Below are 72,089 nucleotides of genomic sequence, written 5' to 3'. Positions count from 1 at the left end.
AGCTTTTAACTTGACGGACTTTTCTGTTCAGATGGCTCAGGTGGCTTTCATCTCCCACAGTATATAATCAGACGTGACAAAGTCTTTGAACACCTGCCAGGCACTTGACTAACGGGGTTGCCAGGTTTCCTTATGCAGTGATAGGGAGATCCCCCGCGGCATACGTGGCTGTAGCCACACAGTCCAGCCTCCAATTTGCCAAAATGTTTTCACCAGTTGCCAGTCTTCTGAAAACTGCTTCTGTGGTGGAAGGCAGACATATTTTCCCCAGACACAGGAATAGCACCGATTTGGGTCCATGCTGAGACATCTTCCTGGGTAGACACTGGTGCTTAGCAATTCTAAATATATAAATTTTGGGATTTTTTTTATAGTGCTGTCAGGTTGGTAAAAGTTCGAAGAAAAAGACAAGCATTATGTTTAGACCACACTGTCCTTTTGTTTGTTCCATAAATCCTTAGTCACATGCATACCTTATTTTTCCTTCCAATTACACAGCTTGTTTTCATTGCTCGAGTCATGAATAGCTGGATGGAAATAGATTTAAAAAAAAAATCCCTGCTCCTCTTTTTGAGTCTCTTCTTAAAAATATATGGTCCACAGCAAAACATTTCTCTATGTATATATGAGAAGTTATAAGCAAATTCATGACTTTAATCTTGTCTTTTATTAATATTCAGGGTTCTGTCTTTTTTTTTTTTTTTTTTTTTTTTTGGTTTTTCGAGACAGGGTTTCTCTGTATAGTTTTGGCTGTCCTGGAACTTACTTTGTAGACCAGGCTGGCCTTGAACTCAGAAATCCGCCTGCCTCTGCCTCCCGAGTGCTGGGATTAAAGGTGTGTGCCACCACACCCAGCATCAGGGTTCTGTCTTGTCTCTCTCTTCCTTCCTCCTTTTTTTCTTTTACTTCATTTCTCTATCTCTTATAAAAAGTGAGTTTTAGCATTTATTTATTGATTCTATGGTGTGGTGCATGTGTGTGTGTAGTGTGGTGTATGTGTGTGTGGGGGGGTGTTATATGTGTGTGTGTATATATGTGTGTCTGGTGTATGGTGTGAGTGTGTGTGCATGTGAATGTGTGTGTCATGTGTGGTATGTGGTGCATGTATCTATATGTATGGGTGTGTGGTATATCTATGTGTACGTGACTGTGTGTGTGCGTGTGTGGTATGTGGTGTGAACGTGTGTGTGCTTGTGTCTGTGTATATGTATGTGATGAGTGGTATGTGCGTATGTGTGTGATATGTGTGTGACTGTGTTCATGTGTGTGTGTGTGTGCGCGCACATGCATGACTGGCTGTATGTTCACTCACACAGATACCCCAGAATGTGCCACGTAGAAGTCAGAGGACCACGTTCAGGTATCAGTTGCCCCCTTCCACCACATGGGTTCTGGGGCTCAAATGTAGGTAGCCAGGTTTGGTGGCAAACACCCTCACCCATAGGTATCTCATCCGATGTGTTATCAAAGTATTTTATCTTTTTATGCAGTTAACTTTTTTCAAATCATGAGAAAAAATTTAATTTAAATACATTCAAATGAACATTTCCAAGGTAAATGTTCTGAAATACTCTTTTCTTGAGCAGTCACTTTAATGTCTGAGCATCTTCTCTGATCCTAGCCATAAAAGAAGTTGCTTTATTATGCATCAATTTTCCTCCTTGGTGATCACATCTATTCCTATATAAAGCTGGAAGATCAAAGCAAATTTGGTATTTGTCGGCTGTGTCTTCAATCTGGGTGCTTAAATTACACTCTGCACAAAGTTGTGGCTCAGAATACTCATTTTCTTGTGCCAGATAAAGAACGGGCATCACCCCTGTGGCCTCTGTTTAGTCCTCTGCTAGAAAAGTTGGTTCTGGACCGTCTCTCATTTGGACAAAATAGTGATTGGCACAGTTTGTGCTTATAGAGCTCAGTGGTGACAAAGGACTGTACAAGAAGAATTCCCATCCTCAGAATTAATGGAGAAATGATGTGTTTCTGAGAAGCACACGCCTGTGCTCTTGGTGTGTTTTACTTACTCTGACTGCCTCTCTTTCTCTCTAGTCTCATGCTAAAGCTTATATTAAAATCTACATACTAAAGCTAAAGTCTGTGTTTGTGTCTCTGTGTATGTGTTTGTGTGTGTGTCTGTGTGTTTGTATCTGTGTGTGTTTGTGTGTATCTATCTTTGTGTTGTGTTTGTGTCTGTGTGTGTGTTGGTGTACATGTCTGTGTATGTGTCTGTGTGTGCTTGTGTGTGTCTGTGTTTGAGTCTTTGTGTGTGTGTTGGTGTGTATGTCTGTGTATGTGTCTGTGTGTGCTTGTGTGTGTCTGTGTTTGAGTCTGTGTGTGTGTTGGCGTGTATGTCTGTGTATGTGTCTGTGTGTGTGTTTGTGTGTGTATCTGTGTGTGTGTCTGTGTGTGTATGTGTGTTTATGTGTGTATGTCTGTATTTGTGTGTCTGTGTCTGTGTGTTTCTGTGTATGTGTCTGTGTGTGTCTGTATGTTTGTTTATGTGTATATGTCTGTGTGTTTGTGTATGTCTGTGTTTGTCTGAGCGTGTGTATGTGTGTGTGTGTTGTGTGTTACCCACAGATCAACTTGAGGTGTCATCCTCTATTTCCCCATCTCATATTTTGAGGCAAGATCTCTCATGAAAACTGGATTGCTGTTTCAGCCAAGCTGCCTGGTCAGGAAAACTTTGAGATCTACCTATTTAGACCCCTTCATCTCTGCGGTCCCTGGGATCTAAACTCTTGCCTTCTTCCTTGCACTCAGTACCTACTCAGCCTACTGAGTCTGCATCATCTCCCCAGACCCACAGAATGGTCTTTCACCTCAGAAAGACTTTCTAATCTCCAGGATAGTAGTTGAGCTCTAGGGATGTGTGAAGCCTTCTGAGGTACTGGGCAGTCTCTTCCATGCTGTGATTATGTCGGCAATTTTCGAGAGGAAACAATCTTTAGATTTAATTGGATCCCAGTGTCTCCATTGAATATAAAAGATTAAAAGCTTTCCTAGTAGCTTACTACATATCTTTGGTGTGGCAGTCATGTGCTGTTGCCTCTGCCTAACACTCATTTCTCCACTTAGTGCCTATCCCAGTATTTCTATGAAGGCTTCCCTCTCGTCATTCAAGAATAGTGCAGCTCACGTAGGGAAGGTATCCTACTTGTGTTCCGGGACAGGCGCGGAGCTCAGATGTGGCTAATAAGCACACTCTTCACTCCTGACCTCAGGGACTGGTTCCAGAGCATGCATTTAACTCAGTGTGGGTCTGGAATTTGCTGGAACATTGAGAGAGAAGCTCTGTTTGCTCAGAGCTTTAGTTGGACAGACCTAATAGATCCAAAAGGATTCTAGAGATATCATTTATTACTTTGGATATTTAAGTCTCTCTTATAGGATACTTGTTGCTTTTGTTTTGTTTGTTTGGTGTTGTGGTTTTTGTGTGTCTTGTTTTTTTTTTTTTTTTTTTTTTGTTGGTTAGTTTGTTTTTGAGACAAATTCTCAGATTCCTAGACGTGATCCTTGAGCTTCAGTCTCCCAGAAGCAGGGATTACCAGTGTGAGCCACCACGCCCTCCTATGAGACATTCTTTAAGAGCCTTATAAGAATAGAAAGATGTTCTTTATTTGGCTCATTGTCATTCTGTTTTATTCTTGACCTCCTGTTTCTGCTCTTGGGTTGGGGAAAAACTTTCCGGACAAACATAACTTACATATCCATTTAGTTTCCCTGATGGCGTCAGTAGGCTGGACAGGAGGTTCTGTGGAATCCTCTGACCCAAGGAAGACAGTAGAAGAAAAAGTACAGACTGCAGGGCACCCAGCCACAGTCCTGGGATTGTTCATCTTCCTTTCATTTGCAGTAAGTAAGAAAGAGTACTTGTTCTATACAAGCCAATGAGGCCGAAAGAGAACAAAGAATCATTTTGAAAAACCTGCTCACCATTTTAACGAAGTGGATTCTTGTATGTAACTCTCAATCACAGCAAAGACAGAAAAATTTCCATAGGTGCTCAAGTACTTTTTCAACTTTTGAAACAAAAATCAATACCGGATTCACACCACTGTTTGCTTGGATAAAATATCGGCAGTGGACATATTCCTTTGGGTCCTTGTGGAAGAGCCCATCTTCATCATCAGAGTCCTTCTAATTGCCTCCTGTGGCCTCTCTTATGGAAAGAGTAATGAAAGGACAGCTAAAAGCAGAACTATATAGTTATTTTATAACTGGCACTAACAAATTTTGCCAATTACAGAGTCCATTCTGTAAGCAATGAATGTGTGGCTCCATTAATCTAGTGCACCTCCAGGCAAGGTCTAAATCAGCTGGATACAGCGAAAGCAATTTGCACACAGCTAAAAGCAAATTGGAAAATAAGTGTTCCACTCCGCTGCCTATCTTGCCAAGCCAAAGACACCATCAGTGTTCTGGCAGCACCCTTCTGTCATGTTATTTGCAGCTATCAATTTTAATTATAACAATTATTGATTAGTTAAGAAAGTGAATAATCTGAAGCTCAGAAAGACTCCTGTGTTCCAGGTCTCCTCCATGACTCCATGACTCTGAAGTGATGGCGGTGGCAGTCGGACTTAGAGAGTCCATCTGGGTGTCTAGACTGCCTAATTCCTATTCTGTCTCTGTCTCTGTCTCTGTCTCTGTCTCTGTCTCTGTCTCTGTCTCTGCACACACACACACCCACCACCACATACACCAAGTGTGTAGTTTTAAGTCTGTAGTTTGGCTTAAAGATTGCTCTAACCTGAATGTAAGTTTAGGGAGAACTTTAATTCCAGTCACAAACTTTTGGGACACCTTGTGCCAAGCAAGCCTGACTCTCTGAACCTGGAATTCATGAATCTACCTTTGTTTAGGTGGGTGAAGAAGGCAGTACTAAAACTCAACAGGCAGAAAGGAGAACAGGACTGCACATAGACCAGAGAGAAGGATGGCCAGTACATCACTAGGTGGAACAAGCCTGGCTACATGGTTTCGTGGGTAAAAGAAATACAGGAGTTGGAGGTAGGGGACATGAACAAATTCTCTCTTAGCATTCCTAGTGTATTTCCTAACTCTGAGATCACAGGGAAAGCAAATAACGCTTTGTCTTGGTATTCATAATGTACAGGTGAGAACAGCATATGAGAAAACTATTCCCTTCTTTAGTTCACTCTACATTTTACATATGTAGTGGGGAGAAGATGACACGTGACACTGTATAGGACACAGCATTGTGCTTTCCCATTGACAGGCTGGTGTGTTTGCTAAATTAACTGTGTTCTCCTGTCAGTCAATTTTCTCCTGTCAGATGCTGCAGGAAGAAAGCCCCCAGAGAGGTAGGCACACGTGGAGACGATAGAGATCAACATACATAAATGCATTTCTCCCTTTATGAAATGCACACTAGTAAATTTGGCTATAAAGCCAATTTCCACAAAAACAAATCCCATTTCCCTATTGATATCTATTATAAAATCAGATATGTAACCATGGAAAATAATTTCCCAAGATACTAACTCAAAAATGATTATAGGACAAGAACAGTTCCTTTGAAGTGTGTTTAGAATTCCAAAGTACCTGGCGTGATTCCCTCTCCTCTGGAATGCACCTGGAAATCATCTTTGTAAAAAAAGGACGGTTAATGTGCAAGAAGTGTCAACATCTGGTAGACAAAGTTTACTTTCTTTTTGGATCAGGCATTTATCAAGTCTGTGGGAAGTGGCTGGATTTTGAACTCTGTTACTTTATGTCACTCTGTCACTAAAATGAGGGCATATAAGCCTATTCACCGGTGGCTAGAGAGAATCAGAAGGAGCCATGGCTGTCATTAAAGACTCCTCCAGCATTCTGTTACTGGAGTAAGGATTGATCTATGAACTAATTTGTGGCTGTAATTCATGATTAGTCTTCCTTGTTTTTTCATAATAGGAAGAGTCGCACATGGAGTCCCCTGACTTTATACAGTCTATGACTGCCCCCCCCCCCCGACCCTACTCAGGGTTAAATGTGTTTCCATCTTCTTTTCTCTAGTGGTTAAAAATTATATAGTGATCTCCCACCCCACCCCCACCCCCTAAAGGATTCCAAAACAAACTTGCAAACCTTGTGCATCTTACTACCATCAGAGGTCCCTTGTCCTAGACCCTTGTGGTCTGGTGTGTCACAGCCTGACCCATAGCTTCCCTTGCCACTGACCAGGGTCTGTTTTCCTCTAGCTCAGAAACATGGGCATCTCAAACAACCAAATAGCTGCTGGCTCCCAGATCATACCTATATGCAGCTGAGGTCTTAGTCCATATTTGCAATACTTCCCTCATTTTTTTAAAATGAAGGGGTGTCTCTCATAAACTGGATATAAACAAACAAAACAAAAATGAAGAAATAAAACAGTCAACTTGGTTCTTGAATATCTATATTTTTTAACGACACTTAAAACCATTTTCAAATCATATGGAACACAGTCTACTTTTTTTTTTCTTCCATTCTTACTTAAGGAAATGCATGACCTACTTTACTAGTTTCTTCTGTACCACAGAATAGACTAAAAAATAATGATCATATAATTGCTAGCAAGTCTGATACCATATTTCAATGGAATGTATTTATCAGCTTAGTTAGTAAAATTTAAGTTAAACACCAGAGTACTAAAGGTTAGCACTGGTGATAGGAACAGGAATAGTTTCCTGTTCCAGATCATTATCATTTCAAGTCCCCTAGCTGAGTGTGTATTGCTACCCATATTAGAATGTTCATACTCTAGTGAAACATATTAGAGTATGGCATCCAGCTTAAAGAACCTCGTCCCCTTGTTGCCCTTGAGTCTTTTTTTTAAACTTACAAAACAAACAAAACTTTATGGTAAGCTAGCACTTAACATTCTAGAATGGTTTAGCACATTCCAATCTATTCAACTTTATTCTGTGAGCAGAACTCTTCACCAAACTTCCTTATTTGATAAGAAGTACTTAGTAAGAGCCCTACGCGGATCAGGGATATTCTTGAATTATATAGTTACATTTAGAACTTACGTTTAACTCTCAGCCTCAAACACAGGGTGAATTGTAGAAAGTATCTATCGTGTAGCTCAGAGTATAAGACAGAATACATTATATATATATACACACACATACATACATATACATATATATATATATATATATTTACTTGTGGAGCAGTCAGGGAAGCTCTAAGTCACGTGATCTTATTAACTGTTTCTTCAGAGGCAGGGCCCCATCTATAAGCCACTGAGTCCCTTGGTGGTTAAGGCCCATATGAGCGCTCCCATTCCTTGTGATGACTCAGGGATCCTCCGCCCTAGGGAGCCTGCCACCCAGGAAGGCTCTTTCTTGCTTCATCTAGAGTGGAGGCTATTTGCCTCTCTTGTTTTCTGTCCTTAATTGTTCTCAGTCTAAATCTCTGTAGCCGACAGGCTAATTTCATACACTAATTTATAACGTTTTAATGGTAATTTCTTCTCTGGGGCTTTCCTCATCTTAAAAGGTGAGTCATAATGGGAGGTGACTCACCATAGTGTCCTCATCGGCAAGAGGGAAATGAGCCTATGTGGGACTTGAGCCACCTCATGGGAGAGATGTCTTGAGAAACCAAGGCCTTGGGAGAGCCCTCCCCCCAGGCTGCTTCACACTCAAAGCATGTCTCCCTGTAATATCAGTGAGGGCTTTGTTCGTGAGCACCGGGAATGGTGTCTAGCTCTTTCCGTGCTCCCGACAAACTCACTGTGAGTTTCAGCATAAGACAGAAATAGACCAGCAGGTCCCTAGTCCTTTCATGTTTATCTCCAAACGCCGTTGCTCTGCAGGCCTTCCGTAGAACACAAGTGAGTCAACCTGGTACCCTTTTAACCAGCCGGGACTGGGCCAGAGCCGCTGCTGTAAAGACGTCACGGTAGATTCTTACTGTTGAAACAGGACTTGACTTTTCTAATTACAAACGCCCATATAGCTTGGCAAACCTTCATTAAGAAACACCAACTACAACTATAGAAAACTTGTGTGTTGAACTCAGGCTCATGTAAAAAACTAGAGGAACAAATTATTTGGCAAAATAAGACCCACCAGACAATGTACTCTGCTTCGCCTGCTACTCCACAATACTTTTGTCCCATGAAAAGTAGGACTCACATGACCTTGCTACCTAAACAAACTTCAAGAGAAAACCCCCAAAATTTGAATCTATTTTTTTCCCCTGTGCCTAGCAGGAACGATGTTCTTTAATGCTTACTCAGACTAGAAAATAACAAAAGATTCTTTTTTTCTTGTGTTTGAGTAGCATGGGGTATTTATATCATCATCACAGGACCTAATCATGGCTTACCCATTTGATAAATACATCTCTTACATATATATATTGGTGGAATCCCCACCCTGTACTCGAACTAATCATACTACACTCACAATGTTTATTGAATAAACACCAACTTGACCTTTTTTAAAATAAGATGTTAGTGTGAAGATGAAAGCTAGCAGACACGGAAACTTTAGTCACCTTTGTTCCCTTCCCTGCCCCTTCTCTTATTTTTGTTTTAAGGAACAGAGAGTCTGTAGTTAATATCTGGGATGCCTCACAAAGACTCATGTGTTACAGAGGGTCAATGATGATGGACTGAAACACCAGAAACTCTGGAACAGAAGAAGCCTTTCGGTTTTGAAGCCAATTGATTTCATACATTTGTGATAGTAATAGAAAACTCAAGAGTTTATTTTGTTTTGGTTTGTTTTGTTTTTCTTTATTTGTTTTGTGGTTTCGTTCTTTTGAAACAGTCTTAGGTATCCCAGGCTATCCTTGAACTTGTTATATAGCAGCCCCAACCACCAAACTCTAAGTTTGGATAAGGATGCCCATTCTACATAGCAATTCAATCCCTGTGTCTACCTGATTTCACTACACCCAAGGCTTATTTAACCTCTAGGCCCAATCAGACCCATTGTGGAGGTCTGAATAGGAAAGGATCCCAAAACCTCATGAGCTTGAATGCTTAGCCCATTGGGATTGGCAGTATTAGGAGGTGTGGTCTTGTTAGAGGAAATGTGTCATTGTAGGCGTGGGCTTTGAGGTTTCATATTCTCAAGCTACACCCAGTGTGGCTCACATTCTCCTCCTGCTGCCTGTGGATCAAGATGTAGAACTCTCAGCTCCTTCTCTAGCACTACCTTTGCCTGCATGCTGCCATGTTTCCCGCTACAACAATAATGGACTAAACTTCTGAAACTGTAAGCCAGCCCCAGTTTTTCTTTATGAGAGGTTTCAAGGTTATGGTGTCTCTTCACAGCTATCCAAACCCTCACTAAGATAACCATGCATACTCTCTTCTACACGAGCCTGCTCTGTCCATATCAGACACAGAACTAATAAAAAGGAGTCTACATGCCCAGATGTTGTTACAAAAATACAAGCAACATGAAAGAGCAAAGTTGAATCTCACCCCTGCCCCCAAGCCCTTCTAGTCCTTTAGAAATGTCTACCAATGAGAATTTCGTAGCTGAACCCCAGGACACAGAATTTAAATAAAGTCACAAACTTAAAAGAACAGCTCAGTGAACTTAAAGAACATAATGACGTCTACCGGAGTGATGTCAACAACCACAAGCATAAGGATTGATGGACATGTTTAAGACAAACGGGATTTGGAAGTGGAATATAGAAAAGAGCCCGGAACACTGGAGAAGACTGAAGTGGAAAGGAAAGTTCAGTTGGAAATCCAACAGCCCAATTAGAAAACTCAAAGGAAAGCCTTGCAAGTAGAATGAACCAAGCAGCAGATCCACTCCCAGGATGCAAATAGAGTAGAGCATCTAAAAGAAACAACAGAATATGAAAAAAAATGAAAATACAGGAAAGGAACATACAGGGAATGTGGGATAGCATGGAAAGAGCAAACCTTTGAAGCTGAAGAGACGGCTTAACAGTGAAGAGCACTGGTTGCTCTTCCAGAGGACCAGAGTTCAATTCCCAGCACCCACATGACAGCACACAACTGTCTGTAACTCCAGTCCCAGAAGTTCCATAACTCTCGCACAGACATATATGCAAACAAAACACCAATGAACGTGAAATAAAAAATAAAACTTTCAGAAGGGCTAGCCTTCATATTGTAAGAACAGATGAGGGAGATGAATCCCAGATCACCGGCATATACCAGATCTTCAATAAGAAAATTTCTTCAAACTAAGGAAAAACATACTCACACAGATACAAGAAGCATAGATACAAGAAGAGACTAGAAAAGAAAATCCCCGCAGCATGCAAATCATAGTTAAAGCACTAAGTATAGAGAACAAAGGAAGAATATTAAAAGCTGCGAGAGAAAAATCAAGTTTCATACAAAGGAAGCCCATCACAAACGGAATAACAGCTGACTTCTCAATGTAAACTTTGAAAGCCAAAGGAGCCTGGGGCAATGCATTTAACCTTCTAAAATACCATGAAGGCCAACCTAGTTTAATATATACAGCAAAATTACCCGTCATATGGATGTCTCTGTACCACTTGCACATTTGATGCCCACAGAGGCCATGACAACGCATCCGCTGCTCTGGAACTATAGTTACAGGCAGTTGTGCACCACTGTGTGTGCTCAGAACTGAGCCCAGTTCCTCTACAAGAGCAGCGAGTGCTTTTTACTACCAAGCCATCTTTCCAGCCACTCTTTGTGCTCTCTACTAACTACTCCATCTTGAATGTTTCTCCCCCATTTATTATTCGCAACAGTCTTAGTTGTTTAATCCTTTAGCTCCAATGCTGTCTCCCTTCTGTTTATCACAGTTAACAAACTTTCTATTGTCCTTGCCTTTGTTCCTTACTCACTACTAATCCTTTAGCCTTTGAATCTCTGCAGTATTCTCTCATCTTCCCTCTGAGAGCTTGGTGACTGACAGATGAAATGGCATTTACCTGAAGACCATGTCCCTGCCCATCTGTCACTTCCCCAGGTCACTATCCCCTTGGTTTTAAGAATAGGTTGAATTTTAATTCTCCTCTTTGCTTTTTGAATTCTCTTTATCTCCTCAGTGGCTTTTCCTGAACTGCCCCTCCCTCACAGCTTTCTCCCTTAAGTCATTTCTGTCTTGGTTTTCTTTAGGTGTATTCAAGCATTTGGACTTTGACTGTTATTGTACAGTATATGGTATTCCAACCCCCCTCTCTTTCTCTCTCTCCCTCCTTCCCTCCTTCCCTCCCTCCCTTCCTTCCTTCTTTTATTTATTTATTTATTTATTTATTTATTTATTTATTTCTATTTTATGTTCATTAGTCTTTTGTGTCCAAATAAGTCTGTGGGAAACTGTTGGATCCCCTAGAACTTCAGTTACACAGAGTTGTGAGCTGCCCTGTGGGTGCCAGGAATTGAACACATGCCCTCTGGAAGATCAGTCAGTGCTCTTATTTACTGAGCCATGTCTCAAGCTCCTCCAACCTACGGTTCTATCATTGAAATCTCGCCTACATTCCAGACTTCTATTTCTGTTTGTTTGTTTGTTTGTTTTGTTGTTGATTTTAACAACATCAGAGCCTTCCTATCCAAACGTCTTTTTTTTTTTTTTTTTTTTTGAGATGCACTGCTGTATGTCAAGGTGGGTCTTGAACTCATGGTGATCTCTCTGCCTCCTTCTGCCATGCTCCGAATTACAGATAGGAGCCATCACCTTTTGTCTCCTGGGTTTTCTGTGTTGTGTCAAATTGCTACCTTCCACACCCGCTCCTTATCCTTGGAAGTGTTCTCAACTCCTTTTTCTTACACATTCAGGAATTCGTCATTTTCTACTCTTCAGTGCTAGGATTAGATGCATGCAGTATTGCACCTAGCTAATGGTGCTGCTGGAGATTGAACTAGCAGCCTCATGCAGAGTCAGTAAACACTCTCCCAGCTGACTCTACTCCAACCGCACTTCCCTGTCCGTCTTAATCACGGTTCAGTCGCCCATTTTTTATTATTTTAACTGAATGGTTTTCTGCATTATGTGTGACAATTCTAAGACACTCTATATATTGTAGGAGAAATATTCTAACATGAAGATAGGAGCCATGTATAAAGCCAAAGTGACTCCCATGACTTTTCACAAAGATATCAAAAACCTACATTGGAGGAAAGATTGCCTTTTTAATAAATGGTGCTGGAAAAACTGGATTCAACATGGAGAAATACAAGAATGGATTTCTAGCTCTCCTCCTATAAAAATGCAACTCCAAACAGGTCAAAGCCCTTAATGAGAGACATGAACACTTGAATCTGTTAGAGGGAACATAACACAAGATATAAATATACACATGCACTTTCTGAGTGGGACTTTAGTTGCTCAGGAAATGATATCAACAAAAGATACATGCCATCTTATGAAATGAAACAGCCTTGCATGGCATAGGCAATTAATTATGTGAAGAGATAGTCTAGAAAGTGTAAGAAAATCATTTCTGGTTCTATATCGGCTAGAGGATTAAAAACTAGACTATATAAAGAACTTAGAACACTAAATAAGAAGTCCAATAAGTGGGCTAATGAAATGAACAGTCCTCCACAAATGAAATACAAGTGGTCAGTGAGTATCTGAAAAAATAGTCAGCCTCTCTAGCTACCAGAGAAATGCAAATTAAAACGGTATGGAAAATATGTATAGCCTAAGTCAGGGCAAGAACAGAAATGACAGCAAATGCTGGTGAGAGTAGACAAAAGGAGAGGCTTCCCCCTGAATGTGGCAATGAGAACTAATGAAGACACCACAGAAATTCCTCAAACAAAACAATACAAGGCAAATCAACCCTTCCAAAAAAACAAAAGACAAAAATAAAATCAACAGCAACAGCAACAACAACAAAAACCACACACACACACACACACACACACACACACACACACAAATCCATCAAAAACCAACCAAACAAACACACAGCCAAATAACAACAACCAAAACCTAATAATACATCTAGCAGATGACCGAGCTAAACCACCCCTGGGTATTTACCCAAAGGCCCTCCTCGACTGAACAGGTCATAGAGACACTTATATGCCAATATTTATGGCAGCACTAATCACAGTAGCTAAGCTATAGGACCAAACTACAGAGGAATAAGGAAAGCGAGTGTGGGTGCTACAGTGCAATGTGCTTTAGCCATAAAGAAGAAGACGGCGATTCACTTGCAAGAGAACTGGAGAGACTCATACCAAGCCCAATAAGCAGTCTCAGAAATATAACCGTCACATTTCTCCTTATTTGTCGTTCCGAGATCTTATGTAGATAGGCTAAATAAAAATGTGTACATGACACGAAATAGAAAGGAAACCAGAGAATTAAGAGCAGCGGGAGGAGCTTGAGACGTGTGTAAAGGGTGTTATATTCAGTACCAAGTGCAGTGATGAGAGCCGTGGGAAAAATTAAAAAGGATGAGAAAAACCCACTAGGATGGGCAGCTCGTAAGCAAATGAGAGGAACAGCATGGGACCACGAGCAGGGCATATACATCCTAAATATTTTCTTTTAACAAAAATGCACAGTAATTTCACACCTTTGGCCCATTGATTTGGTTTTGTTTGGTTTTGCAGGGTCCCATTTGCTTGAGTGTCTCAAGTGTATGTTTTTTTTATTTTTTGTTTTTTGTTTTTTTGTTTTTTGTTTTTTCAGGCTTGGATTTTTTTTATAGGATTGCAGGGTGGTTTGCGGGGGTGGGGTGGGGATGGGGTGCAGGAGGTGTGGAGGGCAAGATGCCTCAGCAGGTAATGAAGGAGGCTCGGCAGGTCCAGGTTTTGCACTGCCTGCTCTTCGGAAAGGACCTGAGTTCAATTCCCAGCAACCACAGGGTGGCTCACAACCATCTGTAATGAGATCTGATGCACTTTTCTGGTGTGTGTTTGAGGACAGCTACAGTGTACTTGTATAAATAATAATAAATAAATATTTTTTAAAAATGGAATGGGCACTCAAACTTTTTCTAATCTGAGAAAGAAAACTGTGTATGCTATCCTAGCAATCATTTATAATTTTCTCATCCACACCTATCCATGATACTGACAAGTGACCTTTTTCAAAGAAAATAAAATTCTCTTCCTTCTCTCAATTTTATCTGTTTGCTTTAATTATTAAATAGGTGATGTAATCACTACAACAAAGGCATCTTGTATACAAGCAAGTTTGGGAGCAAATGTAACATGTTCTTGGTGCTAACCAAACCACTCAGGTTTTCTATTTAGAAAGGAATCTGTTAGTGACAAGCTGAGCCATCTATGTGTGGTGGCCGAGAACCAGGACTGGGAAAACAGTGCCTAGTCTACAGGTTGGGATACTTGGGAATTATTACTTATTCTGCTGTCCTATCAGAATGACCTAGGAGAAATATCTTTGTTTCTGGAAACCTTAGAGAATACCTCAGACAGTGAAAATAACTGATTTCCTGGAATCTTCCGTTGAAGGGTGAAGGGAACATGGTTGGAACAATACTAGCCACTCTGCCAGCCACTTTTATATTAGCTGCATGGCTGCTGGTCAGCTGTCATTTAAAAAGAAAAGGAAAAAAATTAAAAAAAAAAGCCAAGGGGTCCTTTCAACTTTTCATTTTTATCGGCGCTTTTAAAAATTCATATGTGCCAGAAAACCTAAATGAAGACATTTGTACACACCTAATTTTAATGTACAATTTCCGTAGCAACATCTGACTTACTGTTAAAGTGTTCTGTAGAGGCCAGTTTGCCCATAAACAATTGTGTAATATGCCACAGGAATTGCATTCTTGTATATGGCATTGTGAGCTCCAGTCTTTCAACTTGCCCTGGGTCAAGTGATGTCATAACTAACAAGAATCACCGTGGGAGAACAAAAATAATTTGTTCAGAATTATAAAGGAAATCTACGGTGCTAATCCGTGGATTAATGTTAAAAGAAAACAATACAAAACAAGAAACCCTTTCTTCTGACTTAGGAGGTCATCTCTGTAATGATCTTACTAGAAACTTTTGAATGTAGGCATACAGGCATTGAAGATACACAGAATCCCTTGAATACTTTTTTTTATATTCATCATTAAGCCTCAAACTAGCTCAATATCATCCCGAGACAAGCTTCCCCTCTGAATGCTGGCTGGCTTCTTCAGCGCATGGTTTTAGACCATCGTGGTCTATTGCACAATCAGAGGCTTGGATTTCTTGGCATGCAGAGTGCTAGCTCTCAAAAAATTCTCTCAGAACTCTTAGGGCAGGCCTGGAAAAGCCTTCTAGGGCCTGTCCCTTGGACCTGTGTCAGTATGTTGTCACCGGGAGTACGGAAACATTTTACAATGTGGCTCTGAACTCTGGTGCACGGATGACTTGACTTTCTGGAGGGAAGGCAGCCAGCATTACTGAGCACGCAGAGGAAGTCAACAGGATCTCATTCACCGGCCTTTCTTGTCCCGGTGCCTAGAGACTCAGCTTCCACCATAGAAGTCTTTCTCCAAGCCCCACGCGCCCGTCTTCCTAATTTTCCTCATTCTTAACCTTTGGTTCATCCTTAGATTGAAGTGTGAAATACTGCCAAGACTTCATCTGCTTTCTCACCTCTATCTTTCTTACAGGAGCCAGGAGAGGCAGGGTTAAAGATGTTTGCACTACACTCAGAAAATAACTCCAGGCCACAGATCCAGGTCTGATCCTCCAACAATGGCGGGGAGAAACTGCACACCAAATAGGTTCAGGAAGAATATTTGTTTCTGTCTTATATGATACGAATGACAGAAGCTTTGCTAAAGGTCTAGTTTAAATTAATTGTAAAAATCTCATGTAAATAATAAAAGTTCCCAAAGCGGTGGTACCAACTGCCCTTGTGTCAGACCTTTCCTTCCAAACTGTTTTAGTTTAAGCAGGACATTAATTATTAAGTAAAATTTAAATCCTCATCAACTGATCACTTAATTGTTAGATGTATATAGCGATGATCTATTTTCTTGCTCTTTGAGTTGCCTTACATGCTGTAGAATTATTAGTAATTCTTTAGAAAAGATTACGCTTAGAAATCTAGAGATAGTGCTGTAACCATCTAAGCCAACAGCTATCGAATGATAAGATGTTTAAGGGTCTTTATCATTATTTCAGCTAATGGTCTCATTGCGAGGAAAGCGTTTTATTTTCATTGGCTTACTTAAAAGGAGAACGAGATATCTCTGTGTCTAAATCACTGGGGCTGACATCAAGTGGCAGCTGATTTTATTGCCAGTGCTGGATTGCTTATTTCTTGTTTCTCGTTTTCAGAGGGATAAGGAGGAGGAGGAGGAGGAGGAAGAGGAGGAGGAGGAGGAAGAGGAGGGCGAGGAGGAGGAGGACGAGAAGGAGGATGGGGAGGAGGAAAAGAAGAAGAAGGCCATACATAATCTATGCAGCCTAGGAGAATAGACCTGGGGCTGAGTCAGGTGCTAATTCTACAGCTCGACTGTACGCCCTGCATACATTCTGTTTTCCGTTCACTCTTCTCTTCAGAACCAAAGAGAAGAAAACTGGGAATTTGTGTTTCACTGGATGCTATATGGCTTTGGCAGTATAAGGTCTTCTGGGGATCACCACAGTGCTCTGAGCACTGTGGAGTCTGTTGGGAAAGCAATCACTCAGGACAACTTGATTCTCTCGTGTTGTGTCATTATACATTTGTTTTTTTCTTTTTTCTTTAGTCTTTAATAACAACACAATACAATTGTTTTTGGAAATAAAATAGAGGAAGCTCTACTAAATTTAATAAAATGATTGTAACATAATTGGTATTTTTTTAAATCTATTGTCCTTGAGTGCCTTCCAATGACCTCATCTTTGTATTATTTCTAAACAATGATCATATTCATCATACAGACCCATTGCTTTATTTTTTAACCAGTCTTCACATTTATTTAGCACTAAGTGTATAGTGATTCATAAACCACTCAGTTCAGCACTTAAGACTCCTTCTGTTTGAATGGTTTGAAGCTCCTCTCATAAGTATTTGAATGTATGTCTGAATGCCTAAGCATGTCTCTGTGAGAGGGAGTCTTGACTTTTTTCATAAGTATAACTAACACTATTTTGTCATATTTCTGTTATTTCTTGGGTAGTTGTATAGTAGGTGAATATCCACATATTATATTTGACTTGTATTAATTCACATCACTTCCTTCCACTTTGTTTTTAATGAATTTACTTTATAAGGTGCATAGGTGTTTTACTTGCATGTATGGCCATGCACCACTTTTGAGGCTGGTGCCTTTAAAGGCCGGAGGTGAGTATCAGATCCCCTGGAACTGGAGTTGCAGAGGGCTGTGAGCTGCTGAGCGCTGGGAATTGAACACTAGTACCCAATGTTCTGAGCCATCTTTATAGCTTCTCTTCTTTTCTTCTTCTTCTTCTTCTTCTTCTTCTTCTTCTTCTTCTTCTTCTTCTTCTTCTTCTTCTTCTTCTTCTTCGTCTTCGTCTTCTTCTTCTTTTTTTTTTAAGTGTCCTGCCTGAGAGTAGACACTCAGACACCAACGTGCTGGGCCAATGGTCATGAACACTCCAAATCTCTTACTACCCATGTTAATTTGCTTATTCTAAAATAGGGCATGCCAATCTCTCTACACAGGAATTATGAAGGGAGAAGGCTGTCTCTTCTCAGTGCAGGTCCTATTCACGGGCTCAGCATCATGTTGCAGCTTAAGGAAGATCCGGGCGGAATGCAAGAGTCTGTTCCATGTTAAAGGGATGAAGATCAGCTGCAGTAAGCAACGTGAGGTGATTATTTGGGGAGAGCATTGACACCTTTCTCTGCCGAGGCAAAATGGATGGCATGCTGTTCCTAGATGTTACAGCATCCACTCTCTTAGTCTTTACTCCACTTCTATTGCTTATTCATATTTTATAGTATGCATTATTTTATTCATAACGATATTTTGATAAAGGCATATTTTTATAGAAAAGTTACTCAAGAGTGGAAGCATGTGTCAGACTCCAACTCGACTGATTATATCATTCGCTGCTCAAAAACCTCACCAGACTCCATTACCTACTAAATCAACTGAATTCTGTATTCTGACATTTCAAGTCCTTCCTTCCCTGGCTCCAAACTTCCTTTTCATCTTTATCTTTCTCTGCAAGCTGCCTGCACACCAGCCAAGCAATAACACTCGCTGTTCTCTAAATAACACCCACTGTTCTTACCCAGTCTTTTTCTTCCTTTCTGTTAAGGCTTTGCTTTGTGAAAATCTCACTTGTATTGCAAGGTGTTTACAGGCCTACACACCCAGAAGGCTCATGTTTTACTCCCTTCTTAACATTCATGCTCTCTAACTGATAAATACTCCGGAACCCATCAACACAAATCAATAAAAAAAAAAAAACAAAAAACAAAAAACAGGTTATATTGGCTTATTCTGTGTGCCTGAATGTATGATCATATGTGTGTTTGCACATATGTACTTAAATGCCACAGTGCATATGTGCAGGTCAGCTGGTTCTTTTTTTCTACCACATGGGTCCTGGGAAGGGACCTCAAGTAGTCAGCTTGGTAGAAATTATTTTCAACCACTGACCCATCTCGTTGGCAGGGAAATCCTTTTTTTGGGGGGAGTGGGGTTTTGTTACCATGATCATCATGGTCATCACCATCATATGTTAGAAGAGAAGAGGTTGATTTTAGCTTGCAATTCCAAGTCATAGTCCATTAAGGTAGGGAGGTCAAGGTGGCAGGAACACAAAGCCACTTGTCATATCATATCCACAGTCAAGAACAGAGAGATAATAGTTACATGCATACTTAGTGTCCAACTAGCTTTCTCTACTTACAAAGCCCAAGGGAATGGTGCCTTTTTAAAGACTGTTTCTTTTCACCTCAATTAAGACAATCAGGGAAATCCCTCCAGAGACTTGCCCATAAGCCAACATAAGCTAGACAAGCTTTATCAAATTGACAATTGAAAGGAAACATCACAGCTCAGCAGTATGTGGAACAGAGAGCCTCAAGGACAAACCTTGACTGGCTGATGGGAAAGCAATAGATGCACAATGCTCCGTGGACTTCTCTTCTTCTGATGGTTGAAGAGAAAGAGGTCCAAATCCATTCACTGTTTTACAGTTTTACATTTAGGTCAAAGGGTAGGAGCCATTGTTTCCTCATACTGAAAACAGATTTTTTTCTTACAATATATTCTAATTATGATTCTCCCTTCTCTCTACTCCCTCTACTTCCTCCTCCCAATCCTCCCAGTTCCTCCTCCCAGTTCCTCCCCACACCCCTTCCCAGTTCCACCTTGCCTCAAATCCCATTTGGTTCCACACCCATTCCGTCTCTCCTTAGAAAACAAACAGGCATCTAAGGAATGGCAATAAAGTAAAGTAAGATAAGATACAAGACAACCCACCAAACTAGCAATTAATATAAGACGAAACAACCAAATAAGAGACAGAGTCAAAGAAAACTTCCAATTTTACCTGTTTCATATCTTGCAATCCACCTTATGTCCAGTAGCTTTTTCATAAATATGAAAAAGGACATCGTTTGAACCTGAGAGACCTTGATTAATTTCATCAGTTCCTCTTTGCTAGCAACTATGAGAATGCAGAAATAAAATCTCATGGAAGGGGCTGGTGAGATGGCTCAGTGGGTAAGAGCACTGACTGCTCTTCCAAAGGTCCAGAATTCAAATCCCAGCAACCACATGGTGGCTCACAACTACCTGTAATGAGATCTGACCACCTCTTCTGCTGCATCTGAAGAGAGCTACAGTGTACTTATGTATAGTAATAAATAAATAATAATAATAAAAACTCAAGCAAAAGTAGAGGTCCTGTGCTTGGGTGAGCTGATGTAGACTTTGAGGCCTTCAAGGGCCTTTAGAACTAGTAAAGAGACAATCGAGACTGAAAATGCATGTCGCAAGGCAATGGATATTGATCTGGGCTATTACAATCAGGGCATGTGGTGACATGTTAGCCATAACGCAATAAAGTGTGGTTAGAACTAGTCTCAGTTACTGCCAGTGCCTGGCTTCTGGGCTGTTCAAATTCAGTTCTCCACAGATTTCCATGTCTCCCTCAGCACGGGCCTCTGCTGTCCCCAGCGCTATGACTTTGACACTATGTAAACTTAGTTCTTGTTGATTTTTTTCTGACACTCAACTTTGGCTTTTTCTTCAAGGAGAAGATCTGAAAATCAGTTCCAACCTATGATTGCTCTCTGGCCAGGTAGATTGTACTTGCTCATACTGGACAATTAACCTAAATTTTATGTCAGTCAGAATGTTATCTGATTGTGATAGGTGTTAATGACAGCTTATTTGGTAAGTGCTAGTTTTATAAAGTACTTACCAGTATACAAGTCCTTCCATCTTCTTAAGAACTTCTTTAGAGACTCTATCTTATCTCAGAGTTAAGGAAATAAGTCTCAGGAAAGTTTACTGGCTTACAGAAAGTCATTGAGTGTGTCAAAGATCCTGGATGTGACCCAGAACAAGTTAAGTCTCAAAGTCAAACAAGGAAAATGAGGAGTTGGAATTATTACTACTATTATTATTCATTTATTTTCTCCAAATAGTAAACATTTCAGGTTTTATGTAGGTTTTAACTTCCGATCTGTGGGTGTGTTTGGCTATTTTACCAGTGAACTTGAGAGGAGCGAGGCTGAAGGTGTGGGGCCTGGAATATCAGAGCTGTCCATGTTCTTGCTTATTCCACTGTGAGGGTTCTCTTCCCCAACTCTACACATTTCTATTCCCAAATCTTAGGAAATGACCCAGAACACCTCACTGGTAAGGAAGAATGTGCAGGGTGGTGACATGGCTTTCTGCTAGAGGGCTTTCAGGAGGGAGCTGACAGGCAAACAACCTTCAGGTTTTAAATAGCTTTCCTAAGAACAGCGAGTCTTCTAAGCGTACTGTAGCCTCTAGAAGCTTATGCAAAACACCCTGAGCATAGGGATTTATATCTGTGAAACTTAACACTTTTACTGAGTAAGAAAGTAAAACATCATCTCTCTGTCACTCTGTCTCTCTCTCTCCCTCTTTCTCTCATAGTTGAACTGAGCTTGCAATTGTGGATCTAGTTTCTAACTCTTTTGTCATTTTAAAGTCCAATAGTCCCCCTCCCCCCACCCCCCCAACAAGGCTGCTCCATTCCTTTTATCTGGAATTCCAGATTTCTCTTCCCAGGCCTTCGAAAAGTAGCACAATCAGCCAGTTTATATTGACGATGTTTTCATTCTTTTCTCAGGCCCTTGCGAGTGTATGTAACACCGAATGATTAAAAGCTGTGTGTTCGGTTGGAACTGCTATAGTGTTTAAACAAGGAAGTCTGTGTTTGTTTAAGAGAATGGGGAAATGGTTATCTTGACAGATTAGACTGAAAAAACAGGAACAGGACAGCCACAGTCTAGCACAGATGTCCACATTTGCCACTTGGCTGGCTTTTGGAGGTATTCTAAACAAAACGTGCTTGTGTGCCTATGCCCCTACCCTGTCTGACACCTGACTGAGGAATGGGATTAAGAGCCGCAGCAGCCTCGGCCCACATGCCTCTAAGGACAAGTGCTCCCAGGTCGGACATTTCTCAGAATCTGTTGAACTATGTCATAATTAAACTAATGGAGCACAAGAGGAATTTCTCCAACTGCCCTAAAGACCCCATTCAGATGTAATTTCCTCTCACATTTCACGAAGGTCCCATGGCTTCACTGCACAGCTGAGGTGAAGCCAAGCGGGAGAGGCCACATTCGTCAATTTTGTAAAACGCAGTCTTTACAAAACAGAACAGAAGTGGTGGTTGTGGCATAGTGGAAATAGTTCTGTGTGAGCACTCAGAAAGCCCTGACTCTCTGATTGCTGCGTAGTATTGCCCAACCCTTGCGTAACCACTCTAGGATGCCGAAACTGTTGTCAACGGCATTGCCCCCAGCACCTAGCCTTTATTGAGGCTATACTTTGTACCAGGAGGCATTTATCAGCTTGTCCCTATTTTGTCCTCAGGGGGGGAAAATAAAGTCTTGTAGGTAGGTACAGTTTTGACTACCACAGGTAGCTAGGTGTCTGACTCCAAGTCTATTTGATATTATTATTATTATTATTATTATTATTTTGGTTTTTTCGAGACAGGGTTTCTCTGTGTAGCCCTGGCTGTCCTGGAACTCACTTTGTAGACCAGGTTGGCTTTGAACTCAGAAAACTGCCTGCCTCTGACTCCCAAGTGCTGAGATTAAAGGCATGAGCCACCACCACCCGGCTTGATATTATTTTTTAATTAATCTGATCTTATCCCTTTTATATGTGTATAATATATACTACCTGAGAGTGCAGGTACCTGCAGAGACTAGACATCAGATTTGGGGATTAGAGACAGTTCTGAGCCATCTGGCATGGTGCTGAGAACTGACCTTAGGTCCTCTCGAAAAGCAGTACCTGCTCTTAACCATAGGTCCACCTTCATATTAACTATTCATAGTCATAAATTGTCATCTTAGAGGACAGGAAACTTCACGGTAACTTCCAGCATGAAATGTGAACCTATTAGCTTCATTTCATATGTGTCTACAAACAAAGAAAGAACAACAGCTATTTACACTGGGCTCTAGTTGTGGCTAGGCACCGATGTCTCTGTCTGTTGCCTGTTTGCACACTTGTGAATATTAATATGCTATTATTTTATTGTTGGCTTCATGAAAATAAAGAGCAGCTTCAGTAAGGGGTGTTTGCTTCTTCCAATCCTGAAGAGTCTGGAAGGTGTGAATATTGCATTATAGAGAGAGAGTGCCGTGTGTGTGTGTGTGTGTGTGTGTGTGTGTGTGTGTGTGTGTGTGTATAAAGCTTAGCACGCTGGAGTCCTTCTGATGTCATCAGAAGCTGACAGTTTCCCTTTCTTTTGTATTGTCTGCTGTTAAATTGTCCTCTACTTTGTAACGTGGGTGATACTGGAGAATAACCAAGCTGAATTTAGAAATTAGTCTTTGCTGCAAGTGTTGGTGCATGCCTTTAATCCCAGCACTTTGGAGGCAGAGACAATCAAATCTTGTGTGTTCCAGGCAATCCTGGTCTACATAGCAAGTTGCAGGCCAGCCAGGGCCATGTGGAGTGAGACTCTCTCAAAGAAAACAGCAGCAACAAACTATTCTAATGCAGTTTATTACTAACAAAGAAAGATTTGCACTGTCATATTTTGAACATAGAACATAAAATATCTAAACCTTTCTTCCTAACCTATTAGCATCTGCTGTGAATGATTTCTGTAACTCAGGAATGTACAGTTTTTGTTGCAAATGTAAGACACAGGATGTCAAAAATGGCTGATGATGTCTGCCTTCCCCGGCTGCTTTCATAGGGTGGCTGAGTTGGTTACCCAGATCTTTGGAAAACTCTACAGGATTGTATCCCATGGATACTATCTCTCTCTTTTAGTGAAACTCAGTTGGTTTCCCATTAATGTGAAGTAAGAATAATTGCCTTTAAAAATCAAGTGTTTACCAACTCTGGTGTATTTTTGTATATTCATTACATAAAATACATCCAGTAATTTATTGTGTAGTCATTTGAGTGATTTCTGGCAGAGACTCGGATCCTCCATTCTTGACATCCCTTGAGGACCAGCAGCCTACATGGCTCCAACCCTCTCCATTCACTTCTCTGGAGCTAACCCAGCCCCTGGCTCCTGTTCTCCTGACTTTCACAACAGCTTCCCAGGTTACATCTGCTGTTTTTCTCCCCTACCAATTCAACTTGGAATTCTAATCTTAGCCACCAATCTTTCCTGGTCTTTATCTGATGATAACAGGACTTTACTCAAAGCCTATTTTGTTTACCACAAAAACAACAGCCTGCTTCTTCCCAAATAGGATCTATTGTTTCTTCTTATCTCTTTCAGAATGTATAAATTGAAAGATCACCGGTCACTTGTTTTCCCTTCGCTGATGGAGTGCCAGGCAGCTGATATTAATAGATAACAAAGGACTGTCTGCATAATTATTTTCTTGCACACATTCTTGGCAATACTTCATGTAATTTCCCTGGTTGGATGTCCCCATGAATACCTAAAGCAAGGAATTTAGATTAATTTCTGCTAACATTTAAGATTGCCAAATTGGGGCTGTGATCTCTATTTTATACATAGCTCGAAGATAAGTAGCCTTAATGAGCCTGGGTATGCTGAGTCAGGTGTGGGCACGCCAGGCCTATAAGGACTATACTTATGTTTTAAGTTTAAATTACTGTGCTTAAGACATCAATAAAAACAAAACAGGCCTCTAACCTGTATGCCCCACTTGCCCAAGGACAGACTGCTTCCTGCAATCCTGGGGGCTGTAGTGTATGGCTGATAACAAGTTATGCATTTTTGCAGCTATTAACAAGCTTAGCTGCTCCAACTGCACAGGATGCAGGCTTGATCACATGTAGGCAGGAGATGCATAGGCAGGAAATATGTCAGAATGTATTCTTGCCCCTGATTGAAAGAAGATAGGAAGTATGTAACCTTGTGGGTTTTGCCTTTATAGGTCCTTGAACAAAGCATTTCAGGGCCATATTCTGAGTGTGAGTTTCAAGTATGGACCTAGCCAGTATCCGCGGACCTGGCCAGTATTTAATAAAGACTATTATTTATTAAAATTTATTCATAGACTGGTGGACCTTTGACTGACCCCCAGATCTATAACATTCTAAGCCTCTGGATGCTGTTGGGTCTAAGACGAGCTCACATGTCCTGCCTGTTCCACAACTGAGCATGCTCCGTAGGGGTGGATGGGGTGGAGCTTATCTGAGAAGGGATCACAGGAAGACAATCTGTAAGGCATGGACACAAAGCTTTGCTCGAGTTGGGAGGTGATCTGTGGGGAGTGGATGTGCTAGGAAACTTAGGTCGGTGTCTCAGCCTCTCTGTGCAAAGCTCCCTTCCTGCTTCCCACTTCTCCTTGCATGCCAGCCTTGCACACTCTCAGTCTGCTGGTCTCTGGCCCACAGGGGTCACATAATTCACGGCGCTATGGGTGACAGTCTTCAGGGAAAAAGCTTCCAGCCCAATTCCAGCTTGATTTCTATATATCCCCTGATGTGAGCAAGTTGTGTCTTTAGCAATAGAGTTTTACTGTCCTGTTCTAGTGGTCAATCAGTACCAGTGGCAATTTCTGCATTACTTTTGAAGCTTTAGGAGTCTCCCTAACTAACAACCCATGGGAAAATAGCCCACTCCTGGTCTGGGATTTTTATTTAATAACTTATCACGTCTGGGAACAGTTTCATGACCGCATGAAATGTACTTACTTTAAAAAAAAAATTTTAAAAATAGCTTACCAAGTTTCCTCGTGACTTTTTCATATATCCTTACTTGTTTTTTGACCTTCCTCTGCTTTCTCTAGTAACTTTGGATCTCCTCTCTACTTAAACCGCCCCCAGATGTATGATATGAAAATGAAAGGGCGAACCATGTCTTAACCATTATCTGCAACAGATAGGAGTAGCCCACAATTAACTCAAAGGTCACGAGGGTTTATTGGCTGCCTATCATGTCTGTTATTTTATGAAGGATTATCAGAATTAAAATTTAAATAATAACCTCGAACATGATTAGAAGGTATATACTGTAATACATGCCCATATATATGCATGTATATAAGCACACACACACACACACATACACACACGGAAAATGAAGCGCAGAACCTAGGATGTTTTGAATAGGGCAGAGTCTTGCATTCTTATCTAAATGTGGTTTTGAAGATTATGGTCATTTTTAGCCAAATGCAGCTAAATTAGTTTGGGTTGTCATACGAAAAGCCAAAGCAGAAATAGACATTTTCATTGCGTGTAAGAGTAAATTCTGTAGGGTATCCTTCCATTCCCATGAAATGCGGGATCCTCACTATGTGAAACAGAAAAGGGTGTGCAGCATGTTTTCAGCACTGTACAGTGAGACCCAAACACATATTAATATTCAATTCTCATGAACAGGTTGTATAGAAGCTGTCTTAGTGTTACTAGTACTGTGTTGAAACATCATGACAAAAGAAACTTGGGGTCGGGGGAAAGAAAGGGTTTATTCAGCTTAGACTTCTACCTCACATTTCATCCTCAAAGGAAGTCAGGACAGGAACTCAAGCTGGGCAGAGGCCTGGAGACAGGAGCTGATGCAGAGGCCCTGGAGGGGTGCTACTTACTGACTGGCTCAGCCTGCCTTCTTATAGAACTAAGGACCATCATCCCATGGATACCACCACGCACAATGGCTTGCCATTGTTCCCTCCTTTCAGATGACTCAAGCTTGTGTCAAGTTGAGGTAAAACTATCTAGTCTAGAGGCCATTTTACAAATAATAATAATAAAACAAGATTCAGAATGCTTTGGAAATATTTCTACTTGGGGTTTAGGAGAGCAAAATTCAGAATCCAGGAAGACGGAGAAGACTAATCAAGAGAATATTTCACACAGGCATTTTCTTCTCATGTTTGGTCATTTCACTCAAAGACAGTATTATTTAATTTTCTTTTTTCCCCCCACAGATATTTTTGGAACTTAGATATTATATAATTCTAGAATACACTGAGGCGGGACCCCATGAGTTGACCTATCTCAGACAGGAAAACAACACCAGCTTGGTGACATGGCCTGTGCTTTGCTTTCTCCCCACTGAGAATGAACCTTTCGCTTGGAACATTCGAGAATTCTGAAGGAAGTCCATGGGTATGGATAGAGCAGTGTGGGACAGTCCGAATTGCTCATTGCCTGACTCAACTTGTCCTTACAAAGTTGTTGACCAGGCTGAACCATGACATTCACATGGCGTATCATGGTCTCCCACCCTGAAAAAAAAAAAAAAAAAAACTCTCCAAACGGAAATCAAAACAGTGTACCGTAAAGTATGGCTCATTGATTTAATTCCTCAGAAAGAAGGGCTGAACCAAGGAATGTGGCCTTTGTCTTCATCCATCTTAAAGAGAGTGAGTGTTCCCTCTCAGGTTCAGGAGACAAGCCCTACGTGCAAGCATTGCAATTACAAGTGAAGCTGTGCAGATCACTCAGGAGATGTGTGAATCAAGCCAAGAGGACATAGTGCTCTTCTTCCTAACCTGCAGTGTGGGCATCAGACAGCTTCTGTGTGCAACTGTTCATCACCTGCCTTAGATAAAGGGGGAACTCACTTAACTTAGTCGACAAGGAACCTCCTGTTCAGAGCTGCTTCGGCTCTGTCTGCTTAGTGCCTCTTGACTTCAGTATTATTTGGAGCACTTGAAACTGCCCTTGAGGACAGGTGAATGTCACACATATGTATGTCCTATACTTGAGTCTTGGCCATGGCTTTAAAATGGAGTGGTTGTCCTGTGCTCACAATGCCCAGCTCTGGTTTTCTGCTTACTTATTTCTGCCTTCTCTGCTGTCCTCCATGTGTCATCCCTTGGGGAGCGTGGTTTTCTTTTCCGAGCAACTGCCTAACAGCATACTGTATTTCAGCAAATGTTGCTTATTCAGAATCCATTTAGTAATTTCTGCAGGTTAGAATGGCCACCCTTTTCAGGTCTGGGAGAGGAGGGGATCTGAATCTAAAGTTGGTTTATGTATTCAATGAACATTGTGCATGGGTCTAACACTGCACCAAGACAGACATGTAAAAACATACACATTTGGTGCCCTTAGAAATTCTGCAGTCCTGCCTAGGGGAAGACAAGCAAGAAAAGTAACAGACATTTGAGGTTATAAGAAGAAGCAGCATGCACTAGAGAGAGGGCTTAGCAGCCCAGAATAAGAAAATGTCTTTCTTCCACAGGACCAGAGTTCAGGTCCCTGCACCTAGGTCTCATAACTACCTGTAACACCCGTTTCAGGGAATCCAGAGCTCTCCTCTGGACTCTGCAGGAACCTGCATACACACACACACACACACACACACACACACACACACACATACACACACACACACACACAAATAAATAAATAAATAAATAAAATAGACCTTTAAAAAAATCCCCAAACTATGATAGAGGTAGGTAAATGTTTCCTATAGAGGTGGTGTGGTGAGGAAAATCATTTACAATTGATTACTATGGTTTCTTTTGTTTTCTTAAGACAGGAGGGTAATGACTATTCCAATTCCAGGCAGTTTGGAGGAAGAAGGAAGGAGGAACCAGGAAGAAGAAGCTATAGGATGCTTGACCTGAATGAGAGAGTAAGGTGATGATAAGGACATCTGGCCTGCCTGCTGCTTCTGATGCTTATCTGGGGCCTGTGGGAAAGCTGTGACACACTGGCCACCTCTCGCCATCAGAAATGAACCCGGGGGCAAGCACGTAGTTCAGCTTGTGCACGCAGCAAAGCCCTGAGCTCTGACTCTACAGCGATCTCCTTCCTTCTAATGCAGATCCTAATTCTGGAAGATGAGACCTGGGGCTCGGGAAGATGGCTCACTTGCTAAGCTACTTGCTGGACACACCTACATACTCAACCTCAGTGCTCACCTTAGAAGCTGGGGCTGCTCACTGCTCAGCCAGTTTAGCTGATTCTCTAACCTTCAAGGTAGGTGAGAAATTCTGCCTTCTGCAAAGTAAGGTGGAGGGGCAGTTGAGGAAGACACCAGACATTGTCCTCTGGCCTCCAAAGGTGGACTCTAGAAACTCATTCACGGTCGTTTGAAGTTGCATATCGTAATGAGTGACTACTTATTCAGGTCAGGACACTCTTTGTTCTAGACACTTGGCATCCTACTTATGCTGCCATGCAGACATGATTTGCTGAAACAACACTAGAGGTAGAATGTAGCTTGACTGGACAATTAGCCCCAGTGTAAGGACTTTCTGAGCCCTATGATTCATTCATGCATTTTAAGGTTTCCCTTTGAAACCTTAGCATTAGCATCACGGACTCTGTGTCTAAGTGTTGTGTGATTACCCGTGATTATGATATTCTTAGGCAAATGTGCTTTATTAAATGAAAAGCTAGCCTTCCTTTCTTTGGTACAGCTGCAACAATGAAAAGATACCATCTCTCCAGGTCTTAGCTCTTCAGGCAACTGTGTGAGAGGTGTTATTCCAGTTCTGACTGGTCCCGGAAAGGCGTTGCTCCAGATGACTGCAGACCTGAAGCAGGCACATACCATATCCAGCTGTGAGAGTTTGGATCTTAAATGCCCTTCAGAAGGAATGTGTTGGAAGTGTGAGCCTTTGGTATTATGGAGGTGTTGGGGGAAGTGGAAGCAGTGGTAGGAAGTTACATCATTAGAGGTGTGAGTTGAAGTGGAGACTGTGCGCCGTTCTTGTTCCTCTATTTTGCTTCCTGGTTGCCTTGAACTGAGAGCAGGGCTCTGTCTCTCCCCTTTGCTGGAATGTGCAGCGCTTCGGGGCCCAAAGCTGCAGAGATACAGGAGCACACACTGAAATTCAGAACCCAACAATAAACGTCTTTCCTCCCTTTCCTTCCCTCCTGATATCTCCTCCCTCGTCCTCTTCTTCTGAGTTTCATTCCCTTTAATCTTAGACAATGTAAATGATGCCCCCCCACACACACACTGCATAGGGACCGGAGGGACATCTTAGTGGTTAGAGTGCGGTCTCTGCAAGCAGTAGAATCTGAATTGGGATCCCAGTGTCCTCAAAAGCCAAGAGTACACCCTCTACCTATAAGCTTAGCTCATTTTGGAGGTGGAAACAGTAATAGAACTAAGACTTGCTGGCTCCTGGCCTACCTCCAGCTTCACTGATAGATTAAGGAAATAATGTAGGACTGACCTTGGCGTTTGAGTGCGCAGGCACACACCAGTGCGCACACATATCACGCTCACACTCCTACCTAAATACACACATAAAAACAAAGACCAACAAGGAGGTCCTCTGCCCCAGATAAAATAAATTTAAAGTCAAAATAAAGGGGCTCTCGGGGACATCGGTACCACTTATGTTGTATGGATGTCATGTGAATAACAAGCAGCAGCCAGCTCTGGTGACAGGTGACAGATGCAAAGTAATTGCTCAGTTTGTTAACACGCTTCCACTTCTCAACCATCCTCCAAGAAAATCATACTTGGACTCACGCAATCATCACAGCCGTCTAGAGGAGAGATCAGGCCATCTGGATTCACATCCTCCCTGGTTGTTACTGAAATCAGCAGGAATGAGCTTGATCTGTTCTACAGCCCCCATCACCAAGGCCTTTACTCTTCCTGACCTCAGTTCTTTACATTTCCTTTGAGTTATTTGATGCCATCACCAATGCACTTTCTTTAGGTCTCTTGAGCAGAACTGGTTTTATCTAAGTGACAACTCCCAGCAATGTGAACCTAAGTGCCTACTGTACATTTGGTCTCGTCGCCTTTGACCTTCAGCAGAAGCATTTCCACCAGGGGCTGAGTCATCTCTGTCATGCTCTGTCTTGATGACCGTCTAACTCTCCACTTCCAGACACAGCCAGTCTGGGATCAGGAGCTTGGAGATCCAGGGGAACAGCTCACTGAGATGGCTGCTGCAGCTGAGGCCCGTAAGGAGCCAGAATTGGCGCTGGCCTGGTTGTTCAGAGCAAGTCTGGGCAGCTACAGCAGCACTCAAAAGTCTCTTATGTTATACCAGGTTAGCTGACCAATTAATTTCTCCTGGCCCGCCTCCCATCTTACCATAGAAGCACTGGTCTTGGACAGGCATGTTACTATGCTCACTTTATGTGCTTCCTGGAAATTCAAACTCAGGTCCTTACACTTCTGTGGAAAGCCCTTTTAGCTATATCCTTCTCCCCGCAACCCCCACCCTCTGCCCCATCACCTCTGGGTTATGACTTGGGTAGTAACAATGGGATGGAAAGCCACATGTTTTACAAACAGAAAGCCTTATCCATGAAATCATTGTATACCATAATATTGTTGAAAATTACCTGATGATAATCTCCCCAGATCATTATAATTACTTGTTTGTATGCTTTGAAAATGCTCTACCATTGATGCATTCACAGAGATTTAAAAATTTGGATGATGGTTATATAAGGGAGGGAGGTAGGCCAAGAGTCAGGTAGCCTTGGTGGCATCGGGACTTTTATTCAACTGAGATCATATGAAGAAGTTATTTTGAATATAACACTGGGACAAATAATCTGGTGGGCAGGAAAGTACAGAGTAAAGTTTTAAGTCCAACACGCCAAGGGCTTTCTTGTCAAGGAGTATGACGGATGCACGGGAAAAGAGAGGCAGTCCTAGTTTCTACCTAATGTCTCCCACAGTCCTGTTCAAAGACTAATAAAGTTATATACTTTAAGTAACATAAAAAATGATCCTCTGAAAAGAATATAGTTTTGAAGAATCAGAATCTATACATCTATGTTGAACTGTACAGATACGTCTCAGGTGGAGGCAAGCTATTCCTATTTGTGATTCGGAATAGCATTCTTGATTTTCTTATAACCGAGTAGTTTTGTACAATTGCTGAACATCTTCAGGGCTCTTCAGAAATCAGCCTACCTACCCAACACAAGCATCAAAGCACAGCAATTAAGCAGAGAGCTGCTGGCTGCTACTCAGAGATAGCGAGGCTCTTTTTCCCGAATGTGAGAGGTGGTCCAGGCTTTTGTTTATCATGTTCAAATGGGTGAATTGGTGTGTCAGATCAGCAAGCAAAGCTGTCATGCTCCCTGCTGGCCCTCCTGAGTGAAGAGCAACATAATGGATGTTATTAGACTTAAATCTCTCTAGAAATATTTCTAAAATAAGACTGAGTGATAGCAGTGGCTCAAATCCTCTGGCCCAAGTGCTGTGTGTGTGTGTGTGTGTGTGTGTGTGTGTGTGTGTGTGTGTGTGCAGTGGTGGTGACTGGGAAGGGTGTGTGTGTGAAAAGTCAAGGAAGAGGCTAATCTCTATGGGTCTTTCTGCCTGGTGAACATTAGAAACCCCTGATACTTCTTCTGATGAGCAACTGCTGCAATCATCCTGTAGAGGAAAATAAGGAGATTGGAGAAACTCACTCTCATCAGGCCTTGCAGAACATAAATGAATCCATGGAAGATGAAGGGCCAATTGAGGAAAATAAAATAGATTCTTGAGGTGATTCAGGAGAAAGAAAAACACTGTGATTGTTTGTAAATGAAGGCTAATGATATCTTTTTACAAGTTGTGATTTTGTAGTGTGCATGTTGGGATGAATTACAGCAAGGCTCTATTATAATTTGTGACCTATATATAAAAGCATTGAAGTGAATTAGTTATGTGTATTTCATTGTCAACTAGAGGTTTGTTCCACATCAGACACCCCCCACTAGTCTGTCTGTCTGTAATAGTTCCCCTGAAGATTACAATTACATTGACCAGCTACAAAATGATTAAATAGAGAGAGATAGCTTCTCTAGTTACTTACAAATGCCTATAAGAGTTGACAGGGTAGGTTTAAAAAAATTTAAATTGAGATTTATTTCCATTAAAAATTGTTGATAAGAGTTTTCCTATCTCATGTCAAAAGACTGTAGAGCGTCATGGCTGACAGTAGATTTATCCAGAGTCTGACTTAATGCTAACAAACACGCCATTCCGATGGTCAGCAGAGCTAAAATAAATGAGCTTAGCACAATTCAAATGGTTCTTTGGCATATCATCAATCAATTAAGTTCTGCCTGACACTCTTAGGTTCATATCAACGTGTACAAGAAGACACCATCCATTTTGTTTAGCATAGTATGCGGGGCCCATAAATCATTCTATGCCCCTTTCCTGATTCCTCCTCATCTAGATTTGAATGACTTTAACAACAGTGAAGCAAAAGCTAAAGAGATGTGAGTTAGTATTTCCTGGAACATTCTTTTGCCTTAAAACAAACCAATTGAAATGTAAAGGCCAGAAAGGCAGGAAGAAGGACGAGTGGGTAGACAATCCAGAGAACTCAAAGCAGGCTAGAGTTTATGCATGCAGGAGAATATTAACCTCAGTCCTGTAATGATGGAATGGAAACACGTTGAGTGGCCTCCAGGACTCAGACTGGAGTCTCAGAGCTAGGATCTTTCCACTTTTTTATTCAGATACTGACACACACACACACACCACCACCACCACCACCACCACCACCACCACCACCTAATACTAGGGCTGGAGAGATGGCTCAGTGATTAAAAGTACTGGCTACTCTTCCAGAGAATCACGGTCGAATTCCCAGCACACAAAGTGGTTCACAGCCCTCTGTAGCTCCCATTCTAGGGAACCTAATGCCCTCTTCTGGCCTCCACAGACATTGGGCATGTATGTGGTACACAGGCATAGATTCAGACAAAACATCCGTACCTATAAAATATGTAAAATGTAAAGAAAAGTGTGGTTCACACTCTTAAAAAGCTGCTATTAACAATGAAGTATAAAAATTATAACAAGATATTATAATCAAAGTTATGAGTGTGGTCTCTCTCTAAATATCTTACTGTATTGGACTCATCCCCTTATGATGACATCAGGTGATACTTGAAGTCAGTGCTCCTTGTTTGTTTGACACACCTTTGTCTTTTGCTTTGGGACTATTATGAAATAAGATCTCCCTGAACACATTGCACATCTGAAAAAATTTATGTGATAATTATGAGGGTTGTAGATACAAAGTGGATACACAAGTTAGATAAAAGGGTAATTCATCTCTAGGCTGTCTTGAACAGGGCTATAAGGAAAACTTCCAGGGTCCTAAGGACAAAAGTGTATGAATGAGTTCAAACTCTTCTCAACTATGTAGTTGGTGATTTATATCTACTTACTTCATGTACCTTTTTATTGTTATTATTGTGTTGTAAAGCCACAACAAATTTTGTGATTTACTCTATCTGGGTGAAATTCTACCTATTGCTCTCTGCCTAATTTTTTGAGACTGAACCTGGAGGTCACCAATTGGCTAAATCTCTGGAATCCTCCCATCTTTCCTTCCCATTGCTAGGGTCTCAGGAGTACGCTTGTTCCTCCAGCTTTTTAGGTGGCTATCGGGGAATCTAAACTCAGTTCTTATGCTTGTTCAACAGGCACTTCAGCCTCTGAGCTCACTCCCTTGCTCCAAAGAGGTAAAAATTTTTACCCTTTGCTTAACCTGGGCTGGATTTCCATCTGATTGGGTGAATTGAAAATAAAGCTTTACGATTTCAGAGACCAAGTTATAAGTAGCAATTTGTTTCTGTTTCATTGGCTGGAACGCTTTTATTGGGAATCCTGAGCCATTATGGAAGTTGAAACATTAGAAGGTTAGCATTTATAGAAAACCCAGGTTACACAGAAAGGCTATAGGTGAATCAGCTAAACTGAGCCTCTGAGTCACATCTGTCTGGTCACCAGACACAAAACCAGATATCTCAAGGTGATCCAAGCCCTAGCTGATGAGTGATACTCTTCCCTATATCCCCGGGCACCTTGCCCTTCTGAGTTTAAGTGTTGAATATTTTGAAGAAGAAAGAAATCACTTTGTTATGCTCTGTGCCAGAACACAGTAAAATATCTGTTTCACATCACCAGGCTTTGAAGTGACTTGTGCTACTAATAATGCAAACAGGATTTTATACCAGATTTAAAAACACATAAAAACATGGGTTACCAAATTCAAGAAACATGGAGACTTGTGTCAGTCAGGATTCTTTTGTTGGAAGTAGCAACACTCAAAAAAAGTGCTCTGTGTGTGTGTGTGTGTGTGTGTGTGTGTGTGTGTGTATGAGAGAGAGAGAGAGAGAGAGAGAGAGAGAGAGAGAGAGATTGAGAATTTATTTGATGAATGTTACACTTGAGCGTCATAAAGAAATAATTCTGGTCTAAACGCCCTTTGGACACCTTGGCAGAAGAGACTGCTAAAACTATGATTCAGAACTCAATCACTTCTCGAAGGTTCTCTGACTATGATTAATCCTCTGTGATAAGCCTATCGACTCCAGGGTGAGGAGTGTGTCCCACCCCTTGCCCAGCTGAAGACAGGCATGGTGAATTGCATTTTGACCAAGACCCAAGTGAAACAGGAAGGGGTAGGTACCCTTAGGGAAATCAGGGTGCCCTGTTTGCAGGAGAAACAGATTCAGGGTAATTCAAGTCCATGTGACCTGGAATGGCAGTTCAAATGAAGTCTCTTCACCAGCTGCCTATGGACACTGGTGATATGCTCTCAAACTAACTTTATTCTATAGTTCTCTGAGGATGATTGGGGTATGTTAGGGTTTTAGTAGCTACTCAGAGCTGGGCGACAGTTTCTGGTCTTTACTGCTTCATATTTATGTATTCAAACAGACATTATTAAACAGAGAAGGAGGTGGTAGGAAAGGAGCTGACACTGAATTAACCTTCAAGAATGAGTTTTGTTAGAAGAGTGAGCCTTGTAACCCTGGGAGCCATGATGGAGCCTAGGGGTAGGACAACATTAAAAAGGGACAGTGCAATGCATCCAAGACAGCATGGTGGGGCCTTGACGGGAAGAAAAATAAGTTCCTCTTTACAATTCAGAGATGAGCTTTTAAAAGGTTATTTTAAGCTAATTGTGGTGACCCATGCCTTTAATGCTACTACTCGTGAGGCAGAGGCAGGCAGAGTTTGAGGCCAGCCTGCTCCACAAAAGGAGTTCTAGGACAGTTGGTGCTACATAAAGAAACCCTGTCTCAACAAAACAAAACAAAACACCAAACAAACAAACAAACAAACAAAAAAAAACAAGACAAAAGGATAGCTCACAGTAAGAGTGGGACACAGGGTATATCTGGCTTTTATATCCATTTAGAAGTCGTGGAACACTCCATACCCTGCAACTTAGTCTAGGATAGCCTACAAGACAAGGTTCATGGAGAAGGCAGGTATTGGGGCAAGAGCTAAATTAGGGGTTGTACAGTCATCTCAGAGCATCCTTATTAACATTTTGTCTCAGGGAAAGAGTTGCTAGGTAGGGGATACATGTCTGATTTCTTCAAACTGTGAGTTCCCGCAGCTGAGAGTGGCCAGCAGCTTAACTGGGTAGACCAATGACCTAATGGTCTGGGGTCTCCGGAAGGAATCTTCCACTTGATTCACAGTGACAGCAGCAGGTACGGATGTTTCAAGCTCACTGCCTCTTTTAGTAACATCAATACTCACCTTTCTTTCCTTTGCATTTGCTGATGTCACCTATCTAGTTTGTGTTCAAGAACAAACTGCACCATAGACAATATATCAAGACAAAAAAAAATTGAGTTTTTATAGTTCTGGGAGCTGGGAAGGTCAATATTAATGTGCCAGTATCAATCAAGGACCATTTGGCTACATTGTCCTCTCTACAGAAAGTGAAAGCGTAAGAAAGAATGAGACCAGAGAAGAGCAGGAGCTCACAGACCCAGCCTCAAGGCCTCAAGGTTTGTAATTGGCTTCCATTCATTCCTGAGACTGGAATCTAAGTGAGTTAAACTCCTCCCTGAGCCCCACAGTTGGCATTGATTGAAGATTTAAGATTCCATTACATTCATTTTGGGGAGCACAGTCAAGCCTTAGCGACAGGTCACTCCCAAGCTATTGTGACTGGGGTAGCTTCCTCTTCTGCAGAGACCTCCCTTCTCAGCTAAGAGAGAGGCTTCCTGCCTCCCCACTGTTGGTGCCTAAGCACCGTAACTTAGATTCAAAAGATTGGTGTTATATTCCGAGCCAGATGCTGTTCAGGCCCAGCCCATCTGCAGCTGTGATAGCTAACAGACTCCAAGCTATCAGGGACTACCAGTGACACACCTCCTATGATGAATACACAGGAACTAAATAAGCCCTTTCCATCTTTAAGATGAGAGACTCCCTAGCCAACTGTGAAGCCTGGACAGCCACTAATGCCTGATTACAGAGCATATACTATGGATGATGAATCAACCTTAGCATGGAACTTCCTCTGAAATCTCATGAACTGGACACCCCGACCCCAACTCACTCTGCCAAAGGGACCTAATCTCTCCTCAGACCCACTGCCATGTTCTCTGTCTGTCTGTATGTCTGTAGTGTTGATAACTATTTGAATAAATATGTCACAGCATTTCCCTTAAGCCCAAAGTTAAAACCTTCCAGATAGTTTCCTTTGCCCAAAGTGAGGTAACTCCCTGTGTTGTGTGCAAAAGAACCCTGGCCTTTGAGTGATGCCAAAGCCTGTCTTAAGCCACTTCGTTTTCTCTGAGACTTTACATCTCATGGGTTTCTATGAAGAACATATCTTTAATTGAATACTATCTTTTCCCTCTTTCCCTTCCCTCAGCCCTTCGGTCTCATCTTTTTCCCATGATCTGCTTCTTCTGTCTCTTTCTCCTTTTCTTTGATAAGGTCTTCCTTACCGCCCAGTCTGACCTTGAACTCCCTCCCTATCCTGTTATTTTAGCTTCCGAAGTACTGAGATTACAGCCTTGTGTCAGTATGCATGGCTCCTTAACAAGTCTTTTAAAAAATTAAACCGTTTATTTATGTAGTTTAGTGTGTAAGTACTTGGGCCTGATTGTACGGATGCGCACCACATGTATGCAGGAACCCGAGGGGGTCAGAAGAGATACGGGGCTCCTCTGCAACTGGTTACAGATGGCTGTGTGGGTGTTGGGAGTCTAACCTAGGTTCTCTGCAAGAGCAGTACATGCTCTGAAGTACCATGCATCTTTCCAGATCCCAGGATACTTTCTTAAAAGAACCTGCCTGACCTCAGGTTCTCTGCTTCTAGGTGATCTACGGCACCACTGTAGGACTGTGACCCTCACATCTGAGATGTAATATAAATGACATAGAGAGCTGTCTGAAATCATGCCTGTGGACTCCAATCTCAGAATTTCGGAAGTAGCAGACCTGGGGTGCCACGTGCCAAGTTCTGACACGTTCTCAGGTGAGGCTGGAGGACCACACGTGGAGAATCAATCATTGCTAATGTGGTGTGATTTCACGTGCCAGGAGGCCTTCTCCAACTCCACCTGTGGGACCCCCCTCCCCCCATCCTTCAGGACCTGTTGTTTGTATTTGACTCCCCCCCCCCCCCCCCCCCCCGAGGAAGGAGATGCCTGAATTGTAAGTTCAAATGCAGAGAACTCAAGCGCCATCCAGAATGCAGAAGCACAATGCCTTCCCCATCATGTATCAGCTCCCTTGTGGTGTGGCTGGCTTCTCCAGTTTCTTAGTACACGTCTGAGAAAGAAGTCTTCGAGGACAGGTGTCTCCGTTCTGTTGCTTTCACTGAATAGCACAGATTGGGGAATTTGTGAAGTGCAGACTTTTTTTCAGCTCATGGTGACAGAGGCTGGAAAGTCCAAAGACATGCATATTATTAGTATCTGTCGAGGGCTTCTTACTGTGTCCTAATATGCCAAAGGGTATTGCATGGTAAAATAGAATGTGCTAGCTTAGTGCTTAGTACTTAGATACTACTTAGTAGTACTATCTCTCTTCCTAAAAAGCCAGGAATATCATCATGCCCACCCTGCCCCCCGCCCCGACCTCATGAGCTCATCTAATCCAGATCACCACCAAATTGTTAACATCTGAATCTGGGGATCAAGTTGCCAACAGAGGACGTTTTGAAATCAACAAGACGTAAAGTTTTGATCAGGGAAACACAAAGGAGAAACAAAACAACAGTTGTACAAGCATTGACAACTAATGTTGGTTATAGAACCTGGTGTTTGACGAAAACCTGCAGAGGCAATGCTATACAGAAACCCAGTTGGGAGGCATGTGAAAAAAAGAAGAATTATCAGAATTGAATTTGAAGAACTCTGGTCTGTACATTGACTGGGTGATCTAAAGGGGTCCAGAATCTTCAGCTATTTCTCAGCTTGAGTCAGGCATGCCCTGGGGCCAGCTCCATATGGCACACGCGTTTTGAGAAAACAGATCAACTATATGATTTCACGAGGAAACCAGAACCCCCACCCCCCATTGCATTTCAAGATCTGCAGAATTTCTGCTGAGAAAATATGCATTATGAAAGAAAACAGGATTTGACTCCACCGTTTGTATAAATGATGCTTAGCCAAAGCCACGCTCTCAGAGTACCAGTGTTATGGGCCATGGGCATTTTTTTTTTTGATGTTTTCCCTTCTGTGTATTTCACGGTCTTGCTTTTTATTCCACAGAAAGGTTCGGGCATCTGAAAGTGCTTAAGTAACTCCACACTGCAGCCCGAGATGGCTACGTTTTGATGGATGATGTGGGATTGCGCAGCTCATTGCAAAGCAATGCTTTTAACTTAAATCAAATCAGTTTTAAGTGAATATGTTTTACACATTTAGGCTCCAGAGTCAGGGAAAGCCCCACCCCCACCCCAACCCTAGAAAATGGCAGTTTTTGAAACCCTCCCACTGATGGAGCTGGTGTGGGGAGATGTTTCCTGACAAGAAGAGTCTTCATTTGCTTTGTCTTTAAATGTCTACAAGTTTAGGGCCCACAGGGCTACTGTCCTCCTAATGAAGCGGCTAATGATGTGTGAATTATCTATCCTGACAACCCCTTTAATAAAAACAACAGGCCTGTGTCCCCATTATAGCGCCTGGACTGCTAAGTAATGACAGGCTGGCTGGTTGTCATAACACAGTATCTTAAAGCAGAGGGTTCTTCTTCCCCTTGCAGAACAGCTCTGCAAATTCCCAGGGCACACAGGAAAGAACGGATCCTCTACGTCTCTCGGGGAGACACTGGACACTTCTCTGCCACCCTGCTGGGGCTTGGTGTGCAGGGCCACCCAGGTTTTAGGACTGCTTCGGAAGCCTGGACCCGCTTATTTGGGAAGTAGTCGGGACAGCAGAGGGCTGGGGGGCGAGGGGGGGGGCGGGGAGGGGCCCGGGGGTGGGGGATGGGCCTTTTCACGACTTACAATTTGTCTTTATTTTTTTGGCTGGGTCTCTCCCCTCTGGAGCAAGGAATGCTGGCTTCTCTGAGGATTTCAAATAAACCGATTGTCTGCCCTGAATAAGGACTGGTGTTCTGAGAGGGGGGTGGGGTGGGGGGAATGCTGAGCCTACATTAGCCAGCAAAGCAGTCTGGAAGGGCAGCTGTGGGAGGGAGACACTGGGGGAGGTACTTTGTGGCCACTGACCTGCACAGTTGGAGTGCATGAAAGCCAGGCTTCTGAGGAGCTGAAAACAAGCCCAGACCTAAACAAAGCCCTTTCTCCCCTTCTTTGGGTGGCCACTTTTAAGGAAAAGTGCAGTTCCCTTTTAGTCCCTCAATAGGCCCTGGATTGGGACTCACAGGCCAAAGTCCAATCTCTTTATCATTATCCCTGGGTTGAGAAAATCCAAGCAGGCCTTGTTTGGGCAGGGCTAGTGTTCCTTTAAACAGATCAAGGAACTGTTTGTCTAACCCCCGCCATCCGAGGTGGTGACAGATAGCAGAGCAAAGGAAAGAGAATGGCTTGCATTCACAAGCGCACACAGACCTTTCCATTTGTCCCTGGGAGGGACCAGCCCGGGCAGCGCTGCTCTTTCAAATGGCTTTGACGTGCAAATTAGGTACTCAGCTCTGGGCTTGGTTTCTAAAAAGCTTCCCCGAGCCGGCTTTGCTGGGAAAGGCTGCCTTCTCTGGCTGCTGGTGATTTGGGAAAGCACACGGGCCAGGGTTAGCTCAGGTGAGCTGTTTGTTGATTTTTTTTTTTAAGGTGGAGAGGTGAATATCATGTAAATAATCAATTAAAGGGGTGGCCAGTTATTTTGATCTGCCAGAAACTGAGATCTCCCGCCTCTCTAAGATATGGGGGCAAATTAAGTTAGCAAGCAAAACTGAGCCCATTGTAGTAAGCTTGAAATCACAGCAGACCTGAGCCTTTAGAACCATGGTTCTCAATCCGTGGGTCGAGACCTCCTTGGAGGCCACATATGAGATATCCTATATATCAGATATCTACAGTATGGTTCATAACAGTAGCAAAACTACAGTTATGCAGTAGTAACAAAATGATATTGTGATGGGGGAATCATTACACATGAAGGGTTGTAGCATTAGGAAGGCTGAGAACCTCTGTAATGCTCTGTACTGAACTCCCGATCTTTCCTTGCAAAGCCTGCTAGTTAGGTTTGCTCTCTATTTTCAGCCTTCCAAGTTCTGTGCACGTAGTGATGGCTAATAAATAAAGCCAGTGTCTGGAGGAGTCAGAGGAGGGGGTATCTATCATAATTATTAGAGACCTACTTGGTGCCAGGTGCTACATTGCATATTTCACATTTATTAATGCCCTGACCCCCATTACTAGTCCTAGGAAGTAAGTGATATTTTGCCTGCCTTGCACAGGGTGAAGTAAAAAATTGATAGGTTAGATATGGTTTTCTTAAGTTTATACAAGTAGTGAATATGAATTACAAAACACCTGATTTCTCTGACCTCAAATCCCATACTTTCCTCTGGATCCCATATTGTCTCTTAAAAAATTATAGGTCAGATGGAAACATTTATGTAGCCAGATAGCATGTAGACGTAAAATGTCATTTATAAGAATTACACATACCTGTGCATGATCATGACCTAATTAATGTGACTGACATAAAAAATCATCAATGAACCAATGTATATAAAGTACAAAGAAAACATTTCCTTATTTAATGTCCTTTCCCATTTGCCACTCTCTAGAATATCCCTTAAAGGCAGTCATAACTACTGCTTTTTTGTTTAGCTTTATGCTTATTTCTATACATATAGTCATCTTTCCTTCTATGTTTTCTCTTTTATTTCTTAAAACATTTGTAGACAGGGTCTTGTGTTGTAGCCTATGCTTATCTGAAACTTTCTACCTACACGACGTGGGTCTCAACTTCAAAGTCTTCCTACCTTCAATACACCCAACTATTTTTACTCTTAAACAATTGGGGTACATCTCACTTATAAGACGGTATCCCTGCATTGATATGTATCAATACATTTAAGCTGTAACAATACACCTTAGCCAATCAGCCTATAAAAGACAGATTTATTTTGTACCAGGTTTTAGACTAATCATTTGGCATGGTCAATGCAAGTGCATACGGGGAGAAATATACAGAGGAGCCTTTGGCCTCACGGTTGGTTTAAGAGTAGAGAGAGAAGAAAAAGCAGAGGGAGAAGAAAAGGGAGGGAGAGGGGGAGGAGGAGAGGGAGATGGAAAAGAGAGAGAGAGAGAGAGAGAGAGAGAGAGAGAGAGAGAGCAAAATTCCAAATCTTCTTCAAAGTCATGCCCTCAGTGACCAAACACCTCCCACCAGGATTTACCTACTGTCCTCCAACACCCTCAGACTGATGAGACCTTCCATAACTGTGTTTTCGGGCGACACTCCAGATCCAAACCATGTCCCACCTTTCATTTTGTTTCTACTTCAAATAATCTTCTGGCAATTATTCTTGTTTCATCTGTGTGTGTTGCTTTGGAAGGTGTGTATGTTAAAAATGTGGGTATGTGACTGCAGCACTTGGGAGAATGGACCCTATACCTAGTCTGGGCAGCATAGTAGAGTTTGCCCTGGTGGAGGGTATGCAGGTGAGCCAGCCCAGAGGATGAGCGTGCCCAAAAGCTGGCCTTGCCCCTACTTGGCTGTGAAGTGGTGCAGGTATGAGGGTGATGCCCTCTCGATTGCCACCTACAGTGATTGGGAAAGCTGGCCCTGGGATCATGTTAATAGAAAGGCCGGCCTTGCCCCTCACTGCCTGTAGCACTCAGGAAATTGGACCCCCGCAACTCTCTTGAGCAACACAGAGGAGCTGGCATGAGAGAGCCAGCCTGAGAGTGTGAGAGCAGGGTAGATGGTTCAGCCACTCACAGGGTGCAGCACTTGAGAGAGTGGAGCCCATACCTTGACTGGGTAGTACAGCAAAGCTGGCTCTGGAGGTGTGGATGTGGGTGAGCTGGCCTGAAGGCATGAGAGCAGGAGAGCTGACTCTGCCTCCTGCAGATAGTGACATATGGTGACCTAGCCAGAGCAGTGCTGGAGAGCTTTCCCTGGTGGTACAGATAACAGAGAACCAGCATACTGACCAGTTCAGCTACCACCCAGACCCAGATCCAGGGCTCTGAATTGGCCCAGCTATTTCATCTTCAAATGACTGGACTATGTAAATGGGCCAATCCTGTTGTTTCAGAGCTGCAGGATCTCCATGACACAGGGCAACAACCGGATAACCAGGAGGAGTCTCACTGAGGATCCAATATTGACAGTGTCATTGAAACCAGAGATCTTGAAACAGACCAGTGACTCCGTGTAATGGACATTTGCAAATGAAGATGGCGAATGCATTCACAATCCAGCACAGTAATTTCTAGAAGAAAGGAGGAAGATGTGTTGTGATGGCAACAGACAGGACTGATGCTACTCTGAGATGTGGAGGAAGCGTGTGGGCAAACATGGGTGGCCTGCAAATCTGATAGCTTTAGCTCCAGCAGTGGCTTGATAGTCTCCATTAAAGACAAAGGACAAGGTGAATACTCAGACACCCTAAACAGGCGGAACTCTGGTTTCCAACTCCCTTGTTTCGTTTCCATTTAACTTAGAGCACATTTGCTGAGATGCCTACCAATTACCCCTTGGGAAAAATACCAATTGGTTACAGGTTGGGAAAACACTTGCAAGGTATTAGTCTCTGAGAACTTTGTTTTTATGACTTTGGAAGGCAGCAGCATAATTCTTACTTACAAAATTGTTGGTTTATTTGTTTCCCTTAGGAGAGCGGGCTTGAACGGCTTCAGATAGCTTCAGCTGCTCTGTTACAGGAGTCTGTTTGCAGATGAGAATTCTCCCCATGGGGGTGTGCCAAAAGTGTCCCTGGAGAACACAGAGCTCATGTCCCATCATGGAAAGTCAGTTCCTTCTGTCGTTCCAGTTGGGAAGGCCTGCGTCACATTGGCCACCAACCATTCGTGTGCCCACATGAAGGGTGGAGTGTAGCTACTCTGTGGTTTTTCCCTAATTATAGCCAAGTTCCTTCTTATAATGTCCCCAAACAGAGTATAAATGGCAGGGAGTGCCAGTGTGTTTTTTAAAGAACCCAACCAAAGGCCAACCTGTCAAGTCAGAGGTCAAGTGTGCCATATTTGGCCCAGTAACTTCCCCAAGCTGTAGCAAGGATTTAGAAGTCCCAGAAAAAGGGATCAGTTAGCTTTTTTTTTTTTTTCATTTTCCCATCTATATGTCATTTAATGATGGTGTACATGCCCTCAATAGTCTGCCAGGATCTTCAGTCACAGGTGATGAATTTATATCTATGTCCCATGCAACTTGACATATATCTTGAACCCCAAGCTATAAAACACAAGCATTATAGCCTCAAAGTACAAGGGTTTCCTTTGGTAGGTTTTCAGCTTGCTAATTGTGGGGCTTCTTACCGTGCATGGGGCCTGACCCTAATTAGCTTTTGACAGTAGACACACTCAGTGTAATGTGGCTCTAGCCACACTTGCTGACTCTGGATAAAGCTAAGGTCTTCTTGCCCTTCATCTATGTGCACCTTTGAATGTCCCAGGCATGGGGATGTTCTATGTGCTATGCCATGCTGCCCGAGAGGGAGGGGAAAACTGTGTCCTCAGAGTGACATGTTCCTTTATCCAAGAGGCTTCACAGGAATCAGACCAAAAAGACCAAAATAGAAAGAAAGAAAGAAAAAAAAAACTTAGTCCCTGAAAAAAAAAAAAAAACCCTTTAGTGCATCCAAGGAGTTCTAAGGTTGTGCTTATTGTAGCCACAGAAATTGTGAGTCTGGCTTTAAGCAATCAATAAATCAAATATAACATCTAAGGTAATTTCAGAGCATTCCCTGAGAAACTGGGCTCATTCGGCGGCTCCTCTATCACTTAAAACAGAGTCCTTTGTCTTTGGGGTGGCTGAGTAGCTATGAAAGCAATTTCAGTGCCAGCTGTCAGATAAAGCAAACTCAATTCCTGTCCTGTAATGATGAGGTAGGTACCGCGTGGAACTACTTTTAGATTGGCTTTGAGTAAACTCAGATGAAGAAGAGCTCTCTATCAGAGAGAGAGAGAGAGAGAGAGAGAGAGAGAGAGAGAGAGAGAGAGAGAGAGATCTACCTTACTTGAGAATATACAGAAATCAAAGGGAATTGGGTTGTGTCCCGGACACTAGCAAACCACTTCTGTTTCTGTAATGACTTCTTTACATTATTGAATACAATGGGAGTTTTAAGGGCAACTGCAATAACAGTTACTCATGAAAAATTAACAAAGAATTTATGGAAATGTGGGAAAAGTCCCAAAGCAATTAGCTTAGATTTCTCTGGAGTCTGGGGAAAGCCTGGATAATTGCGTGCAGAACCTGTGTAAAGTGGCTATTTTCATTATCGCTGGCTACAGAGAGTCCATTTCCATCACAATGGGATATAATGACGTTAAAGCTAACACACAGAGATGTTGGGAAAGGTTACAGCACGATTTACCAAAATGGTTTGATTTATGGAACGTGGGAGTGACACACTTGGAGGTGACTGTTCCGGGGCCTGGAGGGGTCGACCTTGAGTATTCAAAGGCTCCATCCCATAAACAAATGTACGCTAGCATCTGAAAGCTAATCACACATGCCTGCCAGAATGCAGAGTGGGTTTAATTTTTCTCACAATTGGAAGGAGGCTGCACTGGACTGCAAGCCTGCATGTGAACATCATTCTGACTCATCTCTTTTGTTAGGTGGCTATTGCAGCATACGTTTATAGATGTGTGTGGGCGTGGCATTTCCTTCCTACAATGACTTAGAACATCTATGCTCCTGGCACCCTGAAGAACCACAATCAACCTTTCGGAGACTCTTCCACGTCTTAAGGTAGAGGATACATGCTTGTGTAAATGTCACTCCTTTTAGTCAAAAGGAATCCAAATAGAAAGGCCCGCCATCTTATCCAATTCATTCATGCATATTAGGGCAGCACAGCCCCTCCCAAGGCCAAAGGAGCCAGTTTCTATTGCTGCCTGTAAAGATGGGGGGGTAGAGAACATAATTTGTTAAGTTCTCATCAACCCTCAGTTTCCACAGTAATTCTCTCTCTCTCTCTCTCTCTCTCTCTCTCTCTTCCCCCTTCCCTCCTTCCTTCTCTCTCTCTCCCCCTCCCTCCTTCTCTCTCTCTCTCTCTCTGTCTCTACCCCTCACTCTGTTGATCCTCCCCTCCCCCAACATACACTCGATGGGAGAGAATGAATCTGGGTATCTTTTTCTATCTATAAGAACCTACAGAGAAGGCTGTGTCTTGCTTGGATTTGAATGATTTTTTTTGAAACCATTAAATAGATTTGTGCTGTGAAGCCCACGGAATATTAATAACTCTCATTGAGCTGCAGACTTGAAAGGATCATGCAGCCTCAGTCTTATTTGGTAAACAGTCTCTGTTTCAGAAGAGAAAAGGAAGAAAGAGATTATTTAAGTGTTTCCAACAAAAGCCTCAGCCCAGGTCCTTCTCCAAATGGACACTGCTGCCTGGGGACAGATGTCAACACAGTTCAAGCTTTGTTCAAGGCACTGAAAGGCTCCACCAGTCCGCACAGGGCACACTTAAGGGAAAGCATTAAGAAAATCAATCTAAAATAACACCATTGCATTCACATCCCAACCCGGGCCAATACACTTCCAGCAGATGTGACAATCATATTTTGACAGTTCCGATAGCTGATAACGGATGACAGAAAAAAAAAAAGGAAAAAAAAATTCTATTTGACATGGGCCCTGAGTTTACACAATTACAGCCTTGCTGTTTGCCTGAGCCACATTAAGGATGTAAAAAGCAAAGAGAGCAAACAGAAGTATCTGGATATTATCAACGCAAAGTGATACAGGCGCCCAGCAGTGTGGCTCCGGTTCAGTTCTAATTTTCTTTTTTCTTCTACATCGCACACTGTAACCAAAGGTTTTGGGGAAGAAGATTCCTGTAGCTCCCCGTGCTTCTGAGCTTGCCATCTTTGGCTCGCCTCATTGTCACCTCAAACACATTTTTAAAAGCACATTGTTCACCTGGTTAGAGAAAGCAAGCAAGGAAGGATGAATAGAAAGCTTTGTGCTAAGTAGAGCTGGCATTTCACTCAAGCGTAGCTTTGACATTCAACACCCTTGTACCTGAAGCTCCTGGCCAGGTCTATTCAAGCAGGTCAAAGAAAGCTGTTTAAAACCACTTGTAATATGTTTTGATTTACAGATTTTTTTTTTCAATTCTGCTGAGCAACAGAGAGACATATTTGGTAGTTGCATAAACAAATACATTCGACTGTGCTGTGGATTAACCTAAAGTGACACATTTATTTAAAAATCTGCCTACGACTTGTCCTCATTGATTAAATGCCCTTAAGAAAGTGAGGCTGATGAAATGAACGCCATTAAGATGCAGTGCGCCTCCTCAGCTCCTTTTGATGGTTGACACATTCCCCAGAGTGGGAGATCGGAAGGCTGATAAACTAACGCTGAATTATAAGCACTTCGTGGAATGTCACTGGCAAATAAGAGTCTACTGTTTTGCTTGCAAAGCAACTGTCTGCCTTAACAGCACAAAAATGGACACGACGCAGAGTGATTTCATCTCCTGTGCTCAGAATATAAACGAACATGTACTCGGTGGGTACATTTTCACGGCAGAAATCAGCCCCGAGCCAAGCAGGCTTGTTCCTGGCTGCGGTACCATTGATCAAGAAGTAGAAGGGCCTGCCAAGGACTTTGTCGATATTGTCAGGGCTCCAGTGAGCATCGGGTGATTTTGCTGTCGCTTGCCGTTTGTTACCTGAGCTTTCACTGGCTTGGAAGGGGCGGAGGCAGGGAGTGGCTGTTGTGTTGATGGGGGTGTTAGGATATGAAGAGCAGAAAAAGAGTATTTGGTTCTTTTCTTGGAATTGGAGGCATAAACTGCTTTTGAGGTGTAGTGTGAGGGGTACCTGAGAGTAGAAGCCTTTACCAGCCTTATGGTCTCGAGAAATCATTTGAATTTGCTGAGTCTCGGGTTTCCTCCGCTGAAAAATGGGGCTAATGTTTGTTTTTATTGGATTGTGGTAAAGACGCTATAGAATAAAGTACACAATGTGCTTTGTCAACTGTCCAATACTATACAAAGGGTCAGGGGTCAACGCGGCTGCCTTAAGCATCCTCAGTGGGCAGTGTCTACCTCAGCAGCCCCTCTCCCATGGGCGGTGGATCCCCCACATTGGCCTCACTATGGTGTCTGATGCTCAGGTAGAGTCAGTGCGATCTCCCCATTGAAGACAGTTCCTGACTCAAAGAATAGAATGTCAAATATATTTAGACTCCAGTGTGGCTGGGAGAGCAAATGCTTAAAAAATCAGCCATCTATCACTCTGTTTAAAAGGAAAAATATTGAAGGGAATTCCAAGCAATGAAGTCAGCTTCAGAATCACCTTTTTTCTTTATGTCCCTCATTAGCTGAGGGTCACACTAGGACTGGGAGCTTGGCTTGACCATTGGGCTAGGTTGGTTGACCAGGAAACACATCTTCTCCCAGCACGGGGTCTACAAACACCTGTGTACCTGCCTTTTTACTTGGCTGCTGAAATCATTGAACTCATGTCCTTATGCTTGAAAGATAGGGACTTTAACAGTCATTTCCCGGACCCTGGAATTATTTTGGCTTGAAGGCTATCCAAGCTACTTTTTAATGTAATTTCTCCTCACGAACACCTGATGTTTGTTTGTTTGTTATTTTTAAAGAAAAGACTCTCCTACATGTATCCTCATGAACTGTTTTGCTCAAGCCTCTCTCCTGGTCCATGCTCACCAGGTCAAAACATTTCTTCCAAATACTGTTTTGATGGGAGTTCTTCCAACATACCTGGCCCATGATCTCATGGGGCTCTGCTGCCTCTGCGGCCCTTTTCACATCTAAAACCGGACAGACCATCCTGTAAAATGGGCTTGCCCCTGGATTGAGGTTAGCTGTGTTATAACTTCCGTGCTCTGGATTTATCCCTTCTCTTGTACGGATAGTAATCAAATGATTGTGCTAATTGTGCCAACAATGGTGACGTCTAATTCCCAAGTGTCCCGTATTCTAGGCAGCTTACAAGGCGCGATCTGTTGCATCTGAGATTGTTTTTTTCCTAAGGGTCTGACACAATGGGTACTATGGTGATGCTTGAGGTGTAGATTAAATTCCTTGCTTGGATTTGAGAAGAGAGCTCATATGCAACTCTGAGTGGCCCTGGTGTCTAGACTACAACCAGTTTGCTCACCTCATTGGATCGTAGAGAATATGAAATGTTTATCCATGCAAAAACAATTACTTTAAAAGAAACAGAATTAGTTGTTTAAAGATCTTTACAAGTAAATAGTATCAAAAAATTGAAGTGTAATAAATAAATAAGCCACTTATCTTCCCTCATGATTTTTTTTTAATAGTCTCACTATGTAGCCCAGGGAGACTGGTTTTTCTGCTGTGCACAGATGCCATGACCAAGGCAACTCTTATAAGAACAACATTTAATTGGGGCTGGCTTACAGGTTCAGAGGTTCAGTCCATTACCATCAAGGCAGGAACGTGGTTACATCCAGGCAGGCATGGTGCTGGAGGAGCTGAGAGTTCTACATCTTCATCTGAATAAAGGCTGCTAGCAGAATACTGGCTTTCAGGCAGCTAGGATGAAGGTCTCAAAGCCCATGCCCACAGTGACACACCTACTCCAATGAGGCCACATGTCCTAATAGTATCATTCCCTGGCCCAAGCATTTACAAACCATCATAGCCTCTAACTCATTATCCTCCTGTCTCCATCTTCTTCTGGGATTACAGGTAAATTCCCAATCCTTGTGCCTATTGCTTTTTATGAAAGTATATAAAGTCCGAGTCCTTTGTCCCTTGTCCATCAGATATAAGCTGTCACTACAGTTGATTTGCGTGTTTTTCCAGATCTATTTTATTTTATTGTGAAAGTTACTTGAAAAGTGAAAAGCTGTAAGACACAACATTGTGGCACAATGTTCACAGACTTGACCACAAGGGATGGGATTTCAGGTTGCTTTTTCTCAACTCTAAGGTGTTCTCTTCTCACTTCTAGAGATGCACTGTGGCATACACACACCTGTCCCATGGTTAAAACAGTATGCTTTTTTTTTTAAGGTGGGGCTTTATCATTACAGTTGGGGACAAGGTTGTAGAACATACTAGCACAGTGCAGAGACTGTGGATCAAAACTCTACTCTTCACATGATCAGTCATCTATCAAGTTGTTTAAAATGAAAATATTGACGGGAATCCTGGGGGACAATGAAATAGTCGTCGATTTTGGAACTACCTTTTTCTTTCTTTATGTGTGCATATGTGCAGGTGTGTATGTGTTATTCCTGGTCTAGTTTATGGCCATTTTTTTCCCATCATCTTGATTTTAGTGCAAAATTTGCTATAAGGAAGGGAGAAGAAGCAGGGGAGGGAGAGAGCACAAAGGATTTGTTTTGGTTTTCTTGTTGGTTTTTTTTTTTTTTTTTTTTTTTTTTGGTTTGTTTCTTTGTTTGCCTCTGGATTTAGGAAAAACTCAGGGTAGTGCAGTTCATTCAGTAGGGTTCTCATTGGTTACGAGGCTGGAAAACTGGAGGACCAACCTTCATATTAGGAAGGTAAAAATGTCATGGACCGAGAGTCTTAGCTCCTTTTCCCATCATTGTGACAAAGTATTTGACTGAAGAAGTTGAAAAGTCAGGCACCGTTTACTTTATTTCATAGGACGTTGGCAGGGTCCTTGTACTGGGGCAGTAAAGCAATGACAGCAGGAGCCAGGGCTTGCTTACTTATCACTGCAGACCATAGAATGGTGTCACCCATTCCATCGTAAGATAAATGTCTCAGGAGCGGTTCTCCCAAATATGCCCAGACCTTTGTCTTCAAGGTCATTCTCAATGCCATCAAGTACTGGAGAGGTCTTCAGTCTGAGTTCAAGTCTCAAAGAAGTAAGTTTACAGACCAGCAAATGAACACCCCTGCAACAGGGCCATGAACTTGCCAGCAAAGGGGAGGGCAAGCAGGCACAAAGAAAAAGCTTCCTTCTTCCGTGTCCTTTGATGTGGACTTCTGCCACAAGGTGTGGTCCAGATCTAGGGTGACTTTTCCCCACCGCAATCATCCAGAAGAATCGTTCACAGACGTGCTCAGCTTCTTGGATTTTAGTTGATTACACGGGTTGTCATGTTGGCCACTAAGATTGGCCATCGTAATCTCTAATGATTGCCTACAGCCTCAGATTTGTTTCTGTCTCTATCTTCCACAAGCTCACATTTTTTTTGCATTTATCTATTTACTTATTTGCATGTGTGTGTGAGTGTGTGTGTGGGGAGGTGTAGGGGAGTGCGTGTGACATGTTGTGGGTCAATAGGCTGTGCCAGGAAACTTGGTTAGGTTGAGCAGGCTGGAAATCCTCTGAGAGGGAACCTCTGAGAGGGTGGAAGGAGCTTCACCCGCTTATAAGCAGGTCCCTGTCACGTGACCACACTCCCTACATAGGGGCATCGATTAGAACAGAGTTCTCTATGCTAATGAAGTACCTAGAGACTCTGAGGGCTTAGGGAACAATCTTCCTTCCTGGAACATTCCTTCCCGGAAAAAGGTATTCAATCTCTGGTCCACCGTGAGGAAGTGGTATGTGCCCATTTTCCAAAATGAACAATCGATAAACAGTTTGGAACCGAGGACTGTCTCTTTCATCAAGAACCGCTGCGGGGAGCATGGAGAAAGCCTTTGTCTGCAGAACTGCGCTGCCCAAGTCAGATTTTCAGCAGTGTCTGGATGTCCAGGAGTTTGGGAGCCCTGAGCTCCTCATCACAGCCTGTGGACCTCTGATTCTCCTCCATTCCTGACTCCTCTGAGTGGTTTCCAGCAGTGACTGACTGGACTCCTGGGAGTCAGGGAACCCCAGCTTCAGCCTCCCACATCTTAGACTACATTTTCAGTTCTCTCCTTCTACTATGTAGGCCCTAGATATTGAGCTCAGGTCACCAGATTCGGTGGCAAAGGCCCTTATTTACCGACCCATGTAAGCAGTCCAAACCATACATTAAAAAAAAAAAATGGCTTTCTATACCATACACCGTCCTTTCTTACTGTAGATCTTGATAAGAAACACAAGCAGCAACCGTAATAGAGCCCAAATGCTATGCTATCTTGAAATTTCCTACGCCTGCTAAATTGGTCAGTTACTTTTGAGTTCAGACTTATTCAGAGTCTCTGAATGCTGGCTAAATGCAGCCATATTGCTTCTCAGAATGTTGCAGGAATGGCCCGTAGTTCCATCAAAATAGGGCTCTCATTCCCCTTTGCAACCTCATTCTGGTCTTCCACATGCCCCTCTTGGAGTTCATACCCGTTCTGTCAACAAGTCCCAAATGCTCATAAGACAGAGCGTCAGGTTTACTACAGCAATGGCCCTGCCTCTCACCCCAGTTTTCCGTTATCTGTTACTGTTCTTGTTGCTGTGACAAAATAACCTATTAAAAAATGATGTAAGGAACGGAGGGGCTCTTAAGGGTATGCTCTGTCATGACAGGATGTCAGGGAGGCAGGACTGAGAGTCATCTGGGTCCATTGTGTCTGTAGTCATGCACAGACATAGGTAGACCCTGGCACTCCACTTATTTTATCCTTTGTATTCAGTCTAGAACCCCATCCCAAGGACTAGTGCCACCGACCTCAAGGGTGTGTCTTCTTCCCCCTTCTGTTAAACATCTCTGAAAAGGTTCTTCTGACTCTAAACCTCACTACGTTGACAGTGGGGATTAGCCATTATCTCTGCCACATTAGTTATGCGTGGCTTCAAATCACAAGAGGGAGGCTTTGGGCGGTTGATCGGCACAGAAGCTAGAGAGCAAGTTACAGCTTAGCCTGCATAGCCTGCACAGTTGGTGCCTTATCAGTTGCAGCATAGGCTTCATTAGACCATTCCTTTGAATGCTGAATCATCGTGTTGAATCTTATGCCTGCTCCCCTCCCGACTCCATTTCCAGGATCTTAGACACTGTGAGCCAAGACTGTCAGGCAGGCTCGTGCACAGGAAACTCTGCATATCTGCTTTAAATTCAACTTTTTTCTAAGAAGCCAAATCTCAGGATCTCACTAGGGTGTTTAGATGAATGAATGAATGAATGAATGAATGAATAAATAAATAAATAAATCTAACAACAAAACTGAATTGTAAAAGAAAATAATCTATTTTTGCATTATTGTATAGTTTTTACTGTTTTCTTTTCTTTCTTTCTTTCTTTCTTTCTTTCTTTCTTTCTTTCTTTCTTTCTTTCCTTCTTTCTCTCTCTCTCTTTCTCTCTCTCTCTCTCTCTCTTTCTTTCTCTCTTTCTTTATCTCTTTCTTCCTTTCTTTCCCTTTATTTCCTTAAGGGAATGGAAAAATAGCATATTGATTTGGGCACCTTATAGTGCTGGTCACTTGGGATGTAGACCAGAACAAGTTAAAGATGACTTCTGCCCTCCTGCAACTCATATCCCTTTCAGAAAGACAGACAATCAACAACATAATTATAGGTCACAACTTATGCTAGGTGTCATGGTTTGAATGTGCTTGGCCCAGGGACTGGCACTATTAGGAGGTGTGTCAGTGTTGAAGTAGGTGTGTCACTGTGGGCATGGGCTTTAAGACCCTCATCCTAGCTGCCTGAAAGTCAGTATTCTGATAGCAGACTTCAGTGAAGATGTAGAACTCTCAGCTCCTCCTGCACCATGCCTGCCTGGATGCTGCCATGCTCCCACCTTGATGATAATGGACTGAACCTCTGAACCTGTAAGCCAGCCCCAATTAAATGTTGTCCTTATGAGAGTTGCCTTGGTCATGGTATATGCTCACAGCAGTAAAACCCTAAGTGAGACACGAGGACTGACAAAGACATAGGGTCATAGACTAGTAGCTGGTAGGAAAGAGATGGTCTTTTGTATTGAGCTGCAGGGAGAAGGGGTGTCTGCTCCTGTGTCTTTACACAGTTTTTCTTAGTGTGTGTATGTTTGAGTTCAAATTCTCATTTCTAATCAAACCATCCGTTGTACTAGATCACAGCCTACCCTACTGACCTGGGATTGTTGTACGCATCTCCCTTTCTATTTTATTCTCTGATAGTTTCATTTTGAAGCAGTGGGTTGGCCATGTCAGCATAGGAGATTTGTGGAGAATGCTCTCCAGGCTGTATGAAGAGGAAGAGAACATTTAACTGCAGATTCTTGTATGGAATCTTGGAAGTGTCCACTTGGGAAGTGTCCACTTGGAAGTGCCATCTCATCCTCTGGATGCCCTCTCACATGCTGCATGTCTCCCTAAAGAGAAAGACTTCAGAGGATCCATGTAAGGGCCTTTGTGGATGTTTCTGAGAGACTGGACATCTCTGGGTGGGTTCTAGCCTCTGTGAGCCTCTGGAGACCACTGGATTAGACAATCTGTTAAGTACAGCTTTATATTTATGATTTCAAAATGGAGACACAGAGCTAAAAGCAAATCCCATCAAGGTGCTACCAGGCTAACTGAATTTATATTTTGCACAACTCATCAACTTACATCATCAGAAAAGGAGCATCTCTTTTTTTTTTTAAATTCTATTGCTAAATTCATAATTTCATACCACGAGGGAAATAAATGCACTGCAGGGCTTGGCTCTCAGCACTCTGCTAAGCAGAAGGTAGAAGCGCCATAATTGATTTATACTTTCTTTCCCTGAACAGATATTTATTGGTTCTTTACTGTGGGTTTCATTTACCATGTCCATTTTTGAGAACCTGGCTAATGATAATTCAAGTGCAATCGGACTTTATGTAATTTATTCTGCGTGCTTCCCCGTGTAGAATCGGCCTAGGAATCACTGTGTTGTGGTATACTGGCGACAGTTCTGGGATGATCTGGACAGACGCAAGTCTCAAAATATGGCTCACGTTAAGAAACGATGCTGAGCACCCAGGAGCAAAGGTGATCATGAAGATGGGGGAGTGGCTGTGAAGAGCTGAGTGAGAGGCTGAGAGAAAGGAAGGGGTCTCTGGAAAGGGCTACCACTCCCCTGCAATCTCCAAGATCTTTTAAGTCTGAGTGCTTATCTCACTTGACCTGAACAACTATGTGTAGGGCAAATGAGAGAGTAGATCTTTATTCTATATACAGCAACACAGTTGCAGGCTCATATTGTCATAGTACTTTCTGTAGCTGTTACATTGTCTCAATCTTTTACTTAGATATCCATCATTCATTACTTTTGTTGTTGTTTTTATTGATTCTTTGTGAATTTCAACCTCTCCCGGCTTCCAAAATCCTCAAAAACTAAAAATAAGTTAAAAAATAAGACAAAAAAAATCTTGTTGTAGAAGCTGTGGCATGTCATGGTGTATCACATAAATAAATAGCTTTTGCTTAAACAGCTTTAATTGCAAATGTTCATTACAGTGAGTCACTGGTCTCCAGCTTCTGCTATACCGTCAATACTGGATCCTCACCAGGACTCATATTGGATGTCCTGTTTGTTGCCTTGTGTCATGGAGATCCTGCAGCTTTGGTTCTATAGAGCCAGCCCCTTCACACACTTCGGAGGGGGTAAATTATAGGGTGAATCTGGGCCTGGATGGTAGCTGAGCTGGTCAACCCATCACCTCTGTTGTGCTTGCACCACTACGGCCAATTCTCCCACTTTGCCCATTGCAAGGGACAGGGCCAGCTCCTCTTTGTGTCAACCAGCAAGGGGCAGGGCCAGCTCTCCTGTGCTCACACCGTCAGGGCCAGCTTTCCCACCCTGCCCAGGTAAAGTGTGGGGCCCACTGTCTCGCCCCAGGTGCGACACCTAGCAGGGGTGGAGCCAGTTCTCCCACATCATCCTTTATTTTTTCTCTCCAGTTCTACACTTGATCTTAGCCAAAAGGGTGGGAAGCGATTCTCTCCGGTTCTAGAGCACCAAGGATGGAGTGTTTGTGTGCCTGATGTATATTTGCTGAATGAGTGACCGGGCCTCATCCATAGAATGAACATTTGAAAGAAATTAGTACCTCTGATCGTCATATATTCACAAGCCAAAAACCTCATTTGTTTCCTGATGCTGTGATGAAGACACAACCAAAAGCATCTTGGGAAGAAGAGGGTCTATTTAATCTTTCAGTTTATAATCCATCAGTGAGGAAAGTCAGGGCAGGAACTCACGGCAGGAACCTGGAGACGGGAACTAAAGCAGAGTCCAGAGAGGTGTGCTGACTACTGGCTTGCTCCCTGTGGCTTGTTCAGCTTTATTCAATACAGAAGCCACTCCCCAGGGGTGGCACCACCCTGGGCTCATCCATATCAATCATTAATTAGGAAAATGGCCCACAGGCTTTCCTAGAAAACAAATTGACTGAGTTATTTTTTTTTTTTTGAGCTGAAGTTTCCTCTTCTCAGACGAGCCTAGCTCTGTACAGTATCATGCCATTTAGTAGCATTTTAAATAGTAACATGTAAAGATGTTGTTTAGAAAATATAGGTGTGATTAAAAAAAAGATACACATCATAATGGGTTGATGTAAAATACCTGTGCTAAGAAATCAGAATTTAAGAGTTGCTGATATGCATTGGAACTTTATTTTTGCTTGTCAAATAAATATATGCATTTAGGTATAAAAAAGGTGTTATATGTGTATGAGATGTGATATTTGTATATGTATATGATGTTTGACATATGAACTCTAAAGGCAAGGAAAAAAAAACAGAATTCTATCTTACCATTCCACTATCCTTAATACTATCTACATGGTGGGCCAGGCCATCTCCCAACACAGCCCACTCCGGTTGGCACTGAGGGAAAAGGAATATAGGAGGAGCCTCCTGCTAAGCATCTTCCGTGGTGTTGGACAGATGACTCCTGTTTTAATTTCATTTGCCAGAACTTGGTCATAAGGCAATGCAATGCTTATCCCTAGCAAACATATTCCAGTTAGGTTGAGAGAGCAGTTCAGAGCACAAAGGGACTTGCCAGGAAGCCCGACTCCAGGAGTTTGATCCCTGGAACCCACATGATGGAAGGCCCAGCTCCTACAAGTTGTTTTCTGACTCCTGTGCCTGCATACACACGTGCTGGTGCAAGTGCAGAGACACACACCCAAGCAAATTAATTTCTTAAATAAAAATATGCAGATTAAAAATCAAACCTTACTTCTAGGAATGTGTCTCTGTGTGTACACACTCACCAGTGCACAGTGTATCACCTAGATGTGTGTATAGAATAATTATATAGTCTGTGTGCATGTGTGCATAGGAGTGCACGTGGATATCTGGAGATCAGAGGTCGACATCTGGTCTTGCTTACACACTTATCTTTTGATACCAGTTTTCTCATTGAACCTGGCATTCATCAACTGGGCAGGCTGACTGGGCAGAAAGCTCTAGAACCCATTTGTCTCCTTGGATCCACCAATCTCTGGCCCTAACTCTTGCAGGAAGTTTATAGATGAACATGGCCATGCCTGGCTTTTTTTTTTTTTTTTTAAAGTGGGGTACCAGGGATCTGAGCTCGGGTCCTCAGGCATGTGCAGAAGGTATTTACCAAGTAATTTATCTCCCCAGCACCAAGGATTACTTTTTTGTTTTGTTTGTTTGTTTTGTTTTGTTTTGTTCTGTTTTGTTTTTGAGACAGGGTTTCTCTGTATAGCCCTGGCTGTCCTGGAACTCACTTTGTAGACCAGGCTGGCCTCGAACTCAGAAATCTGCCTGCCTCTGCCTCCTGAGTGCTGGGATTAAAGGCATGCGCCACCACGCCCAGCGGATTACTTCTTAAAATGAGGACAGCAGTGTTGGGAGCCGACTCCTAGCAGAAAGCGGCTATCATCTCTGCAGTCATCTTGGGCTATTTACTTACAGGTAGTATTTTTCCACCCTGACGAGAGACTTGTTTTCCTAGCATGATGTTTTTGCAAGAAGCCCACCACAGCTGAACACTCTCTGATAGCATCTTGTTTTTCTCCTATACATCCTGGACCTGTGGTTAAGTGTCTCCAACTGCACTCCCCAGCAAGTGCATATACACCCATAGTTGCCTTTCAATAAATGAGACTTGAGACTTTAGACTTGAGCCTTGAGCAGATAGCCTGTCTTGTCTCCATTCTTTGAGTCTCTTGCCCCTCAGTCCCCACTCTCTCTCTTGCAGACCCATTGACTGACCCGTGGACCCAGTCACGACAGGAGTGGGCCATCAGTTTTTCCAAATAAGTTTGGCTTTCTGGTACATTTTCAGGAGAGATCCAGAGCAAACATGGCAAAACCTATCATCAGGTTAGTCTTTGTAGTGATCAAAAACCCGTATTTTTAAAGATTTATGTGCCCACTAAGCAGAGTCCCCCCTTCTCTTACCCTCCTTAGGCTCTCACAAATACCAGTGGACTTCATCTCTCTGTAGATTTGCCAGTTCTGGACATTTGTTGTAGGTGCAATCAGGCCGTGTTTATTTTTAGCACAGAAAACACACAAAAGCAACAAAGAAAACAGTCTGGCCATGGTTCACCCACAGGCCTCACACATATACTGGGACATATCAGCATTGGGATTCTTCTCTATTTTGTACAATTTTAAAGCAATTGTGTATTTCATTTATTTTCTTTTACCCTCTCTTGAGACAGAATCTTGTTATAGGTCAAGGTGGCCTTGAATTATCTATAATCCTTCTGGCTCAATTTCTCAAGTTCTGGGATTGCACCTGTGTGGCAAAACCTTCAGCTCAAAGCTGAACATTTAACATTTACATATTTTTATTTAATTTTCAATTTGCTGCATCATAAGTACTTCCCGTAAGTCTTATAATTATTCTGAAAGGATGTTTAATATTCTTTTAAACCATAATGCTAGAAACTAATCTACTGCAAAGATATATATATATCATGGTTTAACCATCTATTGTTCAGTGTAGCAACCTGAAGAAACTTTAAGTGAATTTCATTGTTGTGGGCTCTAATTGTACATGATTTGCATTCTATTACTTTGTTTAAAGACAACCAAGACAGAAAGAATTACTTGGCGTCCCATGGGTTCTATCATGATTCTTCAAGGATGCAATTTCTGTTGTGCTAAGTGAATCTCCCATGGAACTGACTTCACATGAGTCCCAGATTACAAGAGGGGCCTTGAGATAGAGAAGCATCACAGGGGCAGACTCTGGCCCTTGGGAGTAGACAGACAGACAGACAGATACACACACACACACACACACACACACTCACACACACAGAGTTGCAAATGCATACATGCATGCATACACAAACACATGAACACACACATACAAACATGTGCACACACACATGAACACACATACATGTATACCCAAACATAGAAACACACACATGCATACACGCACACGTCCTTACATGCATGTCCACACACACACACATGTGCACGCACACGCAGTACTTATCTTCCCAACTCTATGGGTCAGAGCTTTTATTTTGGAGCCACCTATTTCCCGACAACACTGCCACATGTGAGAGGAACTGGGAAAGAGTATGTGGGCACATTTGGTTAATCTCACTGTACTCGCTAGCTTTTGTCAGTGTGACACCCATGCCCTGCACCAGTGCTGGACTTTACTCCTGAGGTTAGTTTTAGAACGTTGCAGATTGAATCCCGGGACTTAATGTATGCCAGTTAAGGATTGTACCTCTGAGGTACACTCTCCTCCTATATCCTCAGGCTACCCCCAGATTTGATGTTATTATTCTCTCAGTTTAGCTCCAGCTTAGTTGCTTTCCCATTCTTTTTTTTTTTTTTAAAGATTTATTTATTTTTATTATATGTAAGTACACTGTAGCTGTCTTCAGACACTCCAGAAGAGGGAGTCAGATCTCATTACGGATGGTTGTGAGCCACCATGTGGTTGCTGGGATTTGAACTTCAGACCTTCGGAAGAGCAGTCGGGTGCTCTTACCCACTGAGCCATCTCACCAGCCCTTGCTTTCCCATTCTTTGTCTTCCTCACCGGAATTCCCCTTTCCACATTCCTCATCCTGTAGCTTTCCCCAATGGGTGGATGTCTAGTCCTCTGTGTGGCTGAAATCAGACACATCAGACTCTTCACTCACAGCCAATAGCACATTTCTCAAGGCCTTTATTCTCACGGGTGCCTTGAGCATCTACTATGTGCCGGGGTTTGGGATGCATGCTATGCAAAATGATGCTCATGAAAGTTTGGGATCTGGTGGGACAATGGAAGCAGGTACAACAGAAACTATCTTAGAAGGCAACCAGGGGTATATGCTGAAATGGAGCTAAGACTATACTATAGGCAACAGCTAAGAGGCAAGAAGGGGGGGGCTACACACTCCCACAGCTTGGCTCTGGGGAATCAGGCTTCTGAATGGAATGTAAGCCTCAATTTCTTAATAGTCCATGGGTGAACAGCTGGGATGAAGTGAAATGATGTCCCGTTCATGTTAGGAACGACTGGTGTGAAGGGCAGAGCTTACTGAGGAAATCTGAGGGAACAATCTGGACAGCTCACGCTGCATTTCTGTCACCCACCACCTATATTAGGAAATTATTTAGAAGGCATGTGGCTGAAAAAAGGTAGAAGGCATCTGGGTATTTCAAGTATTTCCCAGCAAGCTAGAGCAAAGCGAGCCTCTGACATCACTACTATTTGTGGGGGCATGTCCTATTGTAGGTGTCCTTGTCATACCACAGAGCTCCTTGTGAGTAATCTGCGCCCCTTTTCTCTTTACAGATTTGTATGACATTAACCAAGGTCTTTGAAAATCAAAAGACAACAAAATTGTTAGTATTGGAATCGATTCTTTCTATAGCTGTTTGCATTCTCCAGTGCACGAGAGATTAAACGGGAAGGAAAAAAAGTCAAGTCTATTTGTCTTCTTAATGTACACAGAAAATCCTATTTTAGATAAGATTCTTCATGCACTGTGCCAGACCTTACCATACCAAGTGAGGTAATGTCAGCTGAAGAAAGGAGGGAGGATAGATGGATGGATGGAAGGAAGGAAGGAAGGAGTGTTTTTATTTTTATTTTCTCTGATAACAGATATAGTTGTCAGATGCCAGCTGGCTGAAGTCAAACTCGATGGAGGGAACCAACCCAGAAGCCGGCAGCAGCTTGGTTATTTTTAGTGACTTAGCTGAGCTCAACCCAAACCGTGAAGTGTGCTGAGAATGCTCCAATGAGGAGCAGAGGAATTCCATATGTACAAGCCAGCAATCTGCAGTTTGCCTGAAACCATGAAAAAGAGACACCGGGGAGCAGAAAAGCACACTCAGCTCAATGGGCGCTCAAATATGGCAGTCACTGGGAACAGGAAGCGGAAACTGCTGTTTCCTTGGTAGCTTTATTGTTTATGCTGCTGCTGCTGTCCAGCCCCCTCCCACCTCGCCCTCCCTATCGACCCATGCTGATCTTCCCGCCCCTCTCTTTCTTTTAACTTTTTATTTACTCTGTGAATTTTACATCAAGCACCCCAATCCCACTCATATTCTTGTAACCTCACTCGCAAAAGAAAATAGAAAATAATCACAATAATAAAATTTAAAAATAAAACAAAACAAAATATCTTGTCACGAAAACTTCAATGTGTCCCAGGGTGTCCCATAGTACAACCTTCTGCCTACATATCTTGACTTATAAATGCTCATGGCGAAGAGTTTTGCTCCACTATCAATACTGGATTCTCACTGTGACTCCTCTCGTATATCCTGTCATTGCACTGTGTCATGGAGATCCAATAGTTTTGGATGCCTCTGTTGCTTCACATGTTTAAATAGTTCATTGACAGGGTAGATTTTGGGGAGGGCCAACTCAAAACCCTGGTTCTGGGCTGGAATGGTAGCTGAAGTAGTCATTCCACCAGCCTTCCCATACCCACACTACAAGGGCAAGCTCTCCAATACTGCTTGCTCCAGCTAGCTCACCTACTGCCACAGCCAGCCGGGAAGCAAGGTCATCTCTCTGGCTCCCATGCCTTTGGGGCTAGCTTACCCTTCCCTATACCACTGAAGTCAGCTATACTGTGCAAGAGAGAAATTTTCTGTAAGACTTCCTATGCATCTCAGACAGGCCTTGGACTCCAGATCCTCTCCTATCAGCCCCCAAATATTGGGATTATGGCCATGCTTCACCATGCCAGCTTATTGTCTCCAGTCATCTAATGCGATTGCAGTGGCTATTCAGGAAACAAAAATATCAGTCTGTGTCTGCACCACATGCTGGGATAGAGACAAACTCATCGGGCCTACCATGGAAGGCAGTGCAAGCTCAGATTATTTATAGTGACTTAGTGCATCTATCTCTAAAGTAACTATGTTTCTCAGGAGTGTTCAGGATAAGTTTGATCCATGGTATTCATTTTATAACCTTTCAAGCTTTAAAATCTAACTATGGAGTAAGATGTGACTCTCTGTGCTGTGTTAATAATAGCAATTATAATTTAAAATGAATGTTATGCTTGTCCGTTGAAGCTACATCGGTGATTGGAATGGAAAGCAGCTTACGAGGGGCTAAGAGGGAAGTGGGTGTGTTAACACAAGTGCAAAGTGAAGAACTCCTTCCCTGACAAGTTATATTTCACCTGTGGTTTTTTGAGGATATTATTATTAGGGAGAAAGATGCACAGGCCTTTCCTATACTGTTTCTTATAACTTCCAATGAGTCTACAATTGCATTAAAAGAAACAGTTTAATTAAAAATATATTAGGTTTCCTTGGACAATATATACAATAAAAGGCAAGACCTGTAACAACATGGCAGCTAATAGAGCTAGGATCTGAAAACTGGCCTGCAGCCAAGTTTGCACTGCTTGTTTTTGTAAATAACCTTTTATTAGAAAGCAGCATGCCCATTCATTTGCACTCTGTAGCTGCTTTTGGTTTACAATGTTAAAATCTGGTATGAAGATGCACTGGAGACCATAGGAGCCACCAAAGGCTAAAACAACTGGTTCTCTAGCTCGCTGACATAGAATTCAAGCTGTAAAGAATGAGTCAGCTTATTTTGTTTTGTTTTATTGTGTTAGGCAGGGTCTCCCGGTGTCCAGACTGACTCTGAACTCAGAATGATTGTCCATCTTTCTGCCACGGGTTCCCCAATGTAATTCTGGAATCACAGGTATAAGACACCATATTCAGATTCCTCTGTCTGTGTGTGTGTGTTCTTGCTAATCTGTGCAACCGTGGATGTCTGTGTAGAGGTTAAAGGAAAATCTCTGGTGTTTTTTTTATCAAGTGCCATCTATCTCATTACTTTTGAGACAGTGTCTCTCTTCGGCCTGAACCTTGGTAAATAGGCTAGGTTTACTGGCTGATGGATGGATCCCAGTAACCTTTCTGTCTCTGCCTCTCTGTGACTGAGATTACAGACACGTACCACGATGCTTGGCAGTTATTTTGTTTTTTTTTTTTTTTTTATTTTTTGGGTGTTTTTGGTTTGGGGGATTTGTTGTTATATTTCGTTTGAGGGTTGTGTTTTTTTTTTTTTCTTTTCCGGGGGAGGATGTGTTAAACGTGGGTTTTTGGAATCTACCTCAGGTCCTGATGCATTTAGGACAATCCTTGTATTGGCTCAGCCATCTTCCCAGCCATCTCAGCTTCTTCATCACCGTCCTTTGCATATTGCCTCCCACACCAAGGCTTTGAGATGATGGTTTGTTGAGCCAATGAAGTAATATGAAATTTCTATAGAGAAAATGTACAAAAAATTGTACAGTTATTACCTGGCAAGTAAGAATTTCTTACCATCTAAAGCACTGAGCCCTGAAGATGTTTGCCTTTGTATACTAGTAAAGGATGCATGTTACAGACCTCACAGAATGTCATACACTGCACAGAAGACCAATGAGATAGAAGAAAGCTACAAAGGCATGCACTAACTGTCTAGTCTCAAGGCAGTGTTTCTCAACCTTGGGGTCGAAAGACCCTTTCACAGGGATCACATATCAGTTATTTACATACTATTAATAACAGTAGAAAAATTACAATTATGAAGTATCAAGGCATTGGGAAGGCTGAGCACCAGTGGTGTAAGGTGACACTGATTCATCAGAGAGCAGCTTATTTCCTTAGATGTTTGATATACAGAAATATTACATCTTTGAGGCATACCCATAGTCAATCTTTGAGGTATACTTATAGTTATTGGTCACTAAAATTGGTGAGTTTGATAGTAAGATTTTAACTGTATGAGTAAGGCATGCTACAGTGTCATTAAACTGACATCTGATTTTGTTCAAGAGAAGAGTTATTAAAAACAAGACAGGAGGTATCCACATGTTTAAATCAACTGTAGGTTTCTTTTTAACTTTATATTATGTTTCTTAATTTGTTCATTGTGGGTGTGGGTGTGGTATCCGTATGTGTACAGGTCAAAAGACAATTTGTAGGAGTCAGCTTTCTCCATCCATTATACAGATGGGAGTTGAACCCAGGTCTCCAGCCTTGAGAGCAAGTGGCTTTCCCAGCTGAGCCATCTTGCTGGCTCAAAGTCAGCTGTAGGTTTTATTTATTTCTGTGTTTTCAATTTCAGGGAAGTGTTGCAAGATAAAGTTAGGATTTTGTAAAAATTTTGATTTAGCAAAAAAAATTTTGTCGGAGGGAAAAGGTCTACAGATAATATGAAAAATACATTTCAAACTTATTAGCTAAATTTTGGCTTCCTCCAAAGCAAAGGTAATTTTACTCTACTTTAGTTTCAGTAATAATTCCCAGGGAATAGGAGTGGTATCGGGAAGATGGGAAGAGGAAATAATGAGAGCTGAATTTGGAGCCAGACGAAACTGGATTTGAATCTCTGGGCCTGCAGTAACTTAATTACTCAGGCTGTGGCTCATCTATAATGGAAAAAAACCAGCTCTGATCTCTTAAGAGTACTCTGAACATTAAGTAAGGAGAGTGCTAGGGACCTGGGATGTCCTCATGGACACTAATCAAATGTTAATACCCTTCCCCTGAGCCACCAGACAAATAAAAGGACGGGTTGGGGAAGAGAGACCTTCTAGCCACCTTTAGAAAACACCTTCTGCAAAGATCCTGGCACCTGGAATCTCCCTTACTATTATATTTGTTTTGTGCCCAAAGCCTGGGCATAGAGTCTATACAGTGGGCCCCAGTGGTATTCCTGAAAGATCATTTTGTTCATGAAACGTAACAAAGCTACCAAACAAAACATGCCAAGCACGTTCCTGCCTGAACAGAACGGTACAAGAGGAGTCCACCTGGAGGAAGAACAGGGAGAAGCCCAGATTTGCTAAAGTCCCTTGGCTTTTGTTAACTCCCTTACCCCAACAAACACTCACAAGCAACTGCTGCCCAATTTGTTGCATTAAGGTATTAAGAAAAAAAAAAATCTTTGTTACAATGTCCTTCTTATAGATTGGGCCTTTTTCTTCTTAACAAGTTAAACACTAAACAGTAAGTAACAAAATAAGAAACAATACTCTCCAAGAGGCAGCTTTTTATCCTCTGCAGCTGAGAGTTTGACCTTGAGCTAGCTCCAGCAGCAAGGCTGTTGCTGTTAGTTTTACAGACTACCTGTCAACGGCTGTGGCCGTCTTACAAATTCAGGACGAAGCAAAATTATGATGAAGCACGCTTACCGTGGATAGCAATTTATTATTATACTAAAACATATTTAAAGAGAAAATGTGACAAGAAGAAAGGCAGACAGAAGGTACTTTGACTATCTGGGGATTATTACCCAACATAAGCTAGGGAGAAAGAAGGGGAGGGGGAAGCAAGTTTCTGACTAGACAGTATCAAGGCTCGATAAAGAGCTAAGCTAAAAAAATGGCATATCACTCTGAGATAGCGCTACTCCACACCTGTCAGGCAAGGCCAGGATGGCTCATAGACCAAATTTGCATGTTTGGGTAAATATTTTTAATAAATAAAAGCAATATTGATTCATTCTTTTTGATAACTCTATTTGTCTTTTTTAAAAATTCTTTATTTATTGTTATTTTAAAGATTAAACCATACATTATTAGGAAAGAAAAACCTTCCCCAAATGGCAGTTTGTTTCATCTAAACTTTTTATTCATTTTGCAGGGCTATTATAAGAAGTGGAACGAAGAATAGTGCCCTTGCAGCAGGTATGTTAAATATGATACCATTTACTCAATAGCAACATAAAGAATACACAGAATCTATCACCAGTTTTATCAAAAGACAAGCAAACAAACAAATAAATAAAAACGCCAGCAAATAATAGCATATACATGCAACTTAAGGCCCAAATGTCTATTGTTTATGAACCACATAGTATTAGCATTTTAAAATCATTACTAACTAGTACTGGAGTGTGTGTTCGGAAGCCTGTCAATTCGCTAATGGCCGTAGTCTTGGAAACTTCACATCTACCACAGGATTAATTACTCCCATAAAACCCTATCATTTCCCCACATCTCCTATGAGAAGCAACGGCTGCTTGAGTGATTAATGCTTCCAAATGATATACAAAGGAATGTCACCCCGTGGACTGAAAGATCTGTACCTAGTTCATATTAGCACAAGATGAAGAACCTCGGTGATATAACATTTGTTTCTGGGGGTCCCCAGGCAATTTAAAAGAAATATTTAGCCCAGACTCTGGGATGCTCACTCTTTGAATGGTCAGGACCACCTTTAACCACAGGTGTCGACGAAGAAAAAGATGAAGGTACTGATACTGTCTGGTTAGGGTATGTGGAGTCCTGAGGGGGGTAATTATGGTCTTCTGTGTTGCTGTTAGCCTCTAGGTTCTTTCACCCCCCCACCCCACCCCCCAGAGTTCCCATTGGTTGAAGTTCAGCTCAAAGGTGACCTCCAGGCTCTACTCTGACTAGTTTTCCTCGGGATGCTGAGTTCCTTGCTCAAGGAAAAGTGGAAACAAATTTAGTTTTGAGAGGTTGGAGATGTGAGATGAAAACCTTGGAAAGACATTTTATTGTTTACCACTAAAACTTGGGGGCTGTAGTTCAAAGGTGAGAAAACAGTGTGGAATGGAGGCCCATGACAGGCTATTATATGACAATTGCCACCAGTAGGACGAGAAGGCAATGTATCGATCTATCTCTGAGCACCCCTCTATGCAGCTGTCAGCACAGGCAAGTATTTGTCAATCTGTAAGCCACCAATCTTACAATAAATGATCCAGTCTCTTCTTGGTTCTCTTATATTTCAGATAAGAAATGGTCTTTTCTAACAAACCAGTCTTTGGGTTCAGAAATTTATTTCATTGTTTCTACCTCTCTCTTATTCTCAATGAGTCTTTTTTGGGGGGTGGGCAGATTTCCATCATTAAGACTTGGGAGGTTAAAGCTATCGTCAGCTGAAGAAGCCACGATAATTTTCCAAGTCTTTCAGCCTCATTATAATTAGAGACGCAATTATAGTGAAGTTAGTGGTAATTTAAACTGATCAGCTGGATATCAGATGATGAGTTGTTTGGAACAGGCAAATCTAATGAATATCTACTTGGTGAGCAGACTTGCCTTTCAGTAAACAAAGATAAAACCCAGCCACCTGGCTGGCCAAATTTATGAGCCCATGAACCTGTGGAAGTGCTTTCTACACAGGTGATAAAGCTTAGCACTGTGGGCTTTTCCCAACACCAGAGATGTGCCTTGCTCAGCTCTTACACTTTCCTGCCAAACTTTTGCTTCATTGATCAGCACTCAAACACTGCTCTCTGTACAAACTATCTCGGGAGAATCGACTAGAACCTGAAGTTACACTCCAGTAGTGTCCCTCTTTTCACTTTTGTTAACTGTTCACTTTCATTATTCCATTGGCACCCTGATTTTACAAGGGCTTGCATTAGCCCAGCCAGACTTAGCCTTAGCCTAAGTTTCCCCAAAGACAATACGGGTGGTTGGGAAAGTATAAATGAGAACCTCAATGAGTTTGGGTCCTCAGGACTGTGTTCCTAAGAGCCGTGTGGAAACTTGAATTCGGGAGGGGAGATGGGGAAGGATTCAGGAATTAATGCTTTACAAACATGAAGAACTTAGGTCTCATCCTCAGTCTCACATAACAAAGCAGGTGCAGCTGTGCACATCTGTCTCAGCATTGGGGAGACCGAGACAAGAGGTTCCCGGAGCTCACTAACTGGGCAGCCATACTAGACGAGTCACTGAGGAAGACATCTGATATTAACCTCTGGTATACACATGCACACACACACACACACACACACACACACTCATAAGAGAATTTGGTGGTCAAATCCTAAGGGTTTTGTAAAACTCAAGAGGATATACTGTTGAGCGTGCACTAAGTCGGAACATTGGGGGAGCTAACTAGGAATGGGAAAGACACTTCATTGACACTACTGTCTACCTAACATGATGACACTATTGTCTATCTAACATGATGTCACTGCTCTTTGAAGGTAGCATTGCTCCTTGAGACGTTGCCATTTGTCTTGTCTCATGTGCTCCTTGATATGAGAAATCTGATTCTAAGTGGTTTATTGTTTTCCCTTTAGGTTTAGAGCAGAGGAAGCAATGGAATAGGTTACTTAATGTAATTTCTGAAGCGTTGAGTAAAGACATACAAAGCAACACAGCAGTAAATGCAGTTCGCATTTCTTTCTTACCTCTATATTACAAGGTGTAGCATTTATAAGTAAAAATCCCCTGGAATTTTAGGTCTCCCATCATACCACTCCTGCTTGCCAGACCCTATATGTATTCTCACCAGAAGCGCTAAACCTTTAAGAGAAGCAGGTCTGACGATTGAGTGTCTGGCTGGAAATCATTTACTATCGATGGTCACTCGGCTCAAGATTGTATCTCTGAAATGACTTAGGAAGAAAAATCAATAATGCTCACACAATGTGCAGACCTCTTACAGGATCAGCTGGTTTACCTCACAAAAGTATTCCCTGTTCCAGATTATTCTTTTGCAATAAAAGAAGAAGGAGGGGGAAAAAAGGCAATGTGAGCCATAGCCCATTTTCGCCCACATGCTTTTAATGTTATTGTTATTTCTAGTTGCCCCTTTGTTTTCAGGAGAAGCAGATCTCAGTAAAGGGAGTGAAAATGGCCAGGAACAGATACAACCAAGATGGAAAGCCAATGTGAACTGGTTTTTGTTTGAATTTCAATGTCTGTGCTCCAACTGAAGAAAACCACCTGATGAATATGTAGTAATATCTTGATTTCAGAAATTTTGGAGATATAGTAGATTTTTGTCTCCATAAAATGGTTTTCCTGAGTGGCAATTGATTTACATCACACACGTGCACACACAAGCACACACCACATGCATTTTACAATACATAAAGTCATAAACAGCACACCTGTGGGACATTGTTGATCCCATTTTTAGTGAGACACACATTCACTGTTACTCTAATTGAATTCTCTCAGTTTGTTCTTTAGCTTGAATCTGGAACAAATTCTGGAACAGGAGTCTGATGTAGTGAGGTAGGTCAGACTCACCAGAAACAGGAACAACACAGAGAGTTGAATTTTACCTGGAGCACGTACTCCAAGAGCCCCAGTGAAGCAGCACATGGACTTGGGTTTCCTTCTGTCACAGGAAAGACAAGTGCTTATTGCCAAAGTCCAGAATTGACTAGGAGCTCTCCTTGGTGCTGAGCTAGTACCTGTACCAACAATCGGGTCCCCTGACTAAGAGTAGTAATTAGCATTGTAGGTTGCTTAAAGTGGGGGTGTGGGACATGATTTTGTGAGGGAAGGGACAGCATTACACAAAGTCAACTTCACAGCTTGAATGTAAAAGCCCTCATTTTGCTTCCACGTTTGTGTCTAGGTACCTGTTAGAGTCCAGTTGATTCTCAGTCTCCTCCTTTCTTTTTCTTTTTTCTTTTTTCTTTTTTTTTTTTTTTTTTTTTTTTTTTTTGTTTTGTTTTGTTTTTCGAGACAGGGTTTCTCTGTATAGCCCTGGCTGTCCTGGAACTCACTTTGTAGACCAGGCTGGCCTCGAACTCAGAAATCCGCCTGTCTCTGCCTCCCAAGTGCTGGGATTAAAGGCGTGTGCCACCACGCCCGGCTCCTCCCACTTTCTTCTGCCATACTTTCTCTTCTTATTAAAAAATAAAAGCAGTCTCTAGATACGTTTATTCTTTCATCTGGGCTTGAGCTGCACCTCTGATTGCTTTCTTAGTAGACCTTCCATTCTAGTTCTCATTGAAGAGCTATAGCACACATCCTAAGAGGAACCAAGAGGGATGACAAATCCTATTGTCTTGCTCAATTGGACATTTTCTTCAGTGTCCTCAGTCAAACTCAGCTCACAGAAAACATGGGTGAACCTTACTATTCTTGATTATTCTATATGCTCTTTCTTATTATTTTAAAGTGCAGGGCTCCATTTCCAAACAGTTGTAGAAATATATTATGCCAGCAGTACAGTGGTGTTCTTATGGACTCTTCTATCCTACAACAGCCCTGTACTGAACTACAGCCCTGTAGTTCCTCCTGTTCGAATGGATGTTTAATTTAATGTAACCATATTTGTCTTACCACTCAGAAATGTCGAACAGTCAGTATAATATAGAAGTCATGTGACTTGTACAAGATTCCCCCTGGAACATGAATGCTTTTGGAGTAGCTAGGAACAAGTTTCATCACAATTAGAGAGAAACATTTGGTCATACACAAAGAACCCCAGAGGAAAGCTGAAACTACCATTGCAATGGTATCTTCGGTGTTAGGAATACAAGATGTCTCAGTTACTTTTTTATTGATGTGAAGACACCGTGACCAAGGCTACTTAGAATACAGTTTTTGGAGGGGTTGTTATAGTTTGAAAGTCCAGTTATTGCTGCCACGCACTTTGGCAGAATACAAGTGTCTGTCAATGAAGATATTGCAGTGATACCTGTGCAGCATCTTGAATGGTTCAAGTTCATATCCTCGGGCATAGTCATAAATAGTACTTAGTTTCTACTATCACAGGAAGAACAACTCAAGACAGCACTGTATAAAGAGATGTTTTGCAGAGTCCAAAGGCTGCTAGCATTTATCACATCTCACTGAGTACGTTGGCACACATATGAAGGAGTCCAGGCTGCAAGGCCAGCTACATAGTCTTCCCATTCTGTGGAAGAGAGACTGCTGGGTAGATTTAGAGTGGTTTAAGAATTGTCCAGTTAGAAGTGCTGGCCTTATGTCCCCTTAACATGCTTTCCCGGTTCATCTGATATAAAGCAATCCTTCTTTCAGCTGCTGTGTCTGCTGCAGGGCAAACACTGCCATGTTTCTCTCTGGCCACATCAGCACAAAATGGTTTTGGAATCATGGCCAATCTGGATTGTTGTATGCATCCCTCTTGATCAGAATTTAAATTTTGAATGTTGCTGTCCTAGGATGAGAACCAGATTCTAGCACCAACTCATTTAGGAGGTCAGTGACACTATCTGGTTTGCTTCTCTCGGTGCTGAATTTCCAGAGACTGAAAGTGGGTCCCAGTATCATTTTCTAGAGTTTACCTTATCCTGATCTTTCCTGTGGAGTACTTGCTGGTTTCCTTCATCTTTCTATTAAATCTCAGAACAAACAGAAGTCCTTCAGTGCTTCTAGAAGCACTCAGCCTGGCCAGTTACTAGTAAGTAAAATGTAGTCTAGGAGATGTGGTCTTGGAACTCAGCTCTCCAATGTGCTAGCCTGTTGCCTAGGTTGTCTTGGAGCTCAGTTCAGTACCTCAACATGAGCTGAACAATCAGGCCTGCCACTTGACTATCTCCAAAGAATTAGAGTTAGTTGTTGGCCAAATCAGACCATCTAGGAGTCTACCAACAATGACAGTTAGCAAATGCTATAGAGCCCCAATATAGGACATCAAAAGTTCTCTGCTAAGATGACAAGATGGTCTTTATAACTCCTTGAATGATATTCTGATATCTATGAAGCTTGGTTGGGCTGCACTGGGGTAATCACCTGTATTTCTGGCTTCCTTGTAAATTCTTTTTTGGCAGTGTGGTTTATTAAAGCCAGTCTGAGGGGCTAATGATAGAGGCGATAGAGCTTGAGGAAGCCTGAATCCAGTTGCATCCATATAAAGTTGTAAGAGTTTGATTTTTCTGTATTACTAGTTATCCTAGTTGGTTTTCCTATTGTTGTAATAAAGCACCGACCAAAACCAACTTGGCAGTGGAAACAGTTTACTTAGCTTACAAGTTATAGCTCATCATTGAGAGAAGCCAGGACAGGAGCTGAAGGCAAGAGCCTGGAGGCAGGAGCTGAAGCAGAACCATGGAGGAACGCTGCTTAGTGATTTGCTTCTAGCCTCACATTCAGCTAGCTTTCTTATACAGTCTAGGCCTTTGTGCTTAGGGAGGGGATCACCGGCAGTGGGCTGATCCCTCATAGATCCATTGGTAATCAAGAAAATGTCTACAGACATAACTACAGGCCAATATCATGAAGTCTCACATATG

At 42.3% G+C, this 72,089-nt stretch overlaps 1 long non-coding RNA gene across 2 annotated transcripts; it reads left to right on the top strand.

Moving 5' to 3' along the window:
- Nucleotides 1-28,154: 28,154 nt before the first annotated feature.
- Gm33732 lies at nt 28,155-48,996 on the top strand. Of its 2 annotated transcripts, XR_001782536.1 has the most exons (5): nt 28,155-28,440; nt 37,533-37,691; nt 42,899-43,234; nt 45,447-45,579; nt 46,940-48,996. It is a non-coding gene; the product is annotated as a predicted gene, 33732 (long non-coding RNA). The 2 variants fall into 2 exon arrangements; XR_877414.1 differs by lacking the exons at nt 42,899-43,234; nt 45,447-45,579; nt 46,940-48,996 and adding an exon at nt 39,428-39,605.
- Nucleotides 48,997-72,089: the final 23,093 nt, after the last annotated feature.

Source organism: Mus musculus, chromosome 18 (genome assembly GCF_000001635.26).
Source record: "Mus musculus strain C57BL/6J chromosome 18, GRCm38.p6 C57BL/6J".
NCBI classification, from domain to species: domain Eukaryota; kingdom Metazoa; phylum Chordata; class Mammalia; order Rodentia; family Muridae; genus Mus; species Mus musculus.
This window is presented reverse-complemented; position numbering and strand designations above follow the sequence as displayed.